The sequence below is a fragment of the Xenopus laevis genome, chromosome 5S (genome assembly GCF_017654675.1).
Source record: "Xenopus laevis strain J_2021 chromosome 5S, Xenopus_laevis_v10.1, whole genome shotgun sequence".
In the NCBI taxonomy this organism is placed as follows: domain Eukaryota; kingdom Metazoa; phylum Chordata; class Amphibia; order Anura; family Pipidae; genus Xenopus; species Xenopus laevis.
The window spans coordinates 79,132,942-79,205,030 of NC_054380.1; the positions used below are offsets into that span (position 1 = coordinate 79,132,942).

Below are 72,089 nucleotides of genomic sequence, written 5' to 3' on the forward strand. Positions count from 1 at the left end.
TGGATGTAGAACAACAGAACAATGTCATAATTATGTCATTATTTGCTAAAATTATAAATGAAAAGCACCTGCAAGAATTTCTCATACTCTAGAAGGGACATTTTGGCCCACTCATATTGCAAACCCTGTATGCAATATTTACACTTATTCACATACATATAAATAATTTTGGTTTTATCTCTCGCTCTGCGTTTACTTATCCAGTGTTTGGAATAGATCTGCAATTGACATACATATTCAGCACATTTTATTGCAGAAAAAAACACTAGCAAGCATTTCACTCTATTCATTAAAAAAAAAGCACAGTCAGTCAGCTCTTTACGTGGCCTATGGGGAGAAGTATTTATTGGTTTCAAAATATTATGTAAGCACATTTGGCACTTTTATTCCCATCAAAGATGGTTTAGAAGTGCACGGTAAGGTGAAACAATAAGCAGCAGATGAATTCCACTCCATTCTTCCTTCCTGCTATGAACTGCTTCCCACGTGCAATACATTGTGCAATGTATTCTCTGAATCATGGGCCACAGCTGCACAGTTTCAACATTATCATATCATGTACAGACATAGGACGCCTTGAGCACTGTTAATGTATGGGATCTACAATCCAGAAACTCATTATCCAAAAGCTTTGAATAGAGTCCCAATTAAAGCAAAAAACTGATTTATTTTTTCTCTCTAATAATTGAGAGCAGTACATGTTTACTTGATTATAAATTGTTTATATTTTATTTAAATTTCAATGTCTTTTAGTTTACTTAATTTTTCCCCAAGTTAATCCAGATAATAATGGGTTTATCTAATAAAAGTCACTAAATTTGCCCAGGAGCAATAAACCATAACACCCAATCACCAGGTAGCATTTACTGGTCACCTGTTTAAAAGAATGCATCTTATTGGTTACTATGGGTTACTGCTCCTGGGGCGAACTTACTGCCTTTTATTACATATTAGGGTAAGACATTTATGTGTCTTAAGATACCAAAAAAATGTCCTCCCCTTTAAACAAAACAGGGATTATTTGTCCCTATATTGCAATATATTTAAGATGGCCAACTACATCAAAGTCATCCCTGGTCTGACCAGTCCTACACTAAACTAAACTAAACTTATACATTTTACACAGGGACTAAAAACCTCCCAAAATGGTCGCCCCTTTCATTAGACACCAGTGGGATCACCTGACTATAGCTGGGAGGGGTGGGAGCTACAACATGGAGCTGGTCACTGCTCCTGTATAACTATAACAAACAAGGGAAAGTTGTGCTCACCACTAATTTTTAAAACCATTAGGCGGGGGTGCAATGAGACTGTGACCACAAAATACATATAGACAAATACAAGAGTCCTCTGCACTCAACCCATTATCAATATTTTGAAGAAATAGAGGGGGAATGTCATATGGTTGCTAGCGCAAAAATCATTTATTTTATACACAATGTGAATAAATGTTAAAAGTAAAAAATGTTGCTTTTGCGAACACTTTGCCCTTCACACGACAATAAGATAGCGATTGGAAATTTTAGAGTTTGTGAATGTTCGCAGTGTATGTAATAAAATATCACAAACCATTTTTTTCAACAAAGTATTTTACAAAACTGCAGAGCAGCTTGAGGGCCATCTTAAATATATTGCAATATATGGACAAACAATCCCTGTTTTGTTTAAAGGGTAAGGCATTTTTAGTAGCTGTATGCACAAAATGTCTCAAATATATTGATATTGGGTTGAGTGCAGAGGACTCTTGTATTTGACTATATGTATTTTGTAGTCACAACCTCATTGCATCCCCCTAGTTAATGGATAAAAATGATTGGTGAGCACAACTTTTTCTTGTTGTTATAGTTTATAAAGGAGCAGTGGCCAGCTCAATGTGGTTTACATGATTTTCTAGTAGACTTAAGGTATGAGGATCCAAATTGTCCTGAAAACTCCAGGTCCTGAGCATTCTGGATAACAGGTCCCATACCTGTAATACAGTAGTTGCTGACAGTCTACCTGCCCCTGGAAATATACAGTAAAGACAACAGCATGCATGCTGCTCTTCTGTACACCCACAGAGAAGACTTCAGACCCTTGTTATCAAGATAATTACCTCTGCAACCAGCATTACAATGTGCATTGCAAATAGGCAAATCATATTAGAAAGTCTCTATAGATGTCTGACTACACAACATTAGAAAAAGGTCTTATTTATATATTGAAAAGTGTAGAAAGATGTTTTATAGTCTTATTTACATATTGGAAGCTGTAGGAGCACTTAGGGGTCATAATTTTCCAAGAAATGTTCAGTGAGAAAACCACAAAGTGTGATGGTAACAGTATAGCTTACTGTTTTATCTTTCCAGACAGCAGTTCTTTAAAAAACAATGTGTATCAGATATCATTTTGGGCTCATTCCCTGCACTAGAATAAGGAAAAATTTCTGATGAAATGTTAACTAGCAAATGAGGTTGAAAAAAAGACCCGTCCAACAACTTTAACATCTTTGGAACTTGCCTAACCGCTAATTGATCCACAGGAAGGTAAAATATCCCCCATCTGAAGCCTCTCCAATTTGTCTCGAGGAAGGGGGGAGGGGAATTCCTTTCTCATCCCAAGTTTGCAATCTGACCTATCGCTGGATCAACTTTGTACAATTCTGTAACTTTGTATTTTGTCACTTGCTAAAACGTAATCCAACCCTTTCTTGAAGCTATATAGTGTACCCGCCAATGAAAATCTTCAAGGTCGTACCTGCCAATATAACAGCTTTGGGGAGAGGGTTCCACAAGAGATGGGAACTCCTTTTTTTCTATTCTGAATTGATGCCCTGATATGCGCTTGAAGGACCTACCAGTAAAAAACATTAACATAAAGGGGGTTATTTATCAAAGGTTGAATTTCATAGTTGTGTGAATTTTTTTTTTAACTCTAACAAATTCGAATGTACTCACAACTCAAATGGGGGGTTATTTAAGAAAAATCTGGATAGTCTAATATTCGATAGAACACGAACCAGACGAAAATTCTAATAAAAAAAACCTCCAATCTCAGGAAGGCAATTAACATCTTCAAATGGTTCGACAGACATTGCCATTGACTTCTACATGAACTCGGCAGGTTTTAGGTGGCGAAGTGTCAAATTAGAACTGTTTCCATGGTCAAGGTCATGGTCATATTTCTTAGCAGTATCTGTGAAGTATTAGCAACTATTGCATCAATTCTAACAGCTGCCTTTCATGAAACTCAGGGATTCTGCTCAGCAGGGACACAAAACAGTTACAAAGTCAGCAACCCCCTCCACAGCAGTTCAGTTGTTTTCAGATTGTTCACCAGAAATAAAGCGTTTGAAAGTGACCAAGCCCTTTAATACTGTAGGATTTGTTTAGCTGTAAATTTGCAATTATTATTCAGATTATTCAATTAAACGAATAAAGATAAGACATATGAATGCATTCTGTGGTTGTTTAATTAATCCCTAGCATACAGTAGCTTCACATTCAGAAAGCAGAAAGGACCACTTCCTAGTCAGTTTTACCTAATTACAAAGAGATTATGATGACTTGGAGAGACGCTTTTATCTAATAAGTATAAAAAAATAATTAGAATTCTTGTAGCATATATCACACAAGTACAAAAACCATATATGAATTCAGAAAAAATATATTTCAGATACTAATTATTTTCTTGCAAGGAAAGGAAATCTTGCTTGCTTCATGTGATGTATCCTCTAACTCTGAGCACCGACCCCAAACAGATATGTCTGAATAGAAGTTATCATGTTCTGGAAGATAATGTCCAACCTATTTTATTTTGCTGTGTGCCAAACTGGTGCCTATATAAGGACCATGCAACCACTTGCTTCACTGAGCCAGGGCTACTTCATTATGTAATGTTAGACTACTTAGAAGTCTACAGATCTGGCACAGTCCCAATAACATAGGCAGAAAATGAACTGTATTCATAGAGATTCACTTAAGGCCATCAATAAATACCACCTTACATCGCGGATAGAGATTTTTGGAGCTTTTATTTGGCTAAATCATTTGGTAAAAGGTCTAAAGTTCCCTTGCCTTCTACTTGAAGTTCAGTCACATCACTGTTTGATGTAACAGGCGATAGGCTGCATAAACAGTCTTTGCTTTCTTCCTCTGTAGACTCTACTATTACAATGTTGTTTGTACAGCATGTTTCACTGGCAGCTTCAGGTCTTTTCAAGTCATGTTCTGTGTGCAGAGACCTTGTTTCACCATTGCCAGAGTCGGTTTCCTCTGATTTAGTGCAATTGTCACCAGATGTAACTGTTCCATCATCACACGCTTCTGTTTCTTCTGTTGTACAGCTATTGTTCTCAGTTGTAACTGTTCCATCATCACAAACTTCTATTTCATTGACAGAAATAACTTCAGCTGTTGCCTGTCTGTTAATTTCTTCAGTTTGCATGGTTTCTGTTCCATTTTCTACAGCCCGCTGAACTGCTGGACTCTCTGGGGCTTTGATGCTTTTGGCATGCCTCAATTTCTTTTCTACGTGGAGGTGTTTTTTCTGGGAGCTTGGCATGTTTGTCTTTTTAACAGCTTTGTTTTCATCTGCCTTCTCTTTATTTGGTGGTCCCCAAATAAAGTGTTCAGGCGGCTTATAATGAAAGCAGGCAAAACGTAAAAGTTTTCTCCTTTGTCTTCTGTCTTTAATGGTGTATACAAAATACTCCAGTGCACTTTGCTTCATATTTGGAATTGTATTGGCAACAACAGACTCCTGAAGAAAGAGCTTTATTAGTGGCGGCTTAAAGTTTTCATAACCAAGCTCTCCGAGACTTTTCAAAATCCGGGTAATTCTTAAATAGTTGTGCTGCGATCTGCAAAAAAAATATAACAACATATTAACTGGAGACAATATAACGGCAATAATTATTGAAATCTTTTTGCTTTGGTTGGACAAAATAAACATCTTTGCAGGTTTCTGCCCATTGTGCCCAAGTATGTTGCATCTTTTCTGTATGAATGGATCTGGTCAATGTGTGTGTACAAAGTAGTGCTAATGCCCAAAGGGGACTAGCAGAATATTTTTGTAGGTAAATATATTAGTCTATGGGTTTTACAAATATATATAATTGTGCTTTTACATTAAGATGTATATACAGAGCTCTAGTATAGAATAAGTGCATTCTGAAACAATTTGTACATCCTTGAAATTTAAGAATTTTTATCTTAATGCATACATACACAGAATCTGTACTAATACAATAAACCCTTGCATGCCCATTTTTGTTTGATAACTACTCAAACATAAAACATGCTGCTATAAGTATATCCCTCGCAACTATTCCTAGTAATAGATTTAATTTTATAAGTAGTAGTGCAGTAACATGTACAGCATTTGTCCAATAACCAGATCAACTGATCATTTATCCCCTTTGCCTGGTTTCAAACAGGGTTGTTGTGCCTGACCTGATTTGCAAACACAAGTGCTACCAGCACAATATACTCCTGAGGGCAAGTAGGTACAAGAGAGTGATATGATGAAGAGTTCAGCTCTGCTCCTATTGCTTCACCTAGGGCTGTGATTTCTTTTAAAGAGGTGGTTCACCTTGAAGGTAACTTTTAGTATGTTATAGAATGGCCAATTCTAAGCAACTATTCAATTGGTTTTCATTATTTATAGTTTTATAGTTATTTGCCTTTTTCTTCTGACTCTTTGCAGCTTTCAATTGGGCATGACCCCTTCTAAAAAAAACAAATGCTCTGTAAGGTTACAGATGTATTGTTATTGCCCCCTTTTATTACTTATGTTTGTATTCAATCCCTCTCCTATTCATGTCCCAGTCTCCTTTTCATATCAATGCATGGTTGCTAGGGTAATTTGGACCCTGAAATTACAAACTGGAGAGCGCTGAATAAAAAGCTAAATAATTCAAAACCACACAAATAATAAAAAATGTAAAAACAATTGGAAATTGTCTCAGAATATCACTCTCTACATCATACTTAAGGTTATCTCAAAGGTGATCAACCCCTATAAGTTAATGAGCCCTTTTACCTCCAGAATGAGACGCCCAGAGGAAACACTGAAGATTATGCCATACTGCAACAATTTACAACACACAGAATTATATTTTTATAACAAATGTTTAACACTTTACCTGAAATCTTGCTGATTTCAGTTACTGTCACTGTAATTAAAAGATTCGTCATCAACCCTGGTGGTAGTGTTGATAAGATAGGTGAATCTTCTATGTGCAGCCTGCCTTTTCCACCTCATAGATTTTGCAGCAATTGCCTATAATGTTTCTATGCTGCCGGGCTGATTAATGTGCAGCTGTGATTTATGCTGCATTTGTTTGTCCTTGAGCCATGGGGGGAAACTCACTAAAGGGCAAATTAACACACTTACACTTAGGTCAATTTGAATAGAGCTTTCTTCAGAGCCTAATACCGCCTGACACTTCCCCAGCCTAAAGACAGGGGATGGCTCCTTTCAACCAGATACATTTTTGGGGTAAGAAATAAAAACTGTTTTATAGACACTACTGTTTCGTATTTAATCTCTATTTTTCCTGCAAGTGGAACTGCTCAGTTGTTGTTCCATGTAAGAGATACAATCACTAATTGGGCATTTTATCTCAGAAAGTACATTTTATGTTTAATTACCCTTTAGTTGTTCCCTTACAATTATGTTAAAAATTGCCTGAGGAAAAAAATAAAAATCAGAAGGACAAGCAATCTTTTTTTAAATGAACAAGAAACAATTACGAGGTTCACACTCAACATATTTCAGCTGTAAAAATCACATTTTTGTTAGTATTTTCATTTGCCAACATAACTATTCTTTTCTTATAATTTCTGAACTCCAAAAATAGAGAGGGTTACGTATTTCTTTTAACTAAATTACAGAATGAACAATGAAAATTGCAGCATAAGAGAGGTAAACCTTTGATTTTGTCTCTTTATTGTTTCATGTCATTTTATTCATTTAGCTTTGATCACTGTGGAATGACATAGATGAGATCAAAAGCAGTTTAAAAAAACGGAAGGCTTAAAACAAAGGCACATCATAAAAGATCTTTCAAATATCTAATGCGTTTATATGGAGTTCAAACTGCATATCAAAACCTCTCTGCAAGGAATGATGCATGAAAATATATTGCAGGGAATGGTGGTGCAGATTAAAGCTTTTTTTTTAGATTCTAAATTATTTAAACCTTTAAAAAATGATGATGTTAAAGGGAAAAATGATTCCTTACTTTTAAAGGAGATGGGAAGGTACATACATAACAATTAATATAATACAATAATAATACAAACTGAAGTGCCCAAATGAAGCACTATATTTGTCCAAATTTGAGATGAAGATGAACGGAGACGAAGCCTGATCCCTTGAAAGATAGTGGCGCTGACTTCATTAACGGGTTTTTCCCTCAAGCAACATAAGGAAATAGCACATGAGCAGATGTCAAACAAGTGTTAGGGTTTATGTGAAGACACTGGCTGAATGTAGGAGAGCAGAGAAGCACAGAACTCCCCTGTTAGTAGTAAATTAGTTAGAAATTATATATACAATGGTGCTCAAAACTAAGGCCTGCTCCTATAATTCCCTTCTCCATTAGGGGAGTTCCCAAGCATATTTTTCTAATCAAATGGGGATTAGTTCAGATCACACAAGCCTCACTGCAAAAATATTAAAACCTGTGAGGTTTTAGGCTTTGGATTTCCTTTAGTCTAATTGAAAATTTGCTACATAATGGCAAGCATACTCCCTTTTTCAATATGAGTGCAATGATCACGGCTTGTTTATTAATGAATGACAAAATAACTATGGTTCTGTTGCTTCTTGAGCTAAACAGAGCAATCAGGCAAAGTAAATCTACTCCATGTTTGGTTCTTGCGAGGGAGATAATAAAAAGGAGTTTATTATGCAGGGGGATTAACTGTGCACATGCAAACGAATTATTTATCTCGTAAGGACCAAACATTGAGTGGCTTCTATATCCCTGTTCATGAAATAACAGAAACCATGGGTTTATCAGGATTGAAATAATAAGCAAAATGTATGTAACTATACACCCAAAAAAACTTAAGCAACATATATCAAATTAAGTGGCATATTAAAGAATCCTACGAAACTGGTATATACGTATATTTAAGTAAATATTGCCCTTTAACATATTTTGCCTTGAACCACCATTTCGTGATGGTCTGTGTGCTGTCTCCTGACCAGAAATACTACAACTCTAACTGTAACAGGAAGAAGTGTGGAAGCAAAACACACAACTCTGTCCATATGACCTAATGTATGGGTTGTTTGTGTGCACCATGAATCCTACGATCCCAGGGGTTGGACCATATTTTTTTAAAAAAAGTATATTATTATGAAAATGGTTTATTTACCTGAAGCAGGGTTTTACATATGAGCTGTTTTATCAATATATTTTTAAAGAGACCTACATTGTTTGGGGGGTATAGATTTCCTTTAAGCACAAATCCCATTCATTAAACTCATTTTGAACAAAGGGTATACTGCCCCTTTAACATCCAACAAGACACAGCCAACAATAAATTTGTCTGTAAACATTGTGTATTAATGCAAACAAGGGGGGGGGGACATACTCATTTAAGTGTTGAAACCTCTCTTGCCAGTTTGGTGCCCGTAAAACATTTCCATTTTTATCAATCAATTTGATCCCAAAAAAATCCAGCATCATCTTGTAGGCCAAGAGGAATCTCTTAATTGCTTCCTTAGTTTTTTTGAATTCCTTAAAACAAACAAACAAAGTAAAAAAGTATATAAATATTAAGGAAAATGTTCATGATACAAATATGCTCAAGTTAATCTTATTTTCAGTTGCATGCAATGACTGACTGGGATGTCCATGGCTTGGGGCTGCTACCTCAGGGGCCCCCAACCATAGTCACAAGCTCCTCCATAAAGAGAAGAGAATTAAGATGGCCATACATAGGCCCATACTGCCTGCCACTTGTCCCTTTTCACCAAGTCAGCCACTTATTGGCTTGTGTATTGGGTCAAAATTAAGTCTCCTCTAACAATTTCAGATCTAGGCTCTGCCAGATATAAAGTAGAAATACTGGTAAAGCTGAGTCGGAAAGTGCTGCATTGGAATATGGATGCAGTCCTTTCCACAGGTCTTCCATAAGATTTTAACAGTGTCCTAGGGTCATAAAATCAACTGAATTTTAGCTACCACTGGTGTGGCCAAAATAGGCAAAGATCTGCATGTCTGGCTACCTCACTAAATGAGCATTTCTGTACTGTAGCATTCACAGATCAGTATTAACTTTAAGTATGTATCACTTCCTGGCAGAGCCTAATCTGCAAACATACAAGGCGAGTAAGAAGAACTTTCCAATAGAAAAGGCACATGCCGTTCCCCAATCTCTACACTCTAGAAGTATTAGGGTTGTCTCAGCACTAATTTCTGCTAAATAAAACTAAGTCTATAAGAGCTAGGACTCTCCTGTACTATGTTAAGAAATTCATTGTTAAATATTGTATGGGAACTAGAATGCCTTCAGATGGACACTAGGATAATCTATTGAATACATTTCTTCCCAAGATTAGACGTACCTACGAAGCCCAGGATTGCCTAGCTAAATTTCCAAAGATATGATCCCCTTAATTGGATATTCACCCTTCCGATGATAATTTGACACCCTAAGTAATCACAAATGTTCTACATTATACATACACTGGCTAAGTGTCTATGGTCTCTGCTGTGTAGATATAGTTGCCTGCCATACCTGCATTCTATGCCACAACTGTGTAATGTGAACCACTCTGTTGTTTTTTGTTATGTCTACTTTTATTTTGCATGCATGCTGTATGTGTTGTAACTTCTGCCATCTTTTTAAGGCACTTGGTATGCCTAAACTTAGAGCACCATTAGCATTCAATTCAGTAATTGCAAATTCTACAAAGACAATTCACAAGTGCAAAAAGTGTGAAAATACTGCTACTGCTTTCACTAGTTTGTTCACTAAATAAATGAATCAATGACTTCTTCAAGGGCTACCATACAGTCTTTGAATACGATTTTATTCATGCTCTAGATCAGGGATCCCCAACCTTTTTTCCCCTGTGAGCTACATTCAAATGTAAAAAAGGTTTGGGAGCAACACAAGCATGGAAAAAGTTCCCGGGATGCCAATTATGGGATGTGATTGACCATTTGGTTGCCTCAATGTGGCTCTGGTTGCAGTACATCTGGTTTTTATGCAAATAAAATGTGCCTCTAATCCAGGAATTCAAAAATAAGCACCTTCTTTGAGGCCACAGGGAGCAACATTCAAGGGGCTGGTGAACAACATGTTGCTCACAAGTCACTGGTTGGGGATAACTACTCTAGAACACCCCTCTCTCTCTAGCTATCTATGTCTTCAAGGATACCTGAGCTGCTTATTTACAGCATGGATTTAGAATTTAAATTAAGTGATGGAAAAAGACTTTGTACGCTACCACTGAGAAAACTTTCTCTACAATATCTTGCTGTCTTTTATTGGAGAGGGTTTTGAAAGGCGAGGTGGAGAAGTGGACTAATTGGAAGTCTGGCTCTGCAGTTATGCTGCAACAAGACAATCTGGAAGCGCATCTAGGCAGTAATTTCAATGACAAACTAGGAGACAGCCTGAATAGGAAAATAAGTCATAAAAATCTGGCTCGTCACAATGTTACAAGACTTCTGGTAAAATAATTAATTTTATACATTTTTTGTATAATTAAAGTGGCCTTTATGAGACAAGATCAAGCTGATGTCTAAACCGAGAAAAAATTCAGCATTAAAATGCTTAACTATATGTTAGACCTCACCACTGCTAAGGAGCTTCTTCTCACAGTGGAAGCTAAAGAGGACTAAAAGTCCCAAGCATTCTGGATAACAGGATCCTTTACCTACACTAGCTTTTAACCTCCATAAAAAGTATTCATTTACCTCTAAGGTAGATAAAAGGTAGGTTAAAGAATCAAATTTATTAAGGCATATTTTTCTATTATTTAACATTCTGTGGGCTTCAGAAGTAAACAGGGAAACCACAGGGCTTTATCTTATGTATATTGCCATGGTGATATGAACAGTTTGCTCCTTTAATGCATTAATAGTTGTCAAGCAAGATACACTGAAATATCAGAGCATCAAAAGGTGCTTTCTCATTTTGTGAAAACCCATAGTGATAGGTGGCAACCTCTCTGATATCACATGAAAATGTATTTTTACGTTCTTCCAAAAATCCTATTTTTGTTCCAGAGAACAAAAACACATTCCCCAAAATGAGTTTTATCAGAAAGGCTTGAACAATGTTTACAGCTTATTTATGACTACATGATTCCTTCTCCAGGGAAAGGAGTCTTACCTCAATTTCATACGAAGTCAGCTCTTTAGCATAGAAATTCAAGCCTTGCTCTCTTAAAGGAAAAAGCCTGGGAAAAGAGAAAACAGTTCACGTATATATGCATAACAACAGTTTTATGCTCAGTCAAAGAACTTGCAATAAACCAGGATTTAAAGTAGCACTACTTACCATTGTATGTAGGTGTGATTATGTTCCAGCTTTTCATAGTCACCTTTCCACTTATTTAAAATCTCTTCAATATTAACGCCTGAGAACAAACCATAAACATGTTAAAAAGTCCATGCAAACAAGAAGGTTTAGGCGTTGTTAAACCCTTCAACTAGGAAGACACGTGGTAAGGAGAAATATTGAAAAAAAAGAGTGAACAAAAACATGCAATGAGAATAAGGATGGCATAAGAAAGGAAAAATAGAGAAGAAAACAATTTATTACTAATAACATTTATAACTGAAATGAAAGTAGGCATTAGCTGTAGGGTAGAGGAATCACCAGAGGTGCACCATGTATAGTATGTCTGCAAGATCACATATTCACAGTCTAACCACTAAACAAGAAGGCTATGGAAGTTAAAAGGAAGGTTGTGGCCTCAGACAACACAATTAGGCTAGATCTACAATTTAAAGGCATTCTGTCATGATTTTTATGGTGTAGTTTTTATTTCTAAATTACACACTTTACACTGCAAATAATTCACGCTACAATATAAAATGTCATTCCTGAACCAAGTGTATTTTTTTTAGTTGTTATATTACACACTTTACACTGCAAATAATTCACACTACAATATAAAATGTCATTCCTGAACCAACAAGTGTATTTTTTTTAGTTGTTATATTGGTGTGTAGGCAGCCATCTCAGGTCATTTTGCCTGGTCATGCGCTTTAAGAAAGAGCCAGCACTTTAGGATGGAACTGCTTTCTGGCAGGCTGTTGTTTCTTCTACTCAATGTAACTGAATGTCTCAGTGGGACCTGGATTTTTACTACTGAGTGCTGTTCTGAGATCTACCAGTGAGCTAATATCTTATATTAGGGAGCTGCTACCTTGTTACCTTCTCATTGTTCTGCTGATGGGCTGCTGGGGGAGAAAGGGAGGGGGTATCACTCCAACTTGCAGTACAGCAGTAAAGAGTGGCTGAAGTTTATCAGAGTACAAGTCACATGACTGGGGGCAGCTGGGAAACTGACAATATGTCTAGCCCCATGTCGGATTTCAAAATTAAATGTAAAAAAAATCTGTTAATAATAGCCTAGTTGTCCAAAAACTGCTATGTTGGCTTGGCAGAGTTTGGGTTATCAGGCAAAAAGACAGGTACAGCATACCTGCAAAATACTTACTTTATTTTTCTATATTACTTACTGCATGCTAAAGTCTTTTTTTGCATTATTGTTTCTATAATATTAAACAATTTACATACAAAGTAATATTCTATACAAGAGGTGGAAAGGGCCCTGCTCAAAAGAGCTTTCATTCTAAATTATTACACATTTATATTAAAATTAAAGGAAAACCTTTCCCTACCATTTTTTGAGAAAATTGGATCTCAGATACAATGTAGAAAGACATTGGGGCTCATTTATAAACCCTGGGCAAATTTGCACCTGGGCAGTAAACCACAGTAACCAATCAGTGATTAACTTTTTTTTTTAGCCAGCTGCAGGTTAACCAGTAAAAGCAAACATCAGATTGGTTGCCATAGGTTACTGCCCAGGAGCAAATTTGTCCAGTGTTTATAAATGTGCCCCAGTGTGGCCACCAACCTAACTGTATTTTAAGGCTAAGCATTGGATAAAGGGGACCACAATTTAAAAAGTGGTGGTGGGGCATGTGGCAAGACAAGACCCCATAATAACAATATTGAGCTGAGTTTGCACAAAATTCTGGAAACATTAAATCTCTTGAGATGTACACAGCTGGCAAGCCAAACCCTTCCAGTGCATTCGAGCACGGCTGTAACTACAATTAAGCACTGCCCTATGGACAGCCACAGAGATCTGCATATTAATAAAAATAAATATCTATGAAAAGTTATATGTACTAAATGTGTCGATGTGTGTAATAGCACTCTAGGCCCTGAATAAACAATATACCAAAACATAGTGACCATTTTTGTATCTTTATAGAAATCTGCATCCCAAAATACAAGTAACTGTAGCTGAGGAAACGATGCCACAATGTTCGGGGGGTGACCGAGCACTGTATGTGGCTGCACAAATTCATATATAATTAGAAAGAATGTTCTGCATAAACAGGCTTCATATTATAGTACACCTACAAGTACACGTTCAGTTTAATTCAAGCTTCTAATAATTTGCAAGTTTGTTTCTTTGTTCTTATTCTTCATGCAACATGGATATCACCCAACAGAAATTTTTTAGCTAATTTTATATTCTGACAAGCCAGCAACAATATGAGCTATCAGCCTTAAAGGAACAGTAACATGAATTTTTTCTATAAAAAATTAGTTTGCCCTTAACGAAAAAAACCACCAGCACACGTTTAACTTAACATTCGCAGTTAAGAAATATCTTACCGATACTCCGATTGTGCTCCTCTTCCGAAAAGGCGACGATCCATCTGGCGATGCTCAATTTCTCCTCCCTGCCTTTCTATAGGAGATAGCCAGCGAGGAGAAATCGAGCGCCGCCAGATTGATCATCGCCATGTCGCCTTTTCAGAAGAGGAGCGCAAGCGGAGTATCGGTAAGATATTTCTTAATAAAGTCTTTGCGAATGTAAAGTTAAATGTGTGCTGGTGGTTTTTTTTTCGTTAAGGGCAAACAAATTTTTTATAGAAAAAATTTCATGTTACTGTTCCTTTAAATGTAGGCTTTTCACATACAATAAGAAATGTGCATTTTTACTTACCATCTGGTTTGAAAGGGATCTTATTCATGTAAAATCTCAGATTGCACAGGTCATTTGGAGAGCGAAGATCCTTAAAATTCTGCTAGAAAAGAAAAATCTAGGTAAATACAGTACATGCGGAGAAACCAACATACACTTACGACATGCTTTACCTTTTACAAATACCACTTGCAAACACTCAGGGAGGTGCTTTCAATGATTTCAGAATGATCCCACAATATGTCAGACCATGAAAAAGAAATGTACAGAGATTCTGGAAAAAGTTTTATACAAAGGGGCACGTTATCCATGTTCTGTAAAAGTAAACAAAAGCTGACAAAATACACCACAGATCACCAGGAATCACAGCCTAAAAAACAGTGAACTCATAAAGTTGTGTATTGATATTCAGAGATCCCAGAAGCATCCACTTGAAAACGCTGAAAATATGGCATTCATCCTTCACTTTTTTTTTACAGATCGAATTTCACTGGATTTACTTGCTGCTTGAATTTTTCCCATTGATTTTAACACATGAGCAAGGTCTGAAATGGTGTAAAATAATGGTATCACAATCTGGCGATCAGGTGGTGTAAAATAAAAATAAAACACACACCCCTTGATAAATTTATCTTTATTTTATACAGTTTATTTTTCTCTGGTGTTCATCGTTTTATAAAGAATGATAAATAAGCCCTTCAATATACAAAAGGCTTTAAAAGTCACAGTTCATAGACTGTAACATTCCCCCCTATGTGCCTCATAAGGCACATAGGGGGGAATGTAATTAATGTTTATGCATGTTTAGCACTGCTAGCAATGTAAAATCATTTGATGGTGAATATTACATTGCACATTTAGCGTTAGCACCTGCTCTGGAGTATTGAATGTTTTTTCGTAAAAACTGTTTTTGCTATTGCTATTTTATTACATCCACTGCGAACGTCGGCAAAAACGATTTGTTTAGAAACTTTGCAATGAAGTCGTTGAGGTCTTTAATCAGTCAAAAAGGGCACAAACATGGTTCCAAACGTTCGCAAGAATCTTCAAGTAGGTTTTTTGCGCTAGCGAAACATATAACATACCCCCTCATAGGGTTGTGACCTGTCTGATTTTGGGATTGATGCTGTGATCAGCCAATTGCCCCATCATAGCTCTGCCTGTGGACATTACTGACCTATATATATATATATATATATATATATATATATATATATATATATATATATATATATATATATATATATATATATATATATATATATATATATATATATATATATATATATATATATATATATATATATATATATATATATACCTACCAGAGAACACCACAGTTTCATTGTAATAGACTGGTTTTGCTTCCAATAAAGATTAATTATATCTTAGTTGGGATCAAATACAAGCTACTGTTTTATTATTATAGAGAAAAATGAAATCATTTTTAAAAAATTGGATTATTTGAGTATAATGAGTCTGTGGGCAGACGGCCTTTCCATAATTTGGAGATTTCTGGATAAAGCTGGCGAAATCTTCCAGTACAGAGAGTAATAAAGCAGACAGTAGTTCTGATTTTAGAAGCATCAGTACATTTGATGAAAGTGCACTGAGAAGTTTATGGCATAGCAGTTATATATAAAGAGTATAAAGGGGTTTATTTTATGTTTCACTAACATGCTTGTTTTCAGAGCTAAAAAGAAGATAGAAAGGCTACTGCATAGAAAATGTGAAAAGCCAATCTTACTGGATATTGGTGTCGATACTTGAATAAATCCCTTGCTGCATAAAAGCTTCTCTTTGGTTTGATGTTCTGTTCCGCGGTGCTGCTGTCACCCTACAATGCATGAAAGAAGGTGTGGAAAATCAAATGAAAATAGATAATGAGCCAAGACATTGTCACAATGGTAAATGGCAACGGAATCTGCTTTTTATGTTCCTCACAAAGCACTGTTAGGGTCTGTCTCTTATCCATGAAAAGCCATATATGCCTCTATACCCTTTGCTTTATATAGTATCTCCTATTCATATTCTAGTCTCTTATTCAAATCAATGCATGGTTGCTAGGGTAATCTGGACCCTAGAACCAGATTTCTGAAATTGCAAATTGGAGAGCTGCTGAATAAAAACTAAATACAGTAACTCCGAAACCACAATGAATAAAAATAAAATCCAATTGCAGATTGTATCAGAAGACAACTCTGTACATCATACTAACAGTTAATTCAAAGGTGAACAACCCCTTTAAAAACCTTGTCAGAGCAATAGCTGCATTGGCTTGGTGATACGGTCTTCGTCCCTACAGGCTGAATACCGTTGTTTTGATCCGATCATTTGGCCCTTAGGTCTTTGTGGTCATATCATGCAAATTACACGGATCAGCCTGTATGACTACAAATTATTAAAAAGTTATGAGTCTCTCATGAGAACACCGTGGGACAAGAACTTTCATCTGTTGCATGCCATTATACTATTCCTGGCATGTAAAGGATAAAAAATAAAAAATAAGTTATGATAACGCTGAAAATATCAGTCAGAATGAAAGGCACTTAATCAGGTTATATTATATCCTTTACCAGGAATAAGACCTGGTGCGGTCATTTGAAAAGGTCCCTAATTCCACCTGCTCTTATTACAATTTTGCCACTGCTTTATTTTTTTGTCCACTCATGCTGTGAGGATAGCATTAACTCATGTCATACATGTTCCTAATATTTCAGGTTTGTATGCAATTTCTTTTTAATAAACCTGCTTACAGACAGCAAACTTTAAAGCAAAACAGTGACATCTTGTTAATCCTTTTATATGTACAGGATTGTTCTATTGCATTGTATTAAAGGGATACTGTCATGGGAAAAAAAATTTTTTTCAAAATGAATCAGTTAATAGTGTTGCTCCAGCACAATTCTGCACTGAAATCCATTTCTCAAAAGAGAAAACAGATTTTTTTTTATATTCAATTTTGAAATCTGACATGGGGCTAGACATTTTGTGAATTTCCCAGCTGCCCCTGATCATGTGACTTGTGCCTGCACTTTAGGAGAGAAATGCTTTCTGGCAGGCTGCTGTTTTTCCTTCTCAATGTAACTGAATGTGTCTCAGTGGGACATGGGTTTTTACTATTGAGTGCTGTTCTTAGATCTACCAGGCAGCTGTTATCTTGTGTTAGGGAGCTGTTATCTGGTTACCTTCCCATTGTTCTGTTGTTTGGCTGCTGGGGGGGGGGGGGGAAGGGGTGATATCACTCCAACTTGCAGTACAGCAGTAAAGAGTGATTGAAATTTTTCAGAGCACATGTCACATGACTTGGGGCAGCTGGGAAATTGACAAAATGTCTAGCCCCATGTCAGATTTCAAAATTGAATATAAAAAAATCTGTTTGCTCTTTCAAGAAATGGATTTCAGTGCAGAATTCTGCTGGAGCAACACTATTAACTGATTCATTTTGAAATTTTTTTTTTTCCCATGACAGTATCCCTTTAAGACCAATAGAACATAGGTATAGGATTATATCTTAAAATGATTGAAAAGTACAGGTTTTTGCTTCCAATAAGGATTAATGATATCTTAGTTGGGATCAAGTGCAAGCTAATGTTTTATTATTACAGAGAAAAAATAAATCATTTTTAAAAATTTGGATTATTTAGAAAAAAGAGTCTATGGGAGACAGTCATTCCGTAATTCGGATCTTTCTGGATATTGGGTTTACATATAAGGGATCCTATACCTGTATAAATTCAAATGATTTGAGCTGTTCTGGGCTCAGCTATACAACAGCTATCTGTTAGACCCACTGGTACATTTTTAAACCTATTCCTTGTGGAGAACCAGTTTCTTTTCTTTGTGGAAAAGTACAAATCTTTTATGGTACATAAAACAAATGACTACATCCAGAGAGATTAGCCCAAGTCTCTACAGGCTGAAGAGATAAGTAAGAAATTGCTTAACAAAGAAGAAACAAGGAAACTACATTGTACAATGCATTCTCTATGCTGTTTTACATTTGTCAGATGTCATGATCAAACACATATTTCACTTACACATTGGTGCAAACTCTTTCTTGGGGAAAACACAAGTACTCGTATGGGACCCAGAATGTTATCCAGAATGCTTGGGACCTGGGGATTTCTGGATAACGGATCTTTCTGTAATTTGGATCTCCATACCTTGTCTACTAGAAACTCATGTACACATTAAATAAACCCAATAGGCTGGTTTTTCTTCCAATAAGGATTAATTATATCTTAGTTTGGATGCATACTGTTCGAACTGTTTTATTATTACAGAGAAGAAAATCATTTTTAAAATGTTTGGTGACCTCAGGCCATGTGACTTGTGCTCTGATAAACTTCAGTCACTCTTTACTGCTACACTGCAAGTTGGAGTGATATCACCTTCCCTCCCAACCAGCCCATTAGCAGCCTATCAAGAGAACAATGGGCAGGTAAACAGATAGCAGCTTTCTAACACCTCTGCTGAATGATTCAGCTGCCTGAACCGATAATCTAATGGCTCTGCTGCTACTGTCCTGAATTTTAGCAAATGGGTGAACAAGCAAAAACTCTCTGCTGCTCAGTAATTTAGGGTGGTTTGAGGCATTTATCTGCCAGCTGGCCTGAAGTTGTAGTAGACATGATAACAGCGCCAAGCAGAACTACTACGACCTGGGTTGTGGTAAAATGCAATGGGAAGTAGAGAAACAACAGCTGCATCAAAGAATTTCTATTGTGCAGCACTGGCTCCTTCTCAAAGCTTAGAATCAGGCACAAGGCACTCAAATGGCAGCCTAAAAAACTACATTTGTTGGTTCAAGAATAAATCACGACAGAATTCCGTCAATGAAAAAGAAACCTATCCCCCACCTATGATTGTATGCAGTGAAATTACCCCTTCATTTACTTGTTCTGCTGCGGATATGAATTGCTAGATGGCCTCCGGCTGCTCTTCGTAGAAACAAACAGATCTGCCTGCCGACTTTTGCACAGCTGGGAAGGAAGGTGCGGGAGTTGTTTCACATAACTATTAGCAAAGGCTAGCTAGATTATGCAAACAAAACATAAAATATCCCTGCACAATGTTTCCTTACCTTTCTAACGTGTGATTATTTCACTGCAGTGCGGTCAGTGGCCATCTAAAGTTTCCTATCTGCAGCAGTCAGAGCAAGGACATCGACTTGGGAATTTCTGTGCATACAAACATTATATTGGAGACAGGTTTTTCATTAAAGAAAGCAAAAATTGGTTTTCTTCTGTTGCCTTTAGATCTCCTTTAAATATTTGGTGAGCAGGGTAGTAGAATTGAAAACACACCAGGACAATTAAGATTGATTGTCTGTTTTTCCTTGTATGCTGTATGAGATATTATAATGTAGTAGTAGCCTCAGTTACCCCTAGCTGATTATGCCCTTCCTCAAGACTTCTGGGGGGTATTATACATGGAATTGCCACTGTGCCATCCTGCTATGAGTAATGTTGGGTATGTATGCATATAATTGCCACTGTGCCATCCTGCTATTAGTTCTGGGGGTATTTATACTTGAAATTGTCACTGTGCCACCCTGCTATGGGTTCTAAAAGCAAACATGGCCTCTAATAATTTGTCGCAGCACACTGCCATTATTCTATGGGTGTGGCCTTTAGCTGTGGGAGGGGCTACATGGCACACAAAGCATCCCTTCGCCATTTTTATTCCCAGTTCAAGCATTTCTCATGAGTACTTCCTAACCCCACACTACTGTGCAGGGCTTATTTCTGCAGCAATAAAACACTGAGAAAGCCATTAAAATTGTAGTCCTGGTTACAGCTGGATGGAGGGAACAAGCAAATATAAGGGAATTAATTTATTTACCTCTGCTTTCCAAAGGATTAAGTAAATATCCTATGATCAAAAGATATTGATGCAGCCATCTAACCCTGGCTTCCCTGACCCAGAATATACTTCAGTAGCATCCACTACTCCAAAAACAGTTGGTGAGAGCAGCATGAAACCGTGTAATTCTACTAATACTGCTATTAGGGACAGAGCTAGAATGATTTCAGAAAAGCACTGAGCAATACCAAAATTATACTTTTACCATTTAAAACCAGTGTTGTGGGTAGAGGATTTTACAAAGAATTTTCATTCAACTTAAGGAAGTGGCTCATTCAAAGGGTCAGTATACACGTATACATACACTTTGAGCAAAACATAAAAAATACATTCTTTCTTTGAATTCAAACATTGTTACTTTTATTATAAAGCATTATTTTTATTGGCCATAGCTTCTTTTTGAAATTGTAGGGGTTGTGCCCGTTAGCCTATGAGTAAGTTCCCATCCGGCACAAAATGCATTAAGCCATTTGTTATGTTCTAATAAAATAGATTTAATTTAAAAAAAGAAATACGGCTTTATTTACTTTACTGAGGGGCTCACACAATTTCATTTTGACTTTCATATTGACTTAAATATGTAATACCATATGACTGGGGCTTTATGTATGAAGCCACCTTTCTATATTGCCCTTTTCATTAATTTAACTTGACATTATTATTTTTACAAGCTTCATCAACCCCACAATCCTTGTTATTTCAAATAGAAAATATAACACAGTACATAAAGATCAGCAACTAAGAGGTTAAATGCATTAAATGATATAGAAGCTATGTCACTTCCAGAAATAGCTTATGGTATAGTTGTAAGTGGGATTACTTTCACCGATATAATTGAATACTTCAAGCTTTGTTAGATCTTATTGCTTCTGCTACTGAAATTGCTCCATAAACCCTTGTGACACCACAAGAGATATGTCAGTGTTTAGCAATGACTTTTCTCATTAGCATAGTGGCTATAAAACATGGAAAGTTGTCTCCAGTTGTTTTCAAATGTGGACAACTGAATTTATTAAAACAGTTTGGTCTTGGAATTCACAATCACAGCAAGTAGGCAGAAGCTATTTGGGGACACTGTTTGCAATATATCAAAATCTTGTGCATCCCCAGAATGAGGGACCTGATGTCCATGCAAACGCTACACATTAATACTGACCCATTATTTATAAATCACCTTGGCAAAATAACTTTTCCTAAAATGTTAATTTCCTTTTAAGAAATTGGGCCAAATTCAAATCAATAATTATTTTTTGGTTTATCATGTGAAAACTTATAGACGAGATTCAAAACGTCAAATAAAAAAAGAAAAAAAACATTCCAGTTTCTTCCCCATACACTTCCATATAGTTTTGATGTGACAAACCGTGAGATAAGTGTTTCTCATTGAATTGCATCAGGATCTATGGAAAAATCTGGAAGTAAATAAGGAGATACGTTTTTTTGATCAAATTGAATCTAGCCCACTGCAATGGACAAGATTTAATTTTATGAGAAATTATTATCTCCTAATTCAATTCCAGATTGTTCCATAGAGCCAGATGCAAATATTTCTTACGGTTTATCACATAAAACCTCGATTGAAGTCTATGGGGGAAAAAAACAAGAATTGAACTAGTAGAAAAGTTTTTTCTCATTAAATTGAACCTAATCCATACGTTTTCATGAGATAAACCATAAAATAAATGTTTTCTCATGGAAACAAATCTGGTCTATTATTTTATAAAACCTGCTGCGCTGGAGTTTTCCCTGCCCTTCCTATTGTTGTCTACCAATGGCTATATACCAGTCTGCATGGTCTGATAACTGGCAGTCACAGAAACAGGGTACCATGATGCCTAGCTGTTTAGATCAGTCAAGGACTTCATGAAAAAACATTTTTCATGCTGCAAAATACAGTTTGGAAATAACTGTCCTTAAAAGGGTCAGACTGGTGGGTGCAGGGCCCACCTTGCTACCGTCCCAGGGGCCCCCGCACCCTCCTAGCGGGGTGGGGGAGGGAGATCATCTGCCTGGGGAGCGCTAGCAGGGATCAGTTATGGGCTGGCAGGTCCAGTCAGACCCTTGTCCTTTAAAGGGGAAGGAAACCTAGTCGGCGCAAACCCCCCACCCCCCTCACGTTTGTTGCCCACCCTCCTTCCTCCCCCCTGGCCTACCCGTCCCACTGGGCAAATGCCCCTAACTTGTTACTTACCCTTCTGCGCAGGTCCAGTCCAGGGAGTTCACCGACGACATCTTCTTCCACGCGATCTTCTTCCTGCTGTGAACGGCGTTTTGGCGCATGCACAGTAGGATCACTTCGCCGGTACGGATCTACTGCGCATGCGCCAAAAGTCACGCGCATGCGCAGTAGATCGTACCGGCGAAATGATCCTACTGCGCATGCGCCGTTCAAAGCAGGAAGAAGATCGCGTGGAAGAAGATGTCGTCGGTGAACTCCCTGGACTGGACCAGCGCAGAAGGGTAAGTAACAAGTTAGGGGCATTTGCCCAGCAGGACGGGTAGGCCAGGGGGGAGGAGGGAGGGTGGGCAACAAACGGGAGGTGGGGTGGGGGGTTTGCGCCGACTAGGTTTCCTTCCCCTTTAAGACACCACTAATAAAAATATCTATACACTGAAACGCATCAGTTTACAGTGCTGCTGCAGCAGAATTCTGCACTGAAATCAATTTCTCAAAAGAAAAAACACATTTTTTTATATTTAATATTGAAATCTGATATGGGGCTAGACATATTGTCAGTTTCCCAGTTGCCCCCAGTCATGTGACTTGTGCTCTGATAAACTTTAGTCAATCTTTACTGCTATACTGCAAGTTGGAGTAATTTCATCCACCTCTCACCCCAGCAGCCTAACAACAGAACAATGGGAAGGTAACCAGATAGCAGCTTCCAGATAACAGCTGCCTGGTAGATCAACATGTAATAGTAAAATCCAGGTCCCACTGCGACACATTCAGTTACATTGAGTAGGAGTAACAACAGCCTACCAGAAAGCAGTTTCATGCTAAAGTGCTGGCCCTTTCTGAAAGCACATGACCAGGCAAAATGACCTGAGATGGCTGCCTATACACCAATATTACAACTAAAAAAATAAACTTGCTGGTTTAGGAATTAAAGCATAAGTAAACCTTAAAATAAATTAATGTAAAATCGATAAGAGTGATATTCTAAGCACGTTTGCAATATACATTCATTATTAATTTATTTTAAATTCCAAGATATTAAAGGGCATGTAAAGTCTAAAATAGAATTAGGCTAGAAATGCAGTATTTTGTATACTTAACATAAACATGAACTTACTGCACCACAAGCCTAATCAAACAAATAATTTATGCTTTCAAAGTTGCCTACAGGGGGTCATCATCTTGTAACTTTGTTAAAAATCTTTGCAAGACTAAGACTGTGCACATGCTCAGTGTGGTCTGGGCTGCTTAGGGATCGTTATAAACAAAGCTGATTGAGTTCTGCATGGCTGGGAAGTAAGGCAGGGGCTCCCCCTGCTGTTCATAAGTATGATTGTTTCCCTGCTCAGCAGTTAGGGACCATCTGACAATTTCTATCAACAGCAGTAAATGAAGGGAGCATACAGTCAGGTTTCTTATAAAAACGGTACACATTTTTTAATTAAAGTATATTGGAGATAGGTTTCTTTTTCATTAAAGAAAGTAAAAATGGGATTTTATTTTTTTGCCTTTACTGTACTGTTAATATGAATGTTGTTACAACAGCGCCACCTGCTGGTCATTTTCCCACCAGTCTGACCACCAAGTAGTCAAGGAAGTTGTCAGGAGAAAGAAAGAAGCTGCTCTGATGTTCTTCTGCTTAGGAAAAAAATTGAAAACTTTTCTCAAACTTTTCCTAAGCAGCAGAAGAACATCAGAACAGCCTCTTTCTTTCTCCTGACAACTTCCTTGACTACTTGGTGGTCAGACTGGTGGCACTGTTATAACAAAATCTATTCATATTAACAGTACATGTATCCCTTAATATCTTGGAATTAAAAATAAATAAATAATGAATGTACATAGCAAAAGTGCTTAGAATAGCCCCCTCATCAATTTTACATTTATTTTTAAGGTTTACTTATCCTTTAAATTTTATATTGTAGAGTGGATTATTTGCAGTATAAACTGTGATTTAGAAATAAAAACGGCATCATAAAAATCATGACAGAATCCCTTTAAGAACATTCGTTGTTGCAAAAATTCTGAACCGATAGAGCTGTCAGGACTGCCTTAAGCACCCAACTTACCTTCCCGGCGGTCGCAATGCAAATCCAAGATGGCGGTGCCCATGCTGAACAAATGGGTGCGGCATCGCTGCATGATGAGTACCTGGGTGTATTATTGTCTGTCTGATTCCTGGTTTTGATTCCTGCTGTGATCCTGACTCAGATACTTATCTGCCTGCCTGTTTGAACTCTTGCCTGGACTTTAACTAACGATTGTGCCTGATTCCTATTTGTACTGCATACTTGGACTTTAACCCTTGTTGGGCTTCCTCCTCGGTCCTGACTACTCTCGCTGGGAGCCGATAGGCCCCCTGACATAGAGCAAGATTCTTGACCACTCTTTAAGAAGAACAGTTGTTTCAAATAGATGATTGATATTGTAATAAAATATGGAATTGTGGATTCTGAAATAATATACATGTTCAAGCCCGTGTTGCAGATAAAAACGGTTTTTAAAATAATCTTATGTGCTACTTTTACAAATAAAGCTCATTCAAATGTACCCGTAGCTAATCCTTTGAGATTTAATAAACTATCTAATCTTCTGTACACATAATATATTGTGGAACAGCACTTATTTTTGTTGCATCAGCAGTTTCCATGCTTGATTTTGACTGATGCTATTAAAGAAGCAATCTAAACAGTTTTTGCATTTGGGTAAGCAGAACCTGATGACACTTTACATGCCACGCTGTTTCCTGAACATACAAAGTCAGCAGTAGCAGGTTGAAAGCACAATTCACTTGCTGATCATAACTGAATAAACATCAAACTATACTATAAAGAACCAGAAAAACATAGAGCAGGCAATGCTTCAATATACAGGAACAAGGCTATGCTGACAGGTATTTAGATCCTCAATTTATTTATAAAGAATAAACCCCTATTACCAAATACCTGTAATAGTATCCTGGAAGTTACATAAATTGCCTGACTTTAATGTCCTTCTCACATTTTTGCCCAGTTTTCAATACACCTAGCCCTGCACATACTCACCTATTAAACCTTTAAATTTCTGCTGACACGTTTTTATCTGTGTTCAAACAAGAACAAAATACTCCCTCTCTAACCAACTATTGTCAGGCTTATTTATTTCCCTTTGTATCCATATTGTTGAGAAGGCTTGTTTACAACAACCTGGTCCAGTATTGCACTTACAGCTCCATTCTTGACACCCTGCGATCTGGCTTCCACCAAACTGCAGACTTTCACCTATACAACCATCCATTGATCCTACACAAATCTTCACTGTCCTCCCTCTCAGCAGTCTGTCTCTCTATATGCTGAGATTTTGTTGATAGTTAGAGGAGAACCTATGCTCCCTTTGCCTAGAACACGTATAAGAGCTTACATTCAAAATAACCTATTCTGACACTTAGAGGCACATCAAATCGAATTCATGCGAGTAAGGCTACAAACATCTCCAAATTCATCCGTGCACCTCTCCCATTGACTAAAATAGTGAAATTCGAATTCTTAAAGGGCGAGAGTATGATAAGTTTCAAAAATCAAATTAAAATTTTTTGAATCGAGTTTGGATAACTCCCTAGTCGAATTTGACATCTGCCCCCTAGGTGCAAATTTATGAAAATGTGAGATTAGAGTTCACCACTAAAGAACTCACCCACTTTCTGTTCATTGCTATGGGATCTTCAGAAGTGTATATATCAAATGGAAAACTCTACCTTTCGCAAATTGATAAATACACTTCTGAAAATCCCACAGGAATGAATAGAAAGTGGGCAAGTTTTTATGTGGTAAACGCTAATCTCACATTTTGATAAATCTGCCCCTGAATGTAGAGAGACAGCTTGCTGGGGTGGGGTTAGGATGGTTACTTATTTTATTTCAGAAACAGTACAGCATTTATAACAGAATATATTTAAAAGTTTTCTACATTATAAGGTTGATTTAAAATACAGTATGTCCGCTATTTTCCCAGATACAAATGTCTATACTACAAGTAAGTAGAAACACCAAAGTTGCCAGATGTCTAGGTTTAGAGGGTACCAGTCAAACTGTTGGGGTTCACCCTATTTTAAATTATAACATTCATATAACAAAACCAGTTCCACCATTCTGCAACAGTATCATGAAAATATATAGTACTGCAAATAAACATTAAAAATATCACCATACCATAGGCCTCCATTTTATGGTTTGTGAACCGATGGTAAGAAGGTGATATGGGAATGCCCTTTTACTAGAAGAATACAACAAACAGCTACCCACACTAGGTTACTGTTATTATGACATAGAAGTCAGAGGTTTTTAAGGTAAGAATTTTCCAGTCATTAATAATACTGTGTTCAGATGCACCCGATGTTAACACCAACACAGCAAAATAGCATTAGTCATAATGCTACTGAAATTATGGGCAAACTTATACAAAGTTGTGCAGCTAATAATAGAGCATTGTACTACAATGAAACCAATGATAAACAGATGATTCATTCTCATTCCCCAATAACATTTCCGCTATATATTTAAGCATCAGGTAAAGCTTTTAGCAGTACAATTTATGCACTTTTATATGCAATCATTGTAGTTAAAGACAAAAGTAGAAAGCAAGGAAAATTCATGACTGAATTACCCAAACATTATTATGGAAATATAGATTTATTCCCTAGTAATCATAACAGAAATAATGCAAATGCAGAATACAACTTTCAACATCCACCCCCTAGATGGTTACACATAAAGCTGAGTCTTTATAATATCTAGTATAGGTAAATCTTAGAACAACTGGACTTGCTGAGTAATCAATGAAGAAGTTTCACTACTCATCCGTGCAGCTTCTTCAGTTCAACTGACTGGTGTGGGAAGTTCTCTTCCACTCAGCAAGTCCAGTTGTTTTTAGATTTACCTACACTAGATATACCATGACCTGGATGAATGAAAATCTTCATAGTCGAGTTTATATAATGTTAAGTCATCATTCCACAAATATACTGTTATATGCAACATTGTGTCCCCCTCATTATCCCATAAACATAGCCCTTCTGCTAGCTGGTCTAATGAGAAATACGGGGGACAACACTCTAAATATATATATATAACTGTCTGCCAACATGTTTTGTTGTAGAATCCTTGCCTCTGGAAACCTTTCTATACAAGAGATCACCTTTCCCACACAAACAACCTGTATGCCTGGCTTCCAATGAGGCAAAGCACTGGCACTTTACACACAGTACCTGGAATACATAACTTAAATATATAAATATAAATTAGCTTCTCAACAGCTGCTCATAGGCTCATAGCCCACTGAGTATGTGATAGAGTCCTGCAGCGGGTCGGGTAGCCGCGGGTTACCCACAAAAACCTGCGGTACCCTGCGGGTTGCATTTAGAAGTTCCAGGTGCGGTTATACCTGCGGGTCTGCGGGTTGCGGGTCGGGCCACGGGTCTTCTCAATATCGATATTCACTCCTTTTTTCTGGTCACGTCTACTTCCGATGACGTAACTTCCGGTTTCCAATGAGAGCACTTCCTGTTTTACTCCTTTTTTTTCTGATCACGTCTACTTCCGATGATGTCACTTCTGGTTTCCAATGACAGCACTTCCTGATTCTTGATGGTCAGCGGGTCGCGGGTCCGGGTTGCGGATAAGGTACTTGCGGGTACTGTCGGGTAGCGGGTCCAAGCGGGTAAGAATGCCGGTTGCCGGTCCGGGTTGCAGGTCGGGTTCGGGTCCCAAAAAATGGACCCGCGCAGGACTCTAGTATGTGAGTGCCGCAGACACTTTCCAAGATGGTGACCCCCTCTGTGAAAAGTTTGAAGTCCTGAATCATTGCTGCTATTGAGAAGCTGAAACTTTAGGCCGGTGCAATAAGTTCAGTATGTGGAATATGACATTTTAAACCATATTAATTTAAGGGTTTAGTTCTGCTTTAATTTTAATCACAAATACACAAGTAAACTAGTAAGCTATTTTTTCATGCTTCCTTGTTCTTAAATAAATTCTCAATGTCACGTTGTCTTACAAGACAAAATAATTGTAATAAAAATGTCTTGTATTGTTGTGTATAGTGAGCATGATGAACTGCATGCGCTTACTGCTGAGAAGTATAACAAAATAGGAGTAATGCGTTTAATAATCCCCCACTCATGCTCTCAATGGCACAATTATAGAAAATAGCCTATAATCAAAATATCATAATAGATGTACCACTTTATTGGTGAGGTCATCACCTCACAAACAAAACCACACAAACAGCTAATCCACAAACACTGCTTACCTGCTTGCAGGCATCACTTACATGTTTCCTATGCCTTTCAAGGCATCAGTGTGCCAATGGGCATGGCATAAGATACTAAAAACAATAACAATAGATTCTCTTATAGATTCTCTTCAGAGAGTCTTATTAAATAAGACTCTCTGAATGTTTCTGCAAATATGAATGGGACCAATTAATACACACATTAATGTGTAGCAAAACACATTGGAAAGCACCACATGGCAAATGCATTACTACAATTTTGCTGTTTATCATGGAAAGGTGGGTCATCTGATTATTCCAATTTGCACAGAAGAGCTACCGAAAGTAAGTGTTCTTCTAGCTGATGGTGTATAGGAGCAATTTTTTAGTATAGTTGGGTTTATAGTACCATATGCTGCAAATCACTTACTAGTGTAAGGGACAAGATTAATAAGTAGACTATTATCTGTACCCAAACTCTGTGACTGTTGCATAAATGCTGCTTAATTATTGAGACCGGCTTTGTGAAGCAACCTCTGCTTATTGTTTAAATTAAGTTGTCAATGAGAAAATTATAACTTTACTTTATGAGTGAAGCTTATGAACTTCACATATGCAAATAGGTATATTACTATTTTATTTTTTCCATTTATAATGGAAACACATTCTATTTATAATAGACAAGTGAGTCAGTTCAGATAAAAGATGAAAATCTATTTTATACAAATTGGGTGTTTTTTCGCTGCCGCCTCAGTTGGGGGTCATAGTATCTATCTTAATATATCTGTAAGCAAATAAAGCATAGAGGACTTGAAAGCTGCCATACTGAAGTTTGCAGTAGGAACTGGCTTGAACTTGTCCATGCTCCTGATTTGCAAATAAAAATTGGGGAGGATCTGACGGTTGTTCTACAGGAGAACAGCAGCCCTCTTGGCAGTATGGGTAATGGAGCTGAGTAGGGGGTCTAAATCATGTAAAACGTTTTACTTTACTAATACGATTATACCAAACGGTCTGTCTTCTGTCCACGTGTTTGTGCCAAAAATTCAATTTGTTTTTGAAATCTGTTTAGAAATGTGCAACTGGACAAACTTCTGCAAATCTTGGACACATGGCACACACCATTATCTACATTATGTTAAAACGCATTTCTGGTGACCTGCTAGAGACAGAAATGCACATATAAACACCAATGCAACCAACACCATGGGGCATATTTCTCAAAATGTGAGATTAGAGCTTGCCACAGAAAAATTCACCCACGTTCTATTCATTCCTATAGGATTTTTAGAAATGTATTTATCAAATGGTGAACACCATTGATAAATACACTTTTAAAAATCCCATAGGAATGAATAGAAAGTAGGTGAGTTTTTCTGTGAAAAGCTCTAATTCTCACGTTGCTAAATCCGATCCCATGTGTCAGTTTCCAGAAATTATCTATTTAACAGAACTAATCACAATATTTAAAAAGTTGTCATTTTTGTCTTTATTTATATGACCTCTTACCTGGCATAACCTATTAAAGTGAAAGGGACAAACCTATGGATAAGCAGTGGTGTAGAAACATGCACGTAAAAAGTGACAATGCTGACTTTAACAAGCTTTTTGCAATTAACACCTCTTTATCTTACATGATGTTACACATTGCTTCACTGTAATTCAAATTAATTACACATCTTTACAATTAGGCATAATACAATAACACCCAAATTGGGCTTTCAATTGCATTGGTGTGGTCCAGGCCTGCAGTATTGTTGGTTCTCATCAACACACCAATGCGGTTCTCACCTAATGGTATTTTCATATCTGCCCAATAGATATAAGGACAAATTTTGACTGAGGGCCCCATCTATGGACCAATAAGCTGTCGGCTCATTCTGGAGCTTTTATTGGCCAGTGTTTGGTGAGTTTTATTTGTAAATATATTGCCTGTCTGCCTGATAGTATATATTCTTGGCACTCCTGGCTCTGACTCCTAAAACAATCTAGTAGAATCCAGCTGATTAAGTGACCTAGAAAACTTACTTCTGCTTAATTGTTAAATTTACAAATAACTGTAAAATCATGGACATTTAAAAGTGTTTGAATTGCATTTTCATTACCTGTGCAAAAAACAGATATTGTGAATTTGGGGGTCTTGACTTTAGGAGTATAATAACACAGAACCAGATTCTGTGACTTTTGTGCGGGAGAGTGCAGAACGATAGAGGAACCAGCTGGGTTATGACTAATGCACAGTCCAATCTATGTCATATGTGTTTATGAAAAAGCTGACCATCCCAAAGACTTCGGGGCCATCAAAAGATTATTTTGTGAAATATCTCTCAATTAAGAATGAACAGGGAGTCTCTTGCACATCTTGATCCGCAGAGGTAAAAACACCTGATGTATGCAACTTAAATTGAGAAAATATGAATCTAGTTGCAGATTTTATAAAGGATTTGGCAGTTTAAATGACACGCTCTAGTAAGTAGAAACTGCTTTTATCTAGCTTTGTCAACCATTAACTAAATAGCTGCACTAATAATAGTCAGAAAGGCAATTAAAATACAGGACAGAATAGCAGCAGAGAGTATCCTCTATAGAGTTTCAAGTGACATAGCTTTCAGACTGAACTTGTATAAAGTTAGAATTTGATGCCTCTTCTACACACAAACCAATAAAGTTTCCTAGTCCAATTCGAACAATGCACACAGGACCACACCACAAATATAAGAATCAGTAAGGAAAACATTATTCAGGTGATTAAGCCACAGTCTTATGGTGGCCATAGACGCAAAGATCCTATCGTACGAATCGAGGATTGGTACGATTTTCGGACCGTGTGTGGAGAGTCCCAACATTTTTTGTCGCCAAACGAAATGGCCACCTTTAGAACCATCATTAAATGCACTGTGCTGCCAATAAATGACTCCAAGCCTGTAACACCGCAGCCAACACCTGTCATTACAGAATCCCAAACCTACCCAGATGTTACATATATAAAAGACACACACACAATAAAAATCATCTAGATCTGTGATCCCCAACCAGTAGCCCATTAGCAACATGTTGCTCACCAATACAGTGGATGTTGCTCTCAGTGGCCTCAAAGCAGGTGCTTATATTTAAATTCCAGTCTTGGAGACAAGTTTTAATTGGATAAAAACTAAGTATGGTGCCAAGTAGAGTCTCCTGTAGGCTGCCAGTCCACATAGGGGCTACCAAATAGCCAATCACAGTCCTTATTTGGCACCGCAAGGGACTTTTTCATACTTGTGTTGCTCCCCGACTTTTTACATTTGGATTTGGCTCACGGTTAAAAAAAAGTTGGGGACCCCTGATCTAGATAAACAGGAGGCATGTGAGACGGACAAAATGCCACTGAATCTTGATTAAAAGAACAGACCACTATTTAACCCACATGCAAAGAACTAAAACACACTGGCATAAGATTTTGTTGAAGTGACAGGCAGCAACAGAAACACAAACACGAGGTGCCCACATTCCCTGAGGCTGCTGCTGTGGCACATTATACCTGCTCTGAGTTAGGGACCGCTGCCTTCCCTTCTGCTATGACACTTTCGGCTGTTGTCTCCTCATCACAGCCTTCATTGGTCTCTTCCTGCTTGATGACTTCTCCTTCATTATCATCTTCTCTCTTCTCTGCCTTCTCTCTCTCGTCCTCCTCATGATCCGCTTCTGGCTGCTCCTCTTCGCCCCCGGAGTCGGTATCCCATGTGGAGTCACAGTCTTCTATTGTAGTGGGCTCCTTGAAGTCGGCTACACTGAAGAAGCTCCCCATTGGCGCAGCTGTGTGCGGCTTGTAGCAGGCAGGTGGGGAACTGTTTTGTGTATGCTATAAATGCAGCTGCACAGGTACATTGAGTGCCACGTTACACTGCTGCCGCAGGCTGAGCCCCAGTACGGTGTCCATTTGAGGACATTGATGCACCACTTTCAAGTGCGTCTTGCTCTCTGCCACTTTAAAATCTGTGTACTGTTAAAAATTCTCTTCTCTCATCTTCCCCACTGCTGGTAACAGTGCGAGCTCCTCTTATTTTGTGCTGACAGGTCCCGCCTGCCTCTTTCAGTCTCCTCCCTCCCCATTTCAACTAGGCGATCTCTTACTTTTTCCAGACAGGTCCGTGCTTTCCATTCATCCTCCTCCCTGCGACGTCATTCCTGGGTCTTCCTCCGTGCGACGTCATCCACTGGCCCTCCGCCCTGCGACGTCATTCCTCGGCTTTCCTCCATTCTTCCTAAGGGCTGCACATTCATCCGCACTGACTTCTCTTTTGCACTGCGTAATCACCATAATGATGAGAGAGTAGGGTGGAAGGAAGAACAATAATTGTGTAGCCCATAAGAATGATGGGGGTTGGCCATGACGTTGTCGGTAGGCGGGGCTAGGGAAGATGTTGCTGAGGAGGGAAGAAGGATGGATGGGTATTAGAGAGGCTTGTACCTGTCGAGAAAAACAGAGGCATTCTTATAAGTGGCAGTACGAGGAGATGAGATCCCATATTAATCAGGCAGTTTTGAGAGGAGGAGAAGTGAGAGCTCTTTGGGGAATTACATTACTGCATTTTGCATTTCCTCCCTGTAGTTTCATTTTTTCGCATGAAAATCCCCCTTTCCTTTCTGGAGGGAAAGTTACGGCTCCCGAGAGCCACAGGTATGTTTCATCTTTGCAAATAATCCCATCATTACTTGGCAGCCTTCTCAACAGATTCTTTATTGTAACCAAACTAAAAGGTATCTCCATCTCCACCAATTGTTTTTGTTTACTCTCTAATGTATTTAAAGGGATAGATCACCTTTAACTTTTAGTATCATGTAGACACTTTGCAACTGTTCTTCATTTGTTATGGGTTTTCAGTACGCTTTTTGTTCAGCAGCTCTACAGTTAAGTATTTCAGTAGCTATCTGGTTGCTATGGTCTTATTTTCCCTAGCAACCAGGCAGTGGGTTGAATAAGAAACTGGTATACGTATAGGAGAGGGACTGAAAAGAAAGATAAGTAATAAAAAGTAACAATAAAATTGTAGCCTCACAGAACAATTGTTTTTTGCCTGTTGGGGTTTGTGACCCCCAATTGATAGCTGGGGAAAGGTAGAACAGGAAGATAAATAACTCAGAAACTTTAAAGACTAAATAATTTAATCTGGCTCCAAAGTGACATTAATTATGTTATTTATTAACGTGCATTTTTTTTTTTTGCAGCATCCGTTTTGTCAACGAAAACCTAAAAAAGTTGCGGTAAAAAAAGAAGCAATTCTTTCGCAAATTTATTATGCCCCAAAGCTGTTCCACGTCGAATCTGAAAATACACCATCGGAAAGCTGCCAAATTCATGTAAAAGTGAATGGCAGATGTCCCCTTAACCATTTGAAGGTGTTTTAACCCTCAGGAAAAGTTTGGAGTTTTTGGGGTTTGACGCTGGTTTTTCCTAAATATTCATGGTTTTCGGGTGTCAAACATGAACAATTCTGTTTTTTTTGTGCAACATTCCAAAAAAAGTCAAATTTTTCCTCAATCTGAGTTTTTTAATTGATAAATAAGGGCAAACCGTGGATTCTAGTTTGTTCAGAGTTTTTTAATCTAAAAATTCTAAGAAATTCAGATTTTTGACCCCTCAGTGTTACCTACCCTATAATGTAAATAAGCTTTTCTCCTCAAATTAATTTGTCCCATATTTGGATAGGGTATTTTGTTCAGGCATCTACTGTGCATCTGACAGTCAATGAATCTCAGTGAGAGAAAAGGTCTTTCAGTCATCAGATTTTATCTTGTATGCAGCTGCAGCAATCCCTTCTGAGAGGCTTGTTGTAGTTGTAGTTACACATCACCTTTTTATATTAGTCCTATTATATTCTACAACTACGTGTAAGGATGCGATTTGTCATTCTCACAGCATCCTACTAAATCTCTCATGTAGTTTAGCTCTCAGGAGTTGACTAAGTAAGATGGATTGATGATTGGTTGTGATAGGTGAATTAAGCTGGCAATATTTGCACGTTAAAATAAATCTTACTTTTAATTGCTCAATGCCTTGCTTTCCAAAGTGCCAACTGCTTTGCCATGCTGGTTACCCACAGAACTGGAAATAAGTGACATTTACCCTGACATAGTTTTAATGGTATAATGGGCCAGATTTGTTTGATGAAAAAGAATATTTCTTTAAAGAATACTATTGCTGGAGGTGGCACCATAAATATGACCTTTATTGTTTTAAGGTTCCCTTTAATTCCTTGTTATATGTACTATATATAGTTGTTCAGACTTTCGTTTAATTTTACAGTTGTCTAGACCTCTAATAACGCATTCTAAATCTAATAGGAAGTCAAAATCAGGGTTGGAATTAAAGGTAAGGTGGGATGCTAGTCACAGATCTCTTCTGTCTGACTAACCCTAGTGTTAAGTAGAGGGTCTCATTGACCATGTAGATAGGGATGTGCCTGTTATACATTTTTTCTTTTTAATAAATGACCCATCCTGTGAACAGACTTGTTACTTTGATGCACTTAGGGTTTTTTTTGGATGCACTTCCTTAGCTTTGTTAGTGTTAAATGGTACCTTTTCAAAAGTATCTTTCACCACTTCTGCTCATTATATAACCCCCATACGGATAGCTAAATCAATTATAAATAGGCTGTAGCTCACCTTTAGTATATGTAGGTGGATTCTCCGGCAAGGTGTCCTGTGTCCACACCCAAATTGATACAGTCAGTATTATAATAGAAAGCAGGACAAATCCAAGGCAGTAGCTATGACTGCAAAGTGCTTTTATTGGGGGAAAATGCTCCACAACATGTTTCGGGTTTATCAAGTGCCCATACTGATAGCTAGTACTTCAGAGAAATTATACACTTATAATATTTATGTCCAAATCATAAGTAGCGCGTCAATACATCTGCAATTTTTATCTAGCTAATACTTACGCTCTTTAATATGCTCTTTAATATCACTCTCCATAGTATTCTTTTGGCCATTGTCAAAACCCAGGTTGCATGTAAATCATTACGTATACACCCTATAGTGTTCCTTAGATCTATACATAAATACAATGCTCCATCTAGTGGCAAGATGTGTTATTTCTAGTAAAACTTTACTGTACAACTAGTCTTTGGTGATATATGGGAAGTCATATTCATGCACCTCATTTTATTATATTGTGGCAGGTTTTTTAATTGAATGAAAAACCTTTACAGTATATAAATAAAAGTTGAACTCAATACAATCAAAGCTGTAAACAAAAACAACAAAAAAAACACCCATATCTCAGTGCAACTCCAGGCAAAGTTCTACTGGTGCCCAAAAGTCCTGCATGCAGCCATATATAATTTCAATCTAGAGTTTCTAATGTTTTGTAGAGGGAAGTTCGGGTCAAAACTGGCTGCCCGGTTTTCCAAATTAGGAAAACTTTGCAGGATTTTCTGGGATTGACGCGACAATCAGCCAATCGCTGATCGCCACATCATAGCTCTGCCCCAATGTCACAGTCATGCCCCAACAACATTGTGGGCCTGCCCCTGCTGTATCACGGCCCTGCATCCCCCGGAGTTCGTCAGGGGGAAAGGTGGCAACCCTATAAAAGAGTATGATAGACTTGTTTTGTCTCTTCTCATTCAGAATTCTAATTTTAGAACCAATAAATAAATAAATAAATAAATCAGTAATATAAATGATGGGTTGTGTTGAGTGTGTAGGCCCATACTGTTATATATGGCCTGGATGCTTTACCTTCACTCTCCCACAGAAGCAAACTACTACAGATATACCTTCCTGCAAGAAACTAATAGTCACACACATTAACAACACACAAGAACAAAAGCAAAAGTAAAAAGACATGAAATATACTGCAAGGCAATACGTTTCACTACAACTAGTGATCCACTCTTTTACCCCTACACAAGCTTTTTTGGACAGTAAATTGTGATTTTTTTTTTACTAATCTTAGTAAAAAATAAGTTTAGCAAGTAACTAAATATATTTTTCAGATTATGTTACAAATGGGATTTTAATATGCCAGTGCTTAGGCTATTTAGAATGCGGTTTGTGTGGCGGTAAAAAAAAGGAGTTTATTTTTCATGTATGTTGTGAACTTATATCTTTAGTTTTCTAAAGACAATTGAAATAGGACATGGCCTGGGGAAGCTGTTTTCTCCTTTAAGTGCCTACGCAAATTTTTGTGACAGTGCAATGTAGAAAAGTAATTTTTCTCATTATGACACATCATATAAATGACAATTCCCATAAATGTTTTCAGTAATATATTATACGAGCATAAACTTCACCCAACATGGTATGTAGGACAAATGAATTCAAATGAACTATTACTTCTACATTTCAGTGAGCCAAAAGCCAATTTAATGGAAAATAATGGAATCGTTCAGAAGTAGAACGGGATCTAGAGAAATCTTAAATGCCCTACAGCATTAGCGGTTCTGAAATAAAAGCCTACAGGATCATTCCCACTTTAAAGGTAATTGCCATATATTTAGGATTCTGATTTATTAGAATGTCACCAAGTAATGACCTAGTTATAAAGCCACTTCCATTAATAAATTAGTTGCTATAGATTTTTTTGAATTTTGAAATCTGACATTAGGCTAGACATATTGTCAGTTTCCCAGGTGCTCCCAGTCATGTGACCTGTGCTCTGATAAACTTCAGTCACTCTTTACTGCTGCACTGCAAGTTGGAGTGATATCATCTCCCTCCCTTCCCCCCCCTCCCCCCCAGTAGCCCATCATCAGAGCAATGGTAAGGTAACCAGATAACAGCTCCCTGGTAAATATAAGCACGCAATAGTAAAAATCCATGTCCCACTGCGACTCCTTCAGTTACATTGAGTGGGATAAATAGTAGACTGTCAGCAAAGCAGTTCCCTAGTGCAGCACTGTCTCCTTCTGAAAGCACATGATCTGGCAAAATGACCTAAATTGGCTACCTACACACCAATATTATAAAAAAAAAAATACATATGTTGGGTTGGGAATGATATTTTATGCGGTAGAGTGAATTATTTGCAGTGTAATTTAGAATCTATACCATAAAAATCATAACAGAATTCCTTTTAATATAATATGTTTTAATATGATAACAGTAAGATGAAGCGTCGCTAAGAATGTGTTCTCTCTGTTGTTTCAACATTAATATTTTTCCATTTATATATCTCCAAAGAAACAATAGATAATTTTGGATCTGCAAATTAAATAAAACAAAAATTTTATCTTTGTTTTTGTATTTAAGCCTAAAAAAGCAAAAGCTGAAGAATACAATACATGCATTTGTGTGATGTTGCTGTTGTATTTTATCTAAAATATGAAAATGTATTAGAGACAATTATGATAATAACAACTTGGAAATTATGGACCATAAAAGAAATGCTTCCACATAAGACCCTGGAAGCTCAATCTGAGAATACATTCTATTGTTACCTACAGATACACAAATACAGGATGTTTCTTTGTCTGAATCTGCACAATTTCAGTGAAATTGATTAGCAAAGCCCCATGTTGTGCAAAAATAGAACGTCATCTGGTAATAAGCCCAATTAAATATAAAATATAAACAATGTGAATAACCATTATAACCCTTCACAATATTTGCAATGTCTATAAATATGTTTGATGGCACATTGGGCGAATTTCAACTACAAGAGTAAAGTTGCCCCCCTGCTGCCTTCTATTGTGTTAATTGAGATATTCCATTTAATTCTATGCAATCTGAAATCTGTCCTGTGTGCAATTAGCCTGATACTATATTTAATTACAGCTCTGTATTAGTATAGATACTATTGTTGTGTAGTGTAACTATAATTGCAAAGGTACAGGACTTCTATTGTAAAATAATGAATTGACTGTTTTATAGCTGACTTTTAATAGAAGCTTAAAGGTTATTACAAAAATTAAGAGTGAGCAGCCTGGAGCCCTCTGGATAATGCTGAACTAAAACTATCAGAATCCTACAGCTGCTAGTAGTTCTAGTAGAGAGCTACAACTGCTTGCATATTACCCCACTTATTAACTTTTTTTATGTAGAGCTGTAAAGAGAATGCTAAATCATTTATCCAATTGTTATCCAATGGTTTGCCAATTTAGTCAGCTCTGTGATATCTGCATTGTGCACATATATCAATCAGTATTGCACAGACAGTATACAGAGTATTGAGCTAACAACCTAGAAAACTTCAGGTGCCAGAAATGTTGCCCCACCTGTAGTATGACATACTTTTTCCTATGTGTACAAACGAATGGTATGCAAAACTGTTGCCAGGCCTAGTAAGCCATAGCAATTAGCCAACACATACTTTCCATGCTGGTTATCATAGGATAATTTGTATAATGCAATTATTGGTTCTTATATCTAGAGTTGATACCATTATCAATTTCTATCATTCTTATTTGTATTCTTTTTTGCCATAATAAAGAAACATGAGCATAAACTGGACATTGCTTCTGTTGTCTTTTTTTTTACTCTGAGGAGAAGTGGAGACCATGTGGTCACTAAGGTTGCCACCCGGCCGGTATTTTACTGGCCTAGCGGGTAAAACACCTGCCAGGGCCGGGGCCGGTATTACAAATTTACCGGCAATGTAGCTGCCGGTAATTTGTAATATGCTAAACAAAAGGCTTTGCCCTCGGGTGGAAATTTACCTTTACTTCTTCATCTTCCCCTTGCGCAGTGTGGCCCACTCCTTTTACGGTGTGGCTCTCCCCCTTTTTGTGTCACGCCCCATCCCTTTAGTTTGCGCCCCTCCGCTGGCCGGTAAATTCTTTTTTACAAAGGTGGCAACGCTAGTGGTCACACATGTTTAGCAAGTGTTGGGCTATTGCAAAAAAGGGAAAGTTGTACTCACCACTAAATTTTGAACCATTGTGGGTGGAATGAGTCTGTGACCACAAACAACATTGGACTGGGGGGCCCATGGGGCTGCTGCATATCTATTTCTTCTCATGGTCACTACAGGGTCCAGTTAGGTAGAGGCAGGGGCAATAGCTTCATGCAAGGAGCGGTTCTGGGCTTGCTGGCTGTTCCACTAGCCCAGTCCAACCTTGACCACAAAATTTATACAAAGACAAGAGATCCTACACTGATTCCCATGGTGGCCAATAGATGGGCAACAATTTGGGAGTTTTAACCTTCAAAGTAAGCAAGTTGAAGGTGCAAATTAGTCCTGTGTAAAGACATTTAGCAGCTTAATTCACATAATGTCTTACATATACAGGTATGAGAACTGTTATGCAGAATGCTAGGCTTTTTCTGGATAACAGGCCTTTTCGTTATTTCAATCTTCATACCTATCATTTAAACATTTAAAAACAAACAATAGCCTGGTTTTGCGTCCAGTAAGAATTAATTGTATCTTAGTTTAGATCAAGTACAAGGCACTGTTTTATTATTACAGAGAAAAAGGAAATACTTTTAAAAAGAATTTGATTATTTGGATGAAACTGAGTTTATATGAGATGTCCTTCCTGTAATTTAGAACTTTCTGGATAATGGGTTTTGGGATAATTGATCCCGTACCTGCTTGTCCAACCAGAGAGACCACATTTTTGGAGAAACCACAACTAAACTCACAAACTCTAAAACCACAAATGTCAATGAATTTATTAATGACCAAATATTAAAAATACAAAAAAAAATAGCTTAACGATAAGCTAAACAATTCAAATCCCTCGAAAACCTCTAAAAACTTGAGTATTTTTGGACAATTTCTGGCAAAAAGAATCCGAAAACAAAACCGCTAAAGTTCTGAATTGATTGATGAAGTGGCCAAGTTGATCAGGGCAGCTCCCACTGACTTCTGTTGGACAACTTTTACTTGGCGAAGTTTAGAGGTTTTCGTGGTCTTTACACTTGTTCAATCTCAAAATTTACTAGCAATTCAATATAGAAGTTTGTATGTGGGCACCGCTTGGTTTATCTGGTTTCCCAAAATGTTATGGTTGGGGCATTTCAGTGTAATAGACTTTTGCACATACGCAAACAGAATGTAAATGAAAGCTCTGTCAGCTTGTCTTGGTTCTAGATCAGTGACTTGATTCAGAAGCATCTCTAGGGGATTCAATCAGATAAGGTTATGTCAGATAAACAGACCATATGGCTGAAATCCACTGGAGACTGGTGGCAGCATGGGCATTTATCTAAATAGGTTGGGACCATCTCTGCCAGCACTTTTGGTTTATTGTAGTTCCTGTGCATGAAATGATATTGTATTAACCTTTCTAAAAGCAACTATATATTCAACTATATATTCAAATACTGATTCAAGTGTATCCTTCCATAGTTCCTCATCCATACAATGTATATCATGTTATCATTTTACAAAGAGTATTTCCAGAAGAGCGTCAAAACAATTAAATGTTTTGTCTACACAATTTGGTACAAACAAAAAAGATTATTTATTGATTAAAGACTTCCTACTTTTCATATTTATTTTTTTATTTTACTACACAGATCATAAAGAACAAATAGTGTCAGTGCATACTCCACTAAACATAAACAGAATGTACATTGAACAGTTGTGCATTGTGTTGCTTAACGGAAAATGTTCCCAAAAACCAAAGGAGCACACCCATCTCTTCCACTTCTTGCTTCCTCAGGCTGTGATTGAGAACTGGCGGCTCTCAGCACTTTGGACCTTAGGATGGCAGCCAATGAGCAGCTAGTAAGACCTCACAGGTAACTGCAGTCTATATTTGATTGTGTGATTTGTGTCAAATCAGGGTTGGGGTTGGCTACCCACCTCCTACAGTGGTTCTGGCAAGTACCATTAGAACACACCTGCCACATATTTAACACACAGACAGGGGCTTGAGAGGATTGCTGGGGAACTCTGATAAAGGTTTTTTTTTTAGATAATGATTATTTTTATAATCTACCACCATGTAATGTTCATTACTGCTTACAAGAATAGGTGGATTTTTGAATTATGCTTTATGTCTTTATGTAATACGGCGTATTACATTGCAAATAAATAAATAATGTCATAATTTAAAGCTGTGAACAACTTTTATTAGGAACAGCTAAGAGATCTAAATTGAGAATTGTCTGACATTTTTAGAAATTCTCTTCAATATCAATCAACACCTTCTCTTGTAAAGTGTGTTATCCTCATTAGCCGTGAGAACATTTCAATTAACACAGGGACTGGTGAGAGGCTTCTCATGAATATAACAGCAAATTAAATTAAATTAAAAACATATTCTGAGGCAATCTCAGTAAAATACAGAGGGTATTAGTAACTCTGTCCCTGCTTTAAAGTCATAAAATTACAGCCAACAGAACCTCCAGGTTCAATTTATTGGTATATAACTTTAAAACCTCCAACAACGTTGTTGCTATAGTAATTAAACTCTAGAAACCAGATAGCTGTAATTCCAAGCAGGATAACTGTACAACACATGTAAATAATTATTTGGCCATAAAAAAAGATGACCATTGATGGCAATTTGTAAGCTACTTTGTATCTGTACCTGTTTTAAAAAAGGTATTTTTAAAATATAACCATTCTCTACTCATATTATACATAGCATACAGAAGGTAATAAATGGTGAAAATGGAAAAAATATAAGCACAATTTTTTTCTCTGTGCAAACATTTTTCTTTGATCATAGTAAATATGTGTTTTGAGAACACACAACTGCCACTGGAAAAAAAGACTGGACCGTTTCTACAAGTGCACTGTGTATTTATTCTTAATTTTGCAAATTAATGGTGTTACTGTTTCTTTAAAGTGGACCTGTCACCCACACATAAAAAGCTGCATAATGAAAGTAATTTGAAAATTAAACAGGAAACCCAAATTATTTTCATCTTGAAAGCATCCATACCTTTTATAATCTCATTTAAAGGTTTCAGCTAACAATCATAAATTGGTTGCCCCTCTTCTATGCCTCAGGCATTGAGGCAGGGCAGTCACTTTGTTTTACTTTCCATTCAGTACTTATCTCTACACGTCTTACATTTCCCCTTTCTCCTCACACTCTATAATTGAGTAGGGTACCATGCATGGACATTAGGTCCCCAATTCTGCCACATACACAAGATTTTGGGGTGATAAACATCTTGCCTTGTCATAAAATGGCACCTGTCTGCTTACTATGATTGTGATTTCCAAGACTGAAAGAAACAAAATTTAAATAATAAATATAGTGTGAGTAAACTTTATTTTATTTATCATGTTTCTCAACTAACATGAAAAGATTTTGAAATTATTTCTTAGGGTAAAAAGGGGGTTGTGGAAGCACTCCTAAGGCTAAGTAAAAATGTATTAAAGTATAATGGAAGTGCTACTGACTTGGCCAAATTAATCAGTGCACATTCCCTGGGCCCCTGTCTAAGTAATTCAGTATATATGCAAATGCATGTGTTCAAAAAGACAGGGGTTTTTAGTTACAAAGTTATGATCATAAAGTTGATAAGCCACAACACCACATCAAGGTAAACCCCAACCAGTGGTCCTTAAATTGTTTACCTCTGGTCATAGTATAAAAAGGCGTGTACCTCTCGCATAGTAGCATTAATTGAAGTAAATGTCTGCTAAACCTTGGTTTCAGTCTGAAGGCTAGATCCTCCTCCGCCACTAGCTTGCGGCTAGAGAGTGATTGCCAAAACCAACGCCCAGTTTTTTAAAAAAAAAATGTAATAATATAAAAATAGTGAAGGCAAAGTAAAATTATATGTATAGGTGCACACTTGGAAAGTGTTAGTATGTGTTAGGATGGGTGTAAGTAGGTAAGAATATGGGTGTGAGCTAAAGTAAGTAAAGGTGTGTGCAAAAAGGTGTGAGTAAACTTTATTTTATTTATCATGTTTCTCAACTAACATGATAGAAAAGAATTTGGAATTTAAGGTAATTGGCAGTTGCAAAAGATGAGAAAGTCCAACAATGGAGGATAAACCATCCATGTCTCCCTATAGTGCAAAAACTTATAGATATAAAGTAGAGAAGCAGGAAACAAAGCAGGAGCTAGCGGCTAGTGCTTTATTTGGCATGACATGTTTTGAGCTCAACACTCAACTGTCAAGAGTAAAAAATTAAAAATGATGTGTAATGAAAAATGTTTTCAATATTTAATATTTTTCATAATTAACTTCTCTATCAGTATGTTTTATAAGGGGTTACTTACATTAGTACAGGGCAGGGAATAACATTAAAACAACAAGGATAGTCTGCCATGTTTTTTGCACTTTGTCCCTACTGTACTGTAAAAATTTGTTCGGAAGCACTATAGTCACCTGGTTAAGGTAGGGAGAAGCACATACTGAGATACACAGAAGTTCACCTTAGCTCTGCCTGCCCTGCCCCCAACCCAGCCCCTATTCATAGAACAACGGTGTTTCAGCAAGTTTAAGACAATTATACAATGTTATTGAATATATTCTCTTCCTTACTAGTTTGTTTTTGTAATCCTAGTGATACACCCACATAAAGGGTATAGAAGTGTAAGGCACGCCTTACTCAATGGGGAGACTTGCTTGACTGTTTTTTTAATTAGAGATTAGAAGTCAGCACTCACCCATAGGGTATATTGGACGCAGGTGCAGGTCTAAGGTGGCCACTTCCACCCGTTTTGTAAACACAATGTAGAAAAGCAGACAGCACCACACTTGAGGTAAATTCTTAAAATGCCTTTATTCCAAAAGGGCTTATTTCAGCATGAACAAAATAGCAGCGACGTTTCAGGCGTACAATCGCCTTTTATCAAGCTACTAGATACACATCGGTGCAAACATTTTATACCATTTAGCATACTGCCATCTAGTGGCTCATCAAATTATCAATAACACAGCTGCATTCACTTACAATAATCATTTCTATCTACAATGTTGCAACTTGAATATAAAACACAGTATCAGTCACATCCATCTCGTTAAGCTATTGGGACCTGTCCACTGATATATCAATCCACTGCCTGAAACGACAAATATATGAAAAAAGACGATTTCTTAAAAGTTGCTATATACAAAAAATGCTTTTTTATCGAAAAATTTTGTGTAAGTCATACTCTCTATTCAGCCCAGAGGGGGTAAGAGTGCCTAATGTACGAATCCACATGGCTTCCCTCTTAAGCAAATCTTTTTGTCTATCCCCCCGTCGGTGAAGTCTGGGTGCCTGATCCACCAACTGATATTTTAGTTGTTGGACCCCATGTCCCTTCTCTACAAAATGACAGGCCACTGCCTGATCTATCTTTTTGGTTTTGATCGCGGATTTATGTTCGCGTATGCGATCTTTTACCATGCGGGACGTTTGTCCCACGTACTGCAGGCCACAAGGGCATTTAATCACGTAAATTACAAATGTCGAGGAACAGGTAAAATATCCCTTGATTTTAATAGGGGTACCCTTATGTGAGTGGTAGATCACTTCGCCACGCTGGCAATTGGAGCAACAATTGCATGCTAAACAGGGGAAAGTGCCATTTTTTATAGGTCTAAGTACTTGCTGTGTATCCTTAATTTCTCCAATGTCTGATCTAACTAAACTCGACCCTACTGTTTTACTCTTTTTAAAGGCCATAATTGGGGGTGACTTAAATTCTCGTACACCGGGGATACCATCCCTCAGTAACCCCCAATGTTTCTGCACAATCTTAGTAATCTGTGAAGACAGGGGGTTATATCTAGAGACAAAAGTAAGGCGCTCACCCTCCCTAGGTTTACTTGTCTGCCTCCTAATGGGGACTTCCACTTGAGCCCGCTGGTCCTTCAATAGGGCTAGTGGGTATCCTCTCTCCTGAAACTTAATGGTCATCTCATCCATTCTGGCTTTGAGGGCACCCTGGTCAGACACAATACGTTTTACCCTTGTAAATTGAGATTTAGGTAAAGATTTTTTAACATGCGGCGGATGGAAAGAGTTGAAATGAAGCATAGTATTTTTATCAGTCGGTTTAACGTAAAGATCTGACCAGAGTGCAACATCCTTCAAGCTTATCAAGGTATCCAAGAAAGAAATGCACTCAGTTTGGACATTCAAAGTAAACCTAAGATAGGGCGATGCACTATTTACCTCTTCGAATAATTTATCAAGAGTCCAACGTGGTCCCGTCCATATTGCGAAAATATCGTCAATGAAGCGAACCCAATGCCCACAATACTTGCCAAACAGTTCATTGGTATATACGCTATTATTCATGTAAATATTGGCGTAGGACGGAGCCACGTTGGAACCAATGGCCGTTCCCCTTATTTGGAGGAAGAAATCATTTTGAAAAAGAACATAGTTATTTTGCAAAACCATACGTAAACATTGTAGTAAAAATTTTTTTTAATACAAATATAATAAAACATTAATAAATGAGAAATTCTGTCATTTTTTTAAATAGTACATTTTAAAAACGAATTAAATGGCTAATCACCTACTTTAAAACTCTTGTGCAAGAAAAAAAAGTGTGTATCTAGGGGTCTGTGATTCACCTACATGGTAACACTGCAATAAATACTGTGCAAAGGCAGCAGCTGCCAGATACAATAAATGACACCCGTCGAACATAAAACTTCACCGAAGGAAACACAATATTTTTTATTGTCAGACTTGCTGGGTCATAATCCAGAACCAGAGGTGTTAATATTACATGACAACACAAGACAGATGACTGCAGCCTTTGGGATAAGTTATTTGCCTTGTCTTCCATAACTGACAAGTGCCTCCTTTCATACATTGGACCCAGCAGCACATAAATAACACTCCATTCTGGGTGACTTTCACTTCTATGTGTTAAATGGGAAAGTAAATGCACTGTGTTTCTATACTTCTAATTTTATAGTGTATCATGTACAGTACTTTTACTTTCTCAATTTGCTTTGAAATGCACATTTAAAATGCCTCTTCTAATTTCCGAATAAAGTAAATTTATGAAATTGTCAATGAGATGTTTGCCCATATTGAGTCTGCCTGGTCTTTAGAACAGGGACATTTCAGGGCTTCTTGCTGCCCTGAGGTGGCCTTTCCAATGCCGCCCCACCTCGCTCCCGGTGCATACCATTTCTAGCAGTAGGGGGACCGCATGATGTTCAAATAGATAGTAGGCAATAGCATTTCCCACCTTACCATTATGTTTTTTTAATAAAAGAAAATGCATTATTGAATGGAACTTTTTATATATATAAATATGTAAAGTTTACAAACAAAAATAAAGCCATCAATTTTGCCCCAAGATGGTAGGCCCAAGCCCCCCCATCTGTACCTGTGCCAGCAGCCAATGAGCCGATATCCATCAATACTGCCCAAGCCCCACCTATACCTGTGCCAGCCCAGCAGCCATTAGCCATCAATATTGCCCCCAAGGCAACAGGCCCAACCCCTACCCCCATCTGTACCTGTGCCAGCAGCCAATGAGCCCATATCCATCCATACTTCCCAAGCCCCACCTGTACCTGTGCCAGCCTAGCAGCCATTAGCCATCAATATTGCCCCCAAGGCAGCAGGCACAAGCCCCGCTATCTGTACCTGGGCCAACAGCCAACAATGAGCCCAGCCATATCAATCAATACTGCTGCCCCCGTCTGTACCTGTGTCAGCCTAGCAGCCATCAATATTTCCTCCAAAGCAGCAGGCCCAAGCCCCCCATCATCTGTACCTGTGCCAGCAACCAACAATGAGCCCAGCCATACTGCTGCCCAAGCCCACACCTGTACCAGCCCGGCAGCCATCAATATTTCCCCCAAGGTGTCAGGCCCAAGCCCCCATGATCTGTACCTGTGCCAGCAAGCATCACGGTCAGAGTAATAATGCCCAGGCATGAGTTCTCCCTCTAGTGTGCACAGGTTCTCTCTGCTGCTGCCCAACCGATCTGTTGCAATGACATGACTGACACCTGACGTATGGACGTGTCACGTGCCGCAGCCTTCTGCGCATGGAAGGCGCCAAGTCACGCTCCAGGGTAAGAGAGCGCCTTCAGAATTTAAACCGGCTAAAACAAGCCCCAGAGGGGTTAGGGCATGCCATTTTTAAAAATAATAATGCCGTTAATATAGGTCAAGCAAACAGAAAAAAACAAAAAACTATTTTTTCCCCTGAGAAGTGGCGCCCCCCTCCCCAGTGATTGCGCCCTAGGTGGTTCCCTACCTACCCCTGCCCTGAAAATACACATTCATTGACTGATTTAACCTAGCATGTATGTGTGCCAATTGTTTGTGTGTGGGGCCAGTGTGTAATATGTGACATACGGTGGACTAGTACATCTAAATAGGATTATCCAATGGCACATACTGATAGAAAAATATATATTTGAAAGTGTTTTAAAGATGAACTGCATTATGCAAATCATTTTATAAAGACCTGCAATGTTCAGGACTATAGTTTGTCTGTAATTGCTTTGATCAGTCAGATGTCTGTACTATTTGGCAGCACTGAGCTCTAACATTTCACTGAATCCTCAAGCCTAAAATAAACAAACATGACACCAAGATGAATGTAATACAAGATAACAAAAGTCTTCCCCACTCTTTTCCACCTTTGTAAAGTATCAGTAAAGCCAGGAAGCCACCAGCAGGTGCGAGGGCTGTATAGATGTCCCAGGAGTGACAGGCAAGACCGAGCCGTAGCAAGATGATTCATCATGGTCCTTACTGCGGTCACATACTCAAGACAAGAGAGGAAATATCAGAATGGAGCTTCAGAAACAGATGAGAACACTAGCATTTAAAAGGGCTTTTCAGTGTTTCATTTATTTCAAAGGAGGCCTAAACATGCACACTATACTTCTAGGTGTTTTATTCTGTTGTTGTAACAGTTACAATTAAAAAAAAGGTTAAAAATTTTAAAAGTTTATAAGCTGTGTTATGTTTTACGGCTCCAGACTATTTTTCTTTAGTGGAAGAGGGGGCAAAATGGCTCTTTTGATAAAGGTTAAAGGTTGTAAAGTTTGCTGACCCCTGTACCATACAATAATAGACTACTATAGGCTGCTGTGTTGCCACAGGGGCTGCCATTCAAGCTGGAAAAAAGGAGCAAAGGCACAGGTTACATAGTAGATAAGCTCTGTAGAATAGAATGGTGTTTTACCAGGTTTATGTGTTATCTGCTATGTAAACTGTGCCTTTTCTGGCTTGAATGGCTGCCCCCATGGCTACACAGCAGCTTTTTTCTATAAACTATAGAAGTTTTTCTGGAGCAAACACACCAGTTGAACCGGTGCTGACCCCTGTACCATACAATAGTAGACTACTATAGGCTGCTGTGTCGCCGCAGGGGCCGGCATTCAAGCTGGAAAAAATGAGCAAAGGCACAGGTTACATAGTAGATAAGCTCTGTAGAATAGAATGCTGTTTTACCAGGTTTATGTGTTATCTGCTATGTAAACTGTGCCTTTTATAGCTTGAATGGCTGCCCGATGGCTACACAGCAGCCTTTTTATATAAACTATAGAAGTTTTTCTGGAGCAAACACACCAGTTGAACCGGTGCAGAGCCACAGTACATTATATTTGAATTTTTATTAATTTGAATTACTTTGATACACTTTAATTTTTTGGTGTTAATATGCCTTTACATCCTTCTTTGTATGTATTATAATATCCCTACCCTTTCAATTAAAAGGGATCTAAACCACAAAAAATAGTTGATGTAAAATTACTTAAAGGAAAACTATACCCCCAAAATGAACACTTAAGCAACAGATAGTTCATATCATATTAAGTGGCATATTAAAGAATCTTACCAAACTGGAATATATATTTAAGTAAATCTTGCCCTTTTACATCTCTTGCCTTGAGCCACCATTTCGTGATGGTCTCTGTGCTGCCTCAGAGATCACCTGACCAGAAATACTTCAACACAGAAGCTGCAAAAACTCCAAAATCCAGTGCTGTTATGCTGATATAGTAGGCGGAATCTATATCAATATTTTATCATCTCCATGCAGTATGTTTAACATATTTGGACAAACATTTCAGATTTATTAAACAATAAGACATGTGGAGATTTTCAGATGGCTGAAAAACACTTGCAACAGCCTCCCAAACCTCTCATTGACTCGAACTGGAAACACACACAAGTGCAGGTGAAACAGCTTTTTAGCCAAACAGTAAGCATTTTCAGGACAAAAAGTCCTGTATAAACTTTAGAAATATCACAAAAGTATAGCAGATTGGCAACACTGTGTTCTTTAAAGATTGCATGCAGCAACAATGTTGCATTCATGTTACATTATAAACATGCTTGAAATATTCTCAATAGCATTGCAATTTGTTTTCTACAGCTAGCATATGAAAACATAAAATGACTTTAAATATTAATGAACTCTCAGCACATTTATTTTGTTTGGGTGTTCCCAAGCGATTAGGCAAATTGGTAATAATGAATGACTTCAGTTGTGCATAATAAATGCAATATTTGCTTTTTTTAAAATTAACACAAAACAATGCTGTCAGTCAGTTTTTTCGGATTGTTTCACACACAGTAGAGGACACACAATATGAGATTATACCCAATGGAGAGGGTTCATTTACTATGTGCACACTATCTTGTGCACAGTGCGGCCTGCTTTCAGCAGCACTGTATTCATGAGGGGCAGGTGGGGGAGGTATGTAGGCGCCCACTTTTCCTTAGTCTTCCTTAACTTAAGCATCATTCAGATGTACAAGCTAGGTAGTGCCAGTAGGTGCAGGTTGTAACGGAGCCCTATACTTCTCACCTTCTCACTGGCAGACAGTAAGGACAAGGTTGCCTTGCAACCACTATGTTCTGTACCTTGCACCAGATTTTTTTTATCCAGAGTAATGTGCAGAGTGCAGCCAGACCCTTAAGTACTCTTGCACTACCATCCGAAGTCTAGGTAAATGACCCACAGGGTGTAGCAGAAATATAATAACAAAGGTGGCAGTAATGTAATATGGGTTGCAAAATGAATCAATTGCAAAAAAAATACATAGATTGACACCCATTAAAGGAGAAGGAAAGGTAAAAACTAAGTAAGCCTTATCAGAAAGGTCCATCTAAATATACCAGTAAACCCCAAAAGTAGTGCTGCTCTGAGTCCCCTGTCAAAAGAAACACTGCATTTCTTTCCTTCTATTGTGTACACATGGGCTTCTGCATCAGACTTCCTGCCTTCACCTTAAACCTCATTGCCCTGGGCAAGAGCATGCTCAGTTTGCTCCTCTTCCCCCGCCCCCTCCCTTCTCTACTGTAATCTGAGCCCAGAGCAGGGAGAGACTCAGACAGGAAGTGATGTCACACCATGTTAATACTGCAGCTCCTATCCTAAACAAACAGAGTTTCTAGAGCTATTTACTCAGGTATGGTAAAACATTCTACAGAACAAATATAGCATTCTAGCTTGCACTATTGCAGCTAATCTATTGGCAATAAAATACCTCCGTAGCTTTCCTTCTCCTTTAAAGACTTGATGGCTCATAGCATGTGCAGCATAAACTGAAAAATAAATTGTACTTTTTTTTAATAAAAATCAAACACTCATTTATTTAATTTTTGCCTGTTATCTTAGATGCTGGTTTATGGTACAGTGCCCCTTAACTATAGTCGTACACGATCCAATAATAGTAATCACTCAAAAAATGTTTACAGATTCAGCGCTAGTAAATTGATCCACTAGATGGCAGTAAAAATCCTTTTTTTAAACTATAACATTAAACTAGTAAAAGAACAATATGGATAAACCTGCAGCAAATATACTTATGTTTTGTCTTCTTATATTCACAGATCATTTGCTCCCTAGTAGTCTGTACAATTGTTTCACCCATCATGTCAATTTGGTACACAGTGTGATTGCTGCAAAATCTGTTTTTCAATTTACAGCAAATATTGTAATCATTGTTGAAATGGCATGAATGTACTGCAAATATATTTTTGCTTTTTCACAATGTTATGTTATGTATAATAACTGAGCATTATGTGAAATCTTGCTAACCATACATAGTCTTGTAAAAATTGATTGTTATGATTAAAATATGTTAACATTTAGGAATAGTAAATTAAAATGTACTGGTTGTTTTCCACTTGCTATGTGAGAGCTTATTTCCTAACATTGAAATTAAATGGTGGCAGATATATTCACAAACCGTTCCTACAAGTTGTGTCTTCACTGTCCATTTTTTTTATTATATTCCCTCCAAGAGTTATGGATGGCAATGGTATTTCAATGAAATGACTGGCAATGTGTCTTTAGAGCATACCATACACTTTCATTATGAAATCTTAACTATGCACCAGTATAGGATTAGACCATGATACGATGAAAGGTGTCATTCATCCTCCAACACTTATTTTCAGTTTAGTTGTTTTCAGATAGTTCACCAGACATAAAAACTTTTCAATTACTTTCTGTTCTCTATTTGTGACCATTTATCTAATGTTGAAGTGTAAAGTTGCTTTTTTAATGCCTTTTTAAAGCAGCTAAACACACATCTTATCTTTGGCTTTGCTGAGCAGAATCCCCTTGTTATCCACAAAAATCCCCAACTCCTTCACAATATGCCCCAACACACTACCATTTATAACAAATATAACTGTATAACTCACGTGTCATGTTTTGGTAGCTGAGGATGAGTAGAGTATAACAGTGCTTTATTACACACGCAGCCATTACACAACAGTAACTTTCACTTTTAAGCTGTCAGGAAGGTTAATGGAGTGTCCCTTGTCAGCAGAAGCAGTACTGACACTGACAGTGCATATAAACTTGTCTGGAATAAATGTACCAGCTTTATCCACACTTAATAATGTAACATTTGTAGTAGTGACTTCATGAACATCTTTAGCAGAACTACGGCAGATCTTAGCAAAATGTCCTACTTTTGTGCATTTGCGGCACCGTTTAGGTTTTGCAGGACATGTAACATGATTTGCAGAGTGTTGAACCACAGCGAAAGCAATATTTTCTATTTGTATTTGCTGCACAGTTTTGCAGTGAACCCTTTCCTTAGCACTGTATTTTGCCTGTGACTGTGCATTATTAGGCCACAGTGCTGAATTCACAATCTGTACATTCCCAGCAGTTCCCTGACTGACTGTTTAAGCCTCTGCCACTGATGTTTCAATTTGGCTAGAAACTGTAATAGCCTTTGCAAGGGTTAAATCCTGCTCTAGGAGCAGTCTCTCTCTAATGCAAGGTGAGTTTGTTTTTTCCACTATTTGGTCTCTTAGCATTTCATCTCCTAGAGTCCCAAACTCACAGGTAACAACCAGCTCTCTCAAAGCTGGATTCGCCATTACGCTGTCCACGTTGGCGGAATTTATATCTTTCAGCAACCACATTTACTCTGTTTACTCTTTCGTTACATTTACTCTAGTTACGAAAAAGTTCTTTATAGCAGTAAGAGCAGTTTCATAAGTATCATCAGGTAATGGTAATGTATAGAATATACGCTGTCCCTCTGCTCCCAGGCAGTGAATAAGTAAAGCACGTTTTTTTAGCAGTAGAAATCTCCCCTTGGTCAGCAGCAATAATGTAATTTTCAAATGTAAAAGGTATGGAAGGTTCACCAGGAGTTGGAAGAAATGGTGCAGGCTGCTGCAGAGGTAGAAGATCCATTTCGTCGTCAATCTGTTATGTTTTGGTAGCTGAGGATGAGTAGAGTATAACAGTGCTTTATTAGCAGGCTCTCATGCAGCCATTACACAACAGTAACTTTCACTTTTAAGCTGTCAGGAAGTATGCACAGTATAAGTCTGAGCACAGTGACATCTACAGGCAATTTGTATAAACACCACATCACCTTTGTATTATTTCAACCAAAGTGCTTTGGTTCACATTGCATTGAACAACATTGAATGTCATTTGCCAGTTTGCTTGTCAAAACACTCTGCAAAGTGGTAACATTGTTCATAGATTGTCGTACAGCAACATGACAGAAGAATGGTGGGACTTGTAGTTTAACAGCTTGTACAGAGTCATAGGTTGCCTATCCCCACACTATGAGGCCAATCGTTTTAGTGAATACCCCAGATAGCCATTCCAATATTGTTAGTGCAGTTGCACAAGTCCTTTCAGTTGTATAGGTATTAAAACTACTCCACTATACAGCAACTTTATTTTTTGACTGTCTTATTTAAGCAAACAACTATATTTTATTTTTTCATAGAAGTTTGTGCTTGTATGTAACTAAACTAGGATAAATTCATGATGGCGGCCAAACAACTATCAGTTTATTTACATATTTTTACTAGCCTTAAGGAATTGTATTCTAAATTATAGAAAAAACCTTTATCCAGAAACATTAGGCCCCCAAGTATTCCAGGTAATTTATTCCATACATGTACTAGTTTTTGCTGAGAAATGAACAAAAAGCAGACAAATGAAACATTTAGCTTCAGTTATTTCTCCAGTAGCAAAGAGTTCCCTGTTGAGAAAAACAAAACAAGTTTTGGCAACCATGCAGATTTGTCATTAAAATGACCTATTTTTCCTTCAATGTAAAGTCAATCAAGACTTTCTTTTATAGCAGTTAATGTACTCAGTTTGCCAAATGACTCAATTTTCTGTATTCATTGAGTTCCTAAAGAACATTCATTAAAATTGATTTTCATGTGCCAAGACCACGCTGGCAAGTTTCAGCAAATAGGTAGGTGACTTTACTTAGCTTTTTGTTTAATACCCTACTTGACTGAATGCTTAGCCATCTATTTAAAACTACATTTTCCACAGGCCATAATGAAGTTGATTGAAACAAGCACAAAGACATTCAGAATTTTGGATTAGGAGTCAAGAGAATAAGATGTTTAATAAAATATAACAGGAATAAATTCTATAGAATACCTGTCAAACCTTTTATCCAGAAAACTCCAAATTAAGAAAAGGCCGCCTCCCATAGACCAAATAATCCAAATTTTTAAAAATGATTACCTTTTTCTCTGTAATAATAAAACAGTACCTTGTACTTGATACAAACTAAGATAGAATTAATCCTTATTGGAAACAAAGTCAGCCTATTGGGGTTATTTAATGTTTACATAATTTTCTAGTAGACTTTGAAGATCCAAATTAAGGAAATATCCATTATCTGGAAAACCCCAGGTCCTGAGCATAACAGGTCCCACACTTGTGTATATATAAAAGAATTATCTTTGGGGGGAGAAAGACCATATCTGCTTTTCTCTTTATTTAGCATGATCTTTTCCAAAGACACCATTAAGTGGGGGTTGGGAGAGCAGGCATTTAAGGAGACGTGGTCGTGGCTTGGTAAATTTTGTAATTTGTATATCATGCCTGACCACGTGCACCCAATGAAGGAAGGGATGAGCTGCATTTCATTGTTTATTTAAATTATATATTATGGTAAGGAGGCGCTCATACATTTTGTGATTTATACTTATATGTGTGTATGTGTGTGTGTAACTACTATACAGCAGACACCGCAGGGGCTAGTGGTCCAGGGAACCTCTACCAAGATGCTTTGTTGCAATTGTGTACCGCGAAAATGCTGAAATTTGACTGGTCCAATAAATTGCTAGGCCATTGCAGGCAGGCCAATCTATTGTGGTATTGTGAGCAAAAATTTGATTTTGTCCGCCTCCTGGATGATAGGACAGTCCGTGAAATGTTTTGTTGCATTCTGTGTCTAAATGAATCAGATATGTAGGACCATTGTATGTGGGGTCCTAAAGTTCTTTATACAAAAAGTTTGGCTGTCATTGTGCAAATGTGTCAAGTGCTAATAAATGAGCCCCATAAGATATGCAGTAGATACAACAAAACAAATACATATGTTAGATGATTAATTAATGTGCTATTTGCCCTCTACAAGAAGAAGGGGGTTGTACACTCTCAGCCTCAGCAGCTGTTCATTCCAAGTAAGAGATGCAGATATTCATCAAATGCATCTACCCAAACAATTAGATAACTGTCTCTAAGCATGGCATTTCAGAGGGCCAGGAACTGATGAGTCCATTATTCAGACTCACTGGAAATGCAGGCTTGATTGATGAAACTGCAGGATAATAGCCTCTCACTGGATACCAGAAGCAGGCCAAGCCCACCGGGTACCCTAGGTGACATCACAGGGAAGAGAGTGGTGGAGCCGAGACAAGAAACTCCAGACTAGAGGCAGGCTGAATGCTACCTGCCCAGCCCCCCCCCCAGTCAATGCGCCCTAGCCAGGTGACTCTTATGTCTACCCATAGTTCTAGCCCTGCTGGATGCTCTAACCTGAGGGTGAGAACAGGAAGAGCCCATATGCAGAGTAGTAGAAGCGCCAGTAATGGAACAGTTCAAAGGCACCAAGTCACCAGAAGAATATCTTAGCTGAATCGTGGAGAAGAAATCATATCCGTAAAACAGGCAATGGTCGTCAGAACAGGCAGTAATCAGCAGAAGAGTCAAGGAAAAATAGCACACATGCACCGTGAGGAAGCGGGTAAGTGCTGAGATGACAGACTGGCGTGATTCAGGCAGGATGACTGACACCATGTACACTTCCATTTCTTCTACTCCAATAAGTACGCCTGTCTTATAGTTTTATGCAAACTAAACTACAGCTAAACAACAGCTATTCAGTGGACAAATGGAGACAAATTTCAGTTTTTTAATAGAAATCTGCTTTTTAGTGTAGTTTACAAAAAGTAAAGGCTAACTTTAAAGTTGTAATACCTGTTAGAGTCGTGCGTGGGTCCATTTTTTGGGACCCGTACCCGACCTGTACCTGCAACCTGCAATCCGCAACCGGGACCCGCATTCTTACCCGCTTCGACCCACTACCCGACCCAACCCGCGTGTATCTGCAGCCCAGACCCATGACCCACTGACCATCAAAAATCAGGAAGTGCTGTCATTGTAAACCGGAAGTGACATCGTCGGAAGTATATAAAAGAGTATATATTGCTATTGAGAAGACCCGTGGCCCGACCCGTGACCCGCAAACCCTCTGAACCGCCGACCCGCATCTATACCCGCACCCGGAACTTCTATCCACAACCCGCAGGGTACCGCAGGTTTTTGTGGGTAACCCGCGGGTACCCGACCCGCTGCAGGACTCTAATACCTGCTAATGCCTGGTGGTAGACTAATGAGGCAATACAGAACACCTATTTTCCTTCATTGTTTTTTTCCCTAGATTCCATAATATTAGATCAATTTTTACACTGCTAACAAAATTAATGTAAAACAACAGCATCAACTGTTGGTCAGTTCTGCTGATCTGGGTGAAGTGAGAAAATTTTTTTTTAGATGTTGCTCTATTTAGGAAAACCAAAGAAACGTCAGATGACTTTTCAGTTGGAGAGTGTGCTCAATCAGCCCACTGAAATCTTAGACCATCTCAGGGTAGAGAGGTTGTAAACTTATTCTTCTATTCTGCAATTACCCTGGAGGCATCTGAGGATTTTATTGATACTAACTGTAAGTACAAAAGAGAAATCCTCCTTGAAGGAAGGGATAGGTGTCCATTAGTGATGTGCGTGCCTGCCCGATACCCCTGGGTCTGGCAGGTTCGGGCCGACCTCGCACCCCAATTTGCAGGGGGCAGGTGGGTCCGGGCCCCGGGCCCCCTTACACTGCTGGCTTCTGGGTTCCGGTTTTATAGCAGCGCCTGGTCACCCAGCCCCTTTTGTGACGTCATCGGTGGGGCAGTTTAACCCGACCCGCACATCACTAGTTTCCAAACCATCTAAGATGGTCTATGTAGGTGTTGAAAGGGTTTAAAATGACAAAGTCGAAGCATCTGAATGAGGACTTGTGGCGGCTCTGTACGTTTTTATGAGCCCAAAAGAGCAGGTCCATTTGTTAAAATATTCCAATCTGAGTGGCACCCACTGGCAAACACTTTATAATAATAATAATACTAATATAATTTTGTTGTTTCAGTGAAGTTATCCATGGGAATTAATGTTTACTTTCCTTTTCCATCTTGTTGTAGCCTTCTCAAACCTTACCGCTGATTAGATGCATTTGAGAACTGCACTTTTATAATGAGCACCTGTGTTAGTAAATGATCTTTTGTAAGTAGGTGGTAAAAGTAGAGTTGAGAATAGGCTTGCTGGTATGGGATCTGAGTTAGGCAGTGAAGCTCCATTTCCCAGGGGTTTACAGACAAATACAGTTCTCCAGCAGTGTTTAAGAGATGTGGGTGCTGGATATTATCATTGCTAGGGAATACAGTATAATAGTTTTTTTTTTTAAATATTCATTTAACTGCTGCTAAATGATAAATGGACTTCCCTGCTGCGACAAAATGATAACTAATTATTTGACGGTGTACTGGATCAGTTTCAGCTTTGACTGTGCATCTCTATAACTGCTTTGCCTCACTGAATGTATATCTGCTTATAGCACTTATAAAGGAACACAGCTGCACACTGTACTTTCATCTGCTGGGAAAAGCATCTACAAAGGTGCAACAGAGGCAGTTGTGCTGTATATTCCATTCTGCCAGGCAAAGAACTTAGAGAGCACCAAAGCCTTGATTAATTCCCCCAACAATGTTCTTTCCTTCTTTGCAGGAGCACATACTACATATATTGAATCTTCCTGTACTAGTGTTTGCTATTTCCACAAATAATCATCATCTGTCTCAAAGTAATAGTGATACAGCTTGATACCAAACTGTTTGCTGGGATATTATTATTCTGTCAGTGTTTGCATTACTACAGATATGGTACCTGCTATCCAGAATGCTTGGGACCTAGGGTTTTCCAAATAAGGAATCTTTCTGTAATTTGGATCACCACTCAAGCCTACTGAAAAATTGTAAACATTAAATAAACCCAATAGGATTGATTTGCCTCTCGAAAGGATAAAATATATATTAGTTGGGATCAAGTACAAGGTACTGTTTTTTTTTATTACAGAGCAAAATGGAAATCATTTTAGAAAAACAAATTTGATTAGAAAAACAGATTTGATTAAAATGGAGTCTAATTAGCAGCTTTAAGGGGTCTTTAAGGCATATTTGCTAAGATTAGAAATGTCAAAATTCACAATTTCAAATTTAAAACCACCAACTTAAATTTGAATCTGAGATTCATCACACCTCGACCCTCGAAACAAATTCGATACTTCGCCACCTAAAACCTTCCGAGTTCATGTAGAAGTCAATGGCAGAGATCCATTGAACCATTTGAAGATGTTAATAGCCTTCCTGACAAAGGGAGAAAAACTCGAATCGTATTCAAGATGGATTTTCGGGTCATTCCTATTAGACTGAATGTTAGACTTTCATTTTTTTTTTCATAAATAACCTCCCATTCGAGTTGTGAGTACTCGAATTTACTAGAGTTAAAAAAATTCACATAACTTCTAAATTCGATCTTTGATAAATAACCCTCCAAAACTGGAGCTTATTTTCTTATAACTCTTCAAAGAGGATGAAATTAGATGTTTCGATATGATGATTTTGCCAAAAAAAGAGATGCACAGCATCATTTTAAATAATTAAAATTGATAAAACATAAAAACTATAAAACCAGTTGCTGTTTTTTATGTGCCATTTATATGATTTCACTGTTAATGATGTGATTGCAGATTTGATATATTGAATATAACAGAACCACATTATTTCTCAACAAAGCAGTCAGTTTAATAATTTTTTGAATATGCTTTAGTAGCACGGAATCATCATTTCATTTAAAGTGAAGCATGTTTAAAGGTATTTTTATGAGAAAAAAGTTATTAAAAAGTTATTAAAAATGTCTAACTTTTTCACTCAACTTGTCTGCATGATGTATCTTTGCTGTTTTAATTTAATAAAATTGTGGCTGAAGTACTACCATATTTAGTTTTTATGTAAGGAAGTAAATCGATATTTCCATTACCCTGATATAAAGACATGGAAATGAGCAGGCACATCCAAAGACCAATATACTAGACAGACTGTATTTTTGTTTCAGTGCACTAGCATACAGCCTTACACATTTCGTATCATTAGGATACTTAATCATAGGCTACATGACTGTTGCTGGGCCCCATGCACAGGCCAATAAGCTGCCAACAAATTTATAGAAGAAGACCCAAAGAACACCCATTAAATTAATTTCAAATTCTTGCTCACTATGATATTCCTATGACTCAATCCTCTGTTCCCCATATCCAAACCTAAGAACTTGTAAAAATAAAATTCTATGTACATAGGCTTTGATGTATTACAGCGTATAAATAATTTACACCACAATACATTAATACTGATAACTCTCAGTGAACAATATATCTTAAGATTTAAACATAAAGCAAATTAGCAAATTATATGAAATGGGTCATGCCCTGAGTAAGCATAATCTTACAAAGGTTCTACATACAGTTTAGTCAGTTTTAACATTAAATGCATATTTTGTTGTGGGAATCAGTACATTTAAATATGACTGTTATTGCCTCACCGATAAGTGACTGACTTCTTTGATCAGTCTCTGACAATAACATTTCAAGGCATAGAAAAATTTACAAATATTTTCCATTAGATCCATCATCCATCAAACAGTTTCCATCACATCTTTCAAATGTGCCACAAAAACTATTCCTATTTCTAGTCACATAGATCTTTTATAATAATTCATATAAACAGCACAAGCTTTGACTCTATTTTTCAAATGTATACCAATTATAACCCCTCTAGAATTACTGGCAGTCTCTACAGAGCAACAGCTACACCACATTACTTTGTCACGAATCCACATTTTGCCATTAAAATAATTCAGCTTTTTTAATATATAATGAATACAAACTGATAAAAATAGGAAGGTAGCATACAATAAGCTTGAAGCCATGGCATTTAACTAAAGCAATTAGCACAGCACCTTTCATTTCCTATATAATAGCACACTGCTTTAAAATAGCCTTAAAAATAAAGGAAACATGTCAAAGTAATAAGTATTGAAATAAATACAGTATGTGTATTCATAAGAGCTGTTTCTATGCTCAGTAACAGAACAATTCAATGCTTAAGCAGCTGCAAAATGATACCCTCTAGCACAAACAGCATCTATAAGTTCCTTAGGCTAAGTCCTGAGAATAATGTATGCATATGTGGATTCTGTATATTACTTTAGCAAATCAATAGATATAATTATTTTACATTAGTTTATCAAATTGTATGTGACTTGCATCAACAAGGAAATATTTTATGGACAATTAAATGAAGTGAAATCTTTAATGTCTGTATGTCTGCCTATACTTACTCAAGTTTATACTTATATACATTTACCTTATTTATGTCTGTTATAATTTCCACTAATGGCTACAGATTCATGTAAGCTGAAGTCAGTCATTTGGTAATTTCCCTTTCATCTTTCATTCATTGTGGCTTCTCAGTGGTTGAAGTCTTATAGCCTTAGTCCTACAGGACACTTTATTGTGATGTTTAAAGGCTTTGAAAAACTATTGCCCTGTGAGATACCACTAAGACAAGGTAAGGTAAAGTGGCAGATAATAGAGATAATGGGTTAAAATTCAAGAGCAGTTTGCAAAGCTCAATCTCAGACTCCATTTGCCTTTTTGCATTGTTTTCACCGCAATTCCAGCATCATTGTGGGTGCGAGAGGGAGTTGCATCGGTCATGCACTGGTATTGTGGGTATAAAACATTGCAATTGCTTGCATTTTATGCAACTGCAACAGTGGCCGTGGTCTCAAATGAGTATTATAGGGTTGCCACTTTTTTTTCCCGAAAACGGACAGGGGGCAGCTCGGTGACATAGGGGGGCGAACTGGTGATGTTGTGGACGGGTGACGTCAGAGGTGTCAGGACTGCCAGAAGCACCCGACGGCGCTCTTCAACTTCCCGGCGGTCGTGATGAAAATCCAAGATGGCGGCGCCCATTTTGAACACATGGGTGCTGCATGATGATGTCATCAATGGTGCCGGGATTTGTGTCCCTGGACACTGAAACCATGCCCAATTATAGGTATCAAGGTATTCTTGCCTGTATTGTACCTGGGTGTTTCCTGTGAAGATTTCCTGTTTGTACCCTGATCTTGATCCCTGCTTGTTCTGGACTTTGACCCTTCGCTGCCTGCCTGAAGAACTTTGCCTGTGACTGGACTATTCTCTTGTTTAACCCTTCGGATACCTCGATCTTGGACTCTTGTTCCTGGCTTCCTCCTTGGTCCGTACTACTCCCTTTGGGAGCCGCTAGGCCCCCTGACAAGAGTCCTTCCTAAAACCGGGCTGTCAAGGTGAAATCCAGATAGGTGGAAACTCTAGGCTATTAATAAGTTTCTAAGTATTTTCACCATATTTCTAATGATACACATTATGACTCCATGCTTTTGTATGTTACAGATACTGTAGTTGAGAGTTGCCCAACATTGTAAGTACATTTAGTCACATGGAGATGTGAAGTTCTCACAAACTAAACTTACTGATATTGGTACGGTTCTTGTGCTAAACCTGCTCTCCTTTTAGGTCTTAGATTTGAGATCCCATAAATTGTCCAGCAAATGTTGTTATTAAAAAAAATGAAATCATAATTGCTAAATAATGGAAGACATTTGCTAGCATTAATAATTAACACAGTAAATTAGCATATTTATCTTGTAAATTATTGAAGCCTCTTCTAATTGCATTATACAGTATTAGTTGTTTAATGTTTTGAATTTTGAACCATTTGTTAAATTTTTTCTAATTTGCTTTTTAGGAAATGCAACATTTCACCGTTAGTAGTCAAGAAAGCCAAAGTGGAGCATGAATTAAATGAAGCAAAGGCAATAAAGTTAATGCTCCATACTTAATCTGAGATGAATAGCATTTAGACTATAATGAGCTCATCTGTATGTTAGTGAGACAGAGAGAATCATTCTTAAGAAGTAGAATCTATTGAAGTTACCAGTAGTTTATTTGTTTTCTGGTTTATGCCTTTGCAATTAATGTCTTGTTAAATAGGGTAGTGATGCTAGATAAATTTCAAAATGATCCAGACTGGTTGTTAAAAGCTTTTATTTTTTTGAGTAACGATAAAAGCATAATGTAGCAGGGCATTCCATAAACCGCAGTTTCCAAGAAAATCAAATGATTATCATACCTTGGAAATAAATGTTCTCTAGAATGACGAATGTATTTTATGAGAGTCTGCATAAACTTCTTATTCCTGCCCCTGTTACATACCAAGTTGCAAACATAATACAGGTAAGGGACTTGTTATCCAGAATGCTTGGGACCAAGGGCTTTCCAGATAATGGATCTTTCTGTAATTTGGATATTCATACCTTAAGTCTACTAGAAAATCATGGTTCTGCTTCCAGTAAGGATTACTTATATCTTAGTTTGGATCAAGTACAAGGAACTGTTTTATTATTACAGAGAAAAGGGAAATAATTTAAAAAAAAATTTGGATTATTTGGATAAAACATAGTCTATGGGAGATGGCCTTTCTGTAATTCAGAGCTTTCTGAATAACGGTTTTCCTGATAATGGATCCCATAACTTTACATCATTAGGATTTTTGACACTGGGGGGGTTTATTAAAACTTGTTTTTTCCCATTATTTTAATAATAACAATTTGACCAAACCCCAATTCCAGATCTGACTTGATTTTCTAAGAATTTGTATCAAAATTGTCTCAACAAAATCCTGCGACAATTCGAATAGTGCGACTTTTTCGTAATGTCGCTTGAAAAACGCAAATTAGCATAATTTACATTTTTCGAGCGACATTACGAAAAAGTCGCACTATTCGAATTTATCGAACGAAAAACTTGAATTTATCTGATTATCGAATGGAAACCAACATCAAACAGCACAAAACTTTCAAAAACCATGAAGGCAAAAAACATGTTCCAATTGATAAAGGGACCATTTGCTATTGACTTTGACAGGTTTCAGATGGATTATTTTTGGATTCGAATTTTTAGCACCTTTGGAGTAAAATAAATCTCTAAAAATGTGAGTTTTTTTTTCCTCTAAAAAGTCAAGTTTTTCCACTTTTAAAACTAGACCAGAAAAATTTGAGGTTAAATAAATATGCCCCTGTAAGAAGAGTATTTTTTTTTTTATTACTGCCGATGGAATGTCTATGAAAGAATTATTATGTGAGTTTTTTGGAACTCCATCATACTTGCCACATAGATCAGCAGAATAACTGATAAGCCTGTAAAGGCTGTAAAGCATGCAGGGGATTACTGATTACACTCGGCGCTTAGAAATTAAAGTCAATTGTCCATGGCTAGCAGTGAGAGCTGCAACTCAGAGCAGTACTAGTAGACACAAAAGCATGAATTTGTAGTTTTTGACCAGGATCCACAGCCCCCTGCCTAACTGAATCACTGCAATTTGCCCCAACTTAACTGCTCCCCTGGTACTATGGGCAGTACTCCAAATCAGCTAAGTGGTGCCGTGCATGTGGACTCCATCTTCTGTTTCAAGCATAGATCATGGTGAGTGGCAGGCAGGTGAATGCGCACTGGAAGCTGACCTATGATCCTAGATGGGCATGCAAACTCCTGGTCACCAGTCAATGTGATCCATAGTGTGTAACTGCACTATAATATGTAACACTTCTTATATTATTATATGTGATATTTCTCTGTTATTTAATATATATTCTAAGGCTCCCAATCACTACTATGGGTTGTCTGTATAGAGGACACTCAATTTTAGGGGTCCACATGTTTGCCCAGCACCTGATTCTGAAGCAGTGAAGAAGCTGACTGAGTTATTATACTGCCCTAACACTTCAAACTTGCATTTTAAACATGCAAACTGCTTAACCAAATGGCCTCAAGCTTTCCTTCTCTCATACTTACAATAACATAGATCAGCCAAGAAAATAAAGTAGTCAAAAGTTAGACTCGAGTTAGTGATTAACAAATAATTTCCTACTAAATCATTTAAAAATGAAGTGTTAAACTTCTACATAATGCATAATGTAATTGGACAAAGGCCTCATTACTCATGAGATGTATTGAAAGCTGTAGTGTAAGGCAGGTTCATTTAGAAGATTAATTTTCATAATAAAAACAGGGAAAGGCTGGATAATTTAGAAAAATTAAATAGCACACTTGAACATTATTATGTTAATAACCCTTTTGAATTAAAGAAACATAACAGTCTAGAGGCAAATAATGAATAATCCAATTAACTTGTAGAACAGGTTATTAAAATGTGTTGAGGCTACATTTACAGTAAATATGTCTGAACATTGGTTGTGACGGCATGGGAGATATTAGCCAGGCTTTAAAATGAATGCATAATCTTGTAAGTATTACAAAGTTGTGCTTTGTAAAGCTGATCGTAACATTCGGAAGTGGGACTGCTCATACGGGAATCAAAAATTATTAATGGAAATTCCCAGCCAACAGACAAGCTAACACTGGGGTAAAACCTTTTGCATTCCTTGTTGTGCCAACAGGTAAAATGGCAAGAGCAGACTGGTTTACCCTGAGAAAAGAAGTTATGCTGCAAGCTGGTTAAATGGCTGTACTACAACTTGCTATTATTTATTATTAGGGATGATCACAGGATTCCAACTCATTTAACTCTCTGGAATGCCCCTCTAAAGACCTGGCACTTGTTTACTAAAGTATGCACCAGCTAATCCCAATCCTACCAATACACTCACCCTATGTATAGAACAGTTCAGATGGAAAGTTGGAAATTCCTTCTGAAAATAGAAGCATACATGTTCCAAATTGGAAACCAACTACGACTATAACCAAATACATGCTAGCCAAACCTGAGCCATCTCTAACCTTATCTAAATGTATTCTCTTCTTGACTTATCTTGGAAATTTTTTCAGAAATAATGTTTGAGATAGAGATTGTCAGATATGTTTTTTTTTAAAATATGCTGAATAATTTTTCTTAAGGATATGTTTTGCATTCAAACATGGAAAGCAACAGTGACATTGTAAATTCCTAAGAATATATGAATGCTGTGGAAGTCCAGCTTATACCTGGGTGTAGACTGTCAAGGTATGCAGGGGTTGGAGTCCATATTTGCTGGGGTGCAGGTTGAATTCAGGGTGAAGTTGCAGCCTACAGGCCCCATGCTTCATTAGATCACAATGATTGCCTTATCAGACAAATTTACAACAGAATTTAAAGCTGCACAGTCCTATAATGGATTGTTTAAATCAGACAAATTAAGTACTGTAAATCACACAGCCCTCATCTACATCATTAAAGAATAACTAAAGCTTTAACTAACGGTAGGGCAGAAACGTTGAAATATTGGGCCAGATTCAATTCCCAATATTGGGCCAGATACAAAACCGCAAGTTTCCCCCGTGTGTTTGTTTCAATAAAGCCGAAATTTCAACACAAACGCTTGTATCCTCACATTGCGTCCTGGATCAGCGCCTAGTACGCAGGAGTATCGTTTTATCTAACTATATTACAAACATTTTTTATTTTGCACAGCCTATTTATCCCGTTTTATTTTTACACTGAACAATTCCTTTAAGGGTTTGTAATTGGACTATTTTTATCATTATTATTATTATTAACTAGTTTACAAGTGCTTCATTAAAATAAGTAACATTTTCAGTCAATATGACCAAATCCGTGGATATGCCATTTGGTTGCATTATTAAATTCTGAAATTCTAATTCTGTCTCTGTCTTTGAAAGTGGCAGCTCTCAGCAAGGCATAACAATATTACCTATTTTCAATAACAATAATTAAAGAAAATGCCTATGACATTCTAAACTGTGGCTGCGACATCCCATGTCAATGAAATGTGCTCATGCTATTCAGTGCTGAGAGTTCTGACACTTTGGTCTCTAAGTGCTGTCTGACCAATGCTATATTTAAACATTGATTTCTAAGCAGTCGATTTCATCCACGGACATTTAAGAATTTATATGTGATTGCGGGCATGACAGTAATGCAAAATTTTCCACAACACTGCATGATGATCCCATGCAATGCTGATGGGTCGGAAAATCAATAGGTTTTAACTGATTACGCACAGAAGTTGCTCTGTTAATATTATTGTACCCCTGAGGCTAATACATATAGGGGCAGTAGCATAACTAGATGCTTTGGGGCCCCAAAATATTGATAAGTTGGCCTAGCCTACAAAGATAAATTAAAATTGCTCATTAATTAGGGCCTCACCAAGGCCCCTACACTCCTGGGGCCCCCCTGCAACCACAGGGCCTGCTTGCTCTGTAGTTACACCCTTGTATGGGGGAACAATCAATATACAAGTTACTGCTATTGTGACAGACATGGACATATGGATTGATACTGAAATAATGTAAATGTCAAACTTAGCATTGTTTATGCATGACACTTTATATGCAGGGTTATAATGTAGTATCATGCTACCAATGGTACTGAAAATATTAATACTGCCACTGTTCCACTGTTCCGAGAGTTCCACCACTGGTGCAGGGGGGAAGCAAAACCAGACCTCCACCATACTTACAAATGGAGATGGAAGTGTTGTGTTTTTAGCCCTGTGCTTTAATACTGACAATATAAGCTCATATTTTGCTTTAAATGCTGGTTATTTGGCATACTTATTAACAAGTATGTAGGTAATTAGTGATGGGTGAATATGTGGCGGTTCACCAAAAATTTAGCAAATTTACGGCAAAATTCACGAAATGCCGAGAAATTTGCAAAACGTATTGAAGTCAATGGGTGTCAAAATTATTTTGATATGTGCCAATTTTTATGCGCATGGCAATTTTGACACGTGACAATTTTTTTTGACAAGGCGGATTTTTCACCAGCGAATTGTCGCAATAGTTTTGCGAATGAATAAGCTTGCGGCGAGACACGTAAAATCACCGCAAATTCATGTCTAGCGGATTTACTGTATATGAATTATTCAATATACAGTTCACAAAACAGTAGCATATCAATATTTTAAATATCCTTTATAGTGAGTGTATGAGCCCCTTTTCACCTTTATTGACTCCAAATGCCAATGGAAAACATTGAGGATTTTTTCTTTGCATATGTTTTACTGGCCTTCCTTTAGTGTCCCTCTTCCTTTACATGTATCTCGCTCCCCTCCCACCACATGTCTCCATGTTATTTTAACAAGACAGGTGTTAATTACAGGACTTGCATTCCAGGTCTTGTATCCTTTCTATACTTGTTCCCAGGAGGAGGGGGTCATTCTTCCACTGTATAGAGCACTTGTACGGCCCATCCTAGAATATGCCGTACAGTTTTGGTCTCCATCACTCAAACAGGACATTATTGTATTAGAGAGAGTACAGAGAAGGGCAACTAAGCTGGTAAAAGGTATGGAAAATCTTAGCTATGAGAACAGACTGGCCGAATTGGGGATGTTCACGCTGGAGAAGAGGCACTTAAGGGGAGATATGATAACTATGTATAAATATATAAGGGGATTTTATAATAATCTCTCTAATGCTTTATTTACCAGTAGGTCTTTCCAGCTGACACAAGGTCACCCATTCCAATTAGAAGAAAAAAGGTTCCGCCTAAATATTCAGAAGGGTTTTTTTTACAGTGAGAGCTGTGAAGATGTGGAATTCTCTCCCTGAATCAGTGGTACAGGCTGATACATTAGATAGCTTTAACAAGGGGTTGGATTGCTTTTTAGCAAGTGAGGGAATACAGGATTATGGGAGATAGCTCATAGTACAAGTTGATCCAGGGACTAGTCCAATTGCCGTTTTGGAGTCAGGAAGGAATTTTTTCCCCCTCTGAGGCAAATTGGAGAGGCTTCAGATGGGGTTTTTTTTTTGCCTTCCTCTGGATCAACTAGCAGTTAGGCATATTAATTTAAAAAAAACAAACTAAAAGGTTGAACTTGATGGACATGTGTCTTTTTTCAACCTTACTTACTATGTTACTATGTTATTCAACATTGTTTTGGCAAGAGATGCAAGTATAAATAAATTCATATGTATGCAAGTAACTCTGTGAATAGTATTTGGATAGAATGTAGGTTTGCCACTCAAGCACTGCACAGAAAGTTACTGATTCCTTTAAGGAATATTGGCCTGGAACAAAATATTTTTACCTGGATAGAGAACTAGCTGAAGTATAGATTACAAAGAGTGGTAGTAAACAGGACATTTTCTAGTTGGACCAGTTAGTAGAGTACGGCAGGGGTCTGTCTTTTGACCTAGCTTTTTATTTTGTCATTAATGACCTTGAGGTTGAAATTGTAAGTACTATTTCAATTTTTGTTGATGATGCTAAATAGCGCAAAACTATAAGTTCCATGCCAGAGAACTGGACAGTAAATAACCATATGAAGTTCATTTTTGTTGTAATGTAAATAACATAAATGCAAGTTATGCCTTAGATCAGGGGTCCCCAAGTTTTTTACCCATCAGCCACATACAAATGTAAAAATAGTTGGGGAACAACACAAGCATGAAAAAAGTTCCTGGGGATGATAAGTAAGGACTGTTATTAGTTATTATTTTTTTAGCACTTTCTCATTACACCAATGATTAATGCCTTAGATGATTACTTGAAAAAGCATAATATCAAAGACTATAGTTTATTTTAGGTATTAGTATATATACAGTAGTTTATATATATGTTTAGACAGCTCTGTATAAATATATGTGTATATATGCTCTAGGGGTCATTTGGAGGGGTTGAACTTGAGTTCTTTTTTTTATAGCCAATTAACTTTTACCTATGTAAACATTGTAACGTCTTCCAGATGCAGCTGAAATAGAAAACAAAACATGTATATTACTTGAAAAAAATAGGCCAGTGCTTCCCATTTAACATACTACTTAGAACCACATTATAATGATATTTCAGTCTGCAACATACATTTTGCTTCCTGTTGTATATGCCTATATTTCTTAAACAACATATTTTTATTTGCATTTAGTTCATATTTACCACCCACTAGATGGTGCACCAAAACACCTCATCTTAAAAAAAAAACCCCTAACATTATCATTATATTTTTTAATGTTGCAAAGAAAGACACAGACAGGTTCTAGTTTTATAATAGTTTGCAACTGATTGCTTTGTTCCTCTCACCTTTCAGCATTGAGCTGATTGAATATTTTAACTCTGTTCTAAGCTGAGGATAATGAATGACGTCATAGTTCAGAAGGTGCTGAGACACCTTTGAATAATTCAGCCGATCTAAATTGAGTGTGCTTAAAATAAGCATATTATTCCACCACCTGGCAATTATGCCTCTTGTACTTTTCCATTTCATCTGTGGGAATGTAGTAACCTGGCTTGTATTGAATTTCCTGTATGAGGCAGCTGTTAAATCTGCTTCTACCTTGAGCACCTGATAGCTGTTGCATTTGCAGTTATTATCCCAGGGCTGTTTAAGAACTTATAATAACATCAAATGAAAATACAATTTTTATATTTAACATTCATAAACTTCTACAAATATACTATTTTTCGACAACAAGTATCCAATTTTTTATGGTTGATATAGTTTTCATGCTAGAGTCCTGTAGAGAGCCACAAATAACATTTGACTCTCATTTAATTAAATCCATAGTATTCTACATAGCATATCTGTTATCTGCTATTTCTTGTTATCTGCATGTAAACATGAACCTTTTTTAAGTTATAACCTTTTGTAACCCTCTGTATTCCACAGAAATGCACAATGTATTGGAGAATGTGAAGAATACGTTTCTAATGGAAGCACCCTTTTATATTGAACACAGAGCCTGGACACTTGTCCTAATGTGCCCTTAGGACAAGTGTTTTCATTTAATTGAAAACTTTAAAACAACAAACACACAACTAAAAATTCACAAAATAAAAAAACAAATAATAGCATAGGAGAAGAATAGGAGAGCCATCCAGCTCCCCACAACTATATTTAAAGGGTTTTTGTCATGCTTTTTATGGCATAGCTTTAATATTATTATTATTATTATTATTTATACCATTTTAAATGTTATTCTTGAACTAATACATGTATTTGTTGTAGTTGTAATATTGGTGTGTAGCAATGGTGTAACTACAGATGCCACTGTCGCAGGGGGTACATGGGGCCCGGCAGGTACCTGCTTCCTCTGTAGTATGTGCGACTGTCAGGGCCCATTTCAGTGGATGGTGATGACAATCCAGACCTCTGCAAGGCTTCTGGTTTTATGCATGGAATTTTATACATGGAGTTGCCTCTTTCTTGCCTCTAGCCCCTTGTTTCACTTTAAAAATCTTGTAACCGTAGACTGACAGGAACTGAGGTGAATGCTGTTCCCCCATGCTGCAAAGCAGTTATAAAGTTGGGGGCTCTGAAAGCATTCCCCTTCCAAAACCCAATCTAGCCTTAATTTGGCTCTGATCTTGAATGAGCTAAAGGTACATGCAGTAGGGGGGATCCCAGGTCTCCCACACTTATGTGTAGAGGGGGCCTGGAAAAAAAATTTGCAGGGGGGCCCAGGCATCCGCAGTTACACCACTGATGTGTATGCAGCCATCTGAGGCCTATGCTTTCAGAAAGAGCCAGAACTTCATAATGGATGATAGGCTGTTGTTTCTCCTACTCAATGTAACTAAAGGCGCCACAACCTGGGCAAGTTGTACTTGGATTTTTTAATACTGAGTACATATCTGCCACTAGGTGGGACATGTAAGCATTTTTAGCAATGCAGGCACCAGGAAGTTGTTCTCTGGTTTCTTTTCCATTGTTCTGTTGATAGGCTGCCGGAGGGAGATTGATATCATTCCAACTTCCAGTGCAACAGTAAAGAGTGACTTAATCCTAGTCACATGACTGAGGGCATATTGGAAACTAACAACATATAGTCCCATGTCAAATAAAACAAAAAAACAGTTTTCACTTTTAAAAAATGGATTTCAATACATGATTCTTTTAGAGGAGCGCTATTAACTGATGCATTTTGTAAAAAAAAGTTTTCCCATGACAGAATCCCCTTAATGCCCATGAGACCATGCACAATTCAAAGTTCACCTCCTTACAAACAATGCTAACAACAGAGACAATGCTAATGAACTAGCATTTACAAACACATATATGTAAAACTTCATAAGGACCAACACTGTGAAAGATAATATAATAATTGGGACAATTTCCTACTGACTAATAGACCAGATCAAAAGTTCACTTGCGATTTGCTTTGAATACTACTTGAACTATAGGAGGGTGCCCTTACTAAAAGTTGCATATGACCTTAAACAGAAATTAAACCTGAGAAGTCCACAAAACCCCCAGTCTCGGTGAATAAAACATTGCAAAGTACATTATTCAGTATAAATCCTATTTTATGAGAGTGTATATAAAAAAGATTTTATGCAGCAAAATTCTGCAGCTGTAATGGTACACTGTAATGGAAATCTATAAATGCATTGAAAAACAAGAGATGATGAACTAACGTTAGAATTCTATTCAAATGTAGTTATTCTTATTGGAAGATGTAACACAGTATTGATCTATGGAGCATTTATTTTTCTGTGATTTTGTAGGCTATCTTAGCAAATGCATTTTCTCCCAATTTTTAACAATGGTTACATTGAAACATAACTGACACCTTTCGTCTGCCCTTTTAATTGGTTTATATAAAAATGTACAGTGAGGCATTTATTCTTAACACTGACTCTCCTCGAAAGCTTTAGCATGATTTGCTGTAACAGCTCCCAGTATTTCTATAGAATGACTGTTCTTAGAGCTTCTTCAAACTAGTGTTTTTTTACAACGGCTGCTGTTTTATGTACTTACAAAACAAGACTGTGGCATGATTAAAACACAAACTTGCAGCTTCACAATAAAGCATATTAGCCTTAATAAGCAGATGTTCATGGATCATATAGATCTGCATCAGGTCTAA

The 72,089-nt window shown here is 37.5% G+C and overlaps 1 protein-coding gene across 2 annotated transcripts; it reads right to left on the reverse strand.

Moving 5' to 3' along the window:
• Window positions 1-3,433: 3,433 nt before the first annotated feature.
• On the reverse strand, window positions 3,434-32,584 carry ogfrl1.S (opioid growth factor receptor-like 1 S homeolog). 2 transcript variants are annotated; one of them, XM_018265501.2, is made up of 7 exons: window positions 32,001-32,584; window positions 15,935-16,024; window positions 14,209-14,287; window positions 11,511-11,589; window positions 11,343-11,409; window positions 8,589-8,734; window positions 3,434-4,840 (listed from the first exon to the last, which is right to left on the reverse strand). In XM_018265501.2, the coding sequence occupies exons 1-7, from the start codon at window positions 32,265-32,267 to the stop codon at window positions 4,012-4,014; spliced, it is 1,557 nt and encodes a 518-aa protein (XP_018120990.1). In that variant the 5' UTR covers window positions 32,268-32,584; the 3' UTR covers window positions 3,434-4,011. The 2 variants fall into 2 exon arrangements, with proteins under 2 accessions (XP_018120990.1, XP_018120989.1); XM_018265500.2 differs by having other exon boundaries at window positions 14,209-14,290.
• Window positions 32,585-72,089: the final 39,505 nt, after the last annotated feature.

Excerpts from the sequence above, each read along its gene's own strand:
- ogfrl1.S (XM_018265500.2), bottom strand. The coding sequence starts at position 32,267 with ATGGGGAGCTTCTTCAGTGTAGCCGACTTCAAGGAGCCCACTACAATA. Across the intron at positions 11,590-14,208 it reads GATCCCTTTCAAACCAGATG|GCGTTAATATTGAAGAGATT; the intron begins GTAAGTAAAAAT and ends GTTTGTTCTCAG. Across the intron at positions 4,841-8,588 it reads AGGTTTCAACACTTAAATGA|ATCGCAGCACAACTATTTAA; the intron begins GTATGTCCCCCC and ends TTTTTTTTGCAG.